The sequence below is a fragment of the Zootoca vivipara genome, chromosome 1 (assembly GCF_963506605.1).
Source record: "Zootoca vivipara chromosome 1, rZooViv1.1, whole genome shotgun sequence".
Lineage (NCBI taxonomy): Eukaryota > Metazoa > Chordata > Lepidosauria > Squamata > Lacertidae > Zootoca > Zootoca vivipara.
In genome coordinates this window covers 75,325,947-75,397,564 of record NC_083276.1, presented here as the reverse complement: position 1 = coordinate 75,397,564, position 71,618 = coordinate 75,325,947, and the positions used below count along the sequence as shown (strand labels likewise).

At 45.6% G+C, this 71,618-nt stretch overlaps 1 protein-coding gene across 1 annotated transcript; it reads right to left on the bottom strand.

Moving 5' to 3' along the window:
• Positions 1 to 15,384: 15,384 nt before the first annotated feature.
• On the bottom strand, positions 15,385 to 59,231 carry MUC6 (mucin 6, oligomeric mucus/gel-forming). Its single transcript, XM_060277569.1, has 35 exons — positions 59,093 to 59,231; positions 55,653 to 55,688; positions 49,615 to 49,665; positions 49,011 to 49,040; positions 48,700 to 48,753; positions 48,047 to 48,287; positions 46,670 to 46,796; positions 45,168 to 45,255; positions 44,363 to 44,472; positions 42,870 to 43,077; positions 42,160 to 42,282; positions 41,354 to 41,474; positions 40,703 to 40,841; positions 40,389 to 40,493; positions 39,911 to 39,983; positions 39,004 to 39,141; positions 38,243 to 38,404; positions 37,340 to 37,434; positions 35,972 to 36,104; positions 34,266 to 34,515; positions 31,550 to 31,602; positions 31,346 to 31,455; positions 30,304 to 30,455; positions 29,181 to 29,322; positions 28,667 to 28,777; positions 27,801 to 27,986; positions 26,249 to 26,488; positions 25,167 to 25,323; positions 24,363 to 24,512; positions 24,020 to 24,085; positions 23,080 to 23,115; positions 21,912 to 21,947; positions 19,890 to 19,922; positions 18,361 to 18,408; positions 15,385 to 15,959 (listed from the first exon to the last, which is right to left on the bottom strand). Exons 1-35 carry the CDS (start codon positions 59,154 to 59,156, stop codon positions 15,385 to 15,387), a joined length of 4,443 nt encoding a protein of 1,480 aa, XP_060133552.1. The 5' UTR covers positions 59,157 to 59,231.
• Between the last annotated feature and the right edge of the window lie 12,387 nt (positions 59,232 to 71,618).

The window sequence follows — 71,618 nt, the reverse complement described above, 5'->3', positions numbered from 1 at the left end:
TGGTTGTCGGGGTTGGTGTGCTAGTCGCAGTGGATTCTGTCGTGGTAGAGGGGGTTGTGGTTAGGATTTTGGGGTGATGCGTAGTGGTGGATGGTGTGGAGGCTGTTGCAGTGGTCTTTGGCGTGTTGGTGGTTGCCGTCTGAGTTGATGCAGTGGTTCTGGATGTGGTGGAGGGAGACGTAGTTGGCGTGGTTTTTGGCGTGCTGCTTGGTGGCCTGGTTGTCGAAGGTGTGGTGACTGCAAAGGAGAAAGAAACCAAGTGAACGGGGGGCGAACACACGTGGGATCGGGAGGAGAGAAGGAGAAAAGAAGAGCTCCTTCGTCACGCTCAACGCCCTTACCTGTAGGCACCGGTGGTGGAACAGAAGTGGTGGATTTCGGTGTTTCTGGAACACAAAAGAGCAAAGTCACATAGGTGGCAGTGGGAGAGGGAAAGGGCGGGCTCCCGTCACGACTGGGAGTTTGGGTTGCCCAGGGCGCCACACGAGAAAATGAAGAACAGGTTCCAGGATGACTGAGCCAGATGAGTCTCCCCTTTGTTGGAGGGCTGGCTCACGTGGGACCTGAAGGTGGGAACCCCCCTGCCCCTTGGATCGCTACGGGAGGAGAGGGCTCCTGAAAGACTTGTAAGCTGCTGCAGAGCGACCAAGGAGACTTACCCGTAGTAACTGGGACGGTGGTGGTGGCAGGAGTTGTGGGGGTCGGAGTGCTGGGCGTTTCTGTGCTGGTAGGGGGAGCAGTCGTGAGAGTTGTGGCAGTGGGTACTGGAGTGCTGGTGGAAGTGGAGGTAACGGTTGTGGGCGAGGTGGTGGTGGTTGTCGTGGACGGCGTCGGAGGAGACGGTGTGGTGGAGGGCACGGATCCTGTTGTGGTTGTCGGGGTTGGTGTGCTAGTCGCGGTGGATTCTGTAGTGGTGGAGGGGGTTGTGGTTAGGATTTTGGGGTGATGCGTAGTGGTGGATGGTGTGGAGGCTGTTGCAGTGGTCTTTGGCGTGTTGGTGGTTGCCGTCTGAGTTGATGCAGTGGTTCTGGATGTGGTGGAGGGAGACGTAGTTGGCGTGGTTTTTGGCGTGCTGCTTGGCGGCCTGGTTGTCGAAGGTGTGGTGACTGCAAAGGAGAAAGAAACCAAGTGAACGGGGGCCGAACACACGTGGGATCGGGAGGAGAGAAGGAGAAAAGAAGAGCTCCTTCGGTACGCTCAACGCCCTTACCTGTAGGCACCGGTGGTGGAACAGAAGTGGTGGATTTCGGTGTTTCTGGAACACAAAAGAGCAAAGTCACATAGGTGGCAGTGGGAGAGGGAAAGGGCGGGCTCCCGTCACGACTGGGAGTTTGGGTTGCCCAGGGCGCCACATGAGAAAATGAAGAACAGGTTCCAGGATGACTGAGCCAGACGAGTCTCCCCTCTGTTGGAGGGCTGGCTCACGTGGGACCTGAAGGTGGGAACCCCCCTGCCCCTTGGATCGCTACGGGAGGAGAGGGCTCCTGAAAGACTTGTAAGCTGCTGCAGAGCGACCAAGGAGACTTACCCGTAGTAACTGGGACGGTGGTGGTGGCAGGAGTTGTGGGGGTCGGAGTGCTGGGCGTTTCTGTGCTGGTAGGGGGAGCAGTCGTGAGAGTTGTGGCAGTGGGTACTGGAGTGCTGGTGGAAGTGGAGGTAACGGTTGTGGGCGAGGTGGTGGTGGTTGTCGTGGACGGCGTCGGAGGAGACGGTGTGGTGGAGGGCACGGGTCCTGTTGTGGTTGTTGGGGTTGGTGTGCTAGTCGCAGTGGATTCTATCGTGGTGGAGGGGGTTGTGGTTAGGATTTTGGGGTGATGCGTAGGGGTGGATGGTGTGGATATTGTGGAGGCTGTTGCAGTGGTCTTTGGAGTGTTGGTGGTTGCCGTCTGAGTTGATGCAGTGGTTCTGGATGTGGTGGAGGGAGACGTAGTTGGCGTGGTTTGTGGCGTGCTGCTTGGCGGCCTGGATGTCGAAGGTGTGGTGACTGCAAAGGAGAAAGAAACCAAGTGAAAGGGGGACAACCACACGTGGAAACGGGAGGAGAGAAGGACAGAAGAAGAGCTCCTTCGGCACGCTCAACGCCCTTACCTGTAGGCACCGGTGGTGGAACAGAAGTGGTGGTTTTGGGTGTTTCTGGAACACAAAAGAGCAAAGTCACATAGGTGGCAGTGGGAGAGGGAAAGGGCGGGCTCCCGTCACGACTGGGAGTTTGGGTTCCCCAGGGCACCACACGAAAAAATGAAGAACAGGTTCCAGGATGACTGAGCCAGACGAGTCTCCCCTCTGTTGGAGGGCTGGCTCACGTGGGACCTGGAGGTGGGAACCCCTCTGCCCCTTGGATTGCTACGGGAGGTGAGGGCTCCTGAAAGACTTGTAAGCTGCTGCAGAGCGACCAAGGAGACTTACCCGTAGTAACTGGGACGGTGGTGGTGGCAGGAGTTGTGGGGGTCGGAGTGCTGGGCGTTTCTGTGCTGGTAGGGGGAGCAGTCGTGAGAGTTGTGGCAGTGGGTACTGGAGTGCTGGTGGAAGTGGAGGTAACGGTTGTGGGCGAGGTGGTGGTGGTTGTCGTGGACGGCGTCGGAGGAGACGGTGTGGTGGAGGGCACGGATCCTGTTGTGGTTGTCGGGGTTGGTGTGCTAGTCGCGGTGGATTCTGTCGTGGTGGAGGGGGTTGTGGTTAGGATTTTGGGGTGATGCGTAGTGGTGGATGGTGTGGAGGCTGTTGCAGTGGTCTTTGGCGTGTTGGTGGTTGCCGTCTGAGTTGATGCAGTGGTTCTGGATGTGGTGGAGGGAGACGTAGTTGGCGTGGTTTTTGGCGTGCTGCTTGGTGGCCTGGTTGTCGAAGGTGTGGTGACTGCAAAGGAGAAAGAAACCAAGTGAACGGGGGGCGAACACACGTGGGATCGGGAGGAGAGAAGGAGAAAAGAAGAGCTCCTTCGTCACGCTCAACGCCCTTACCTGTAGGCACCGGTGGTGGAACAGAAGTGGTGGATTTCGGTGTTTCTGGAACACAAAAGAGCAAAGTCACATAGGTGGCAGTGGGAGAGGGAAAGGGCGGGCTCCCGTCACGACTGGGAGTTTGGGTTGCCCAGGGCGCCACACGAGAAAATGAAGAACAGGTTCCAGGATGACTGAGCCAGATGAGTCTCCCCTCTGTTGGAGGGCTGGCTCACGTGGGACCTGAAGGTGGGAACCCCCCTGCCCCTTGGATCGCTACGGGAGGAGAGGGCTCCTGAAAGACTTGTAAGCTGCTGCAGAGCGACCAAGGAGACTTACCCGTAGTAACTGGGACGGTGGTGGTGGCAGGAGTTGTGGGGGTCGGAGTGCTGGGCGTTTCTGTGCTGGTAGGGGGAGCAGTCGTGAGAGTTGTGGCAGTGGGTACTGGAGTGCTGGTGGAAGTGGAGGTAACGGTTGTGGGCGAGGTGGTGGTGGTTGTCGTGGACGGCGTCGGAGGAGACGGTGTGGTGGAGGGCACGGATCCTGTTGTGGTTGTCGGGGTTGGTGTGCTAGTCGCGGTGGATTCTGTAGTGGTGGAGGGGGTTGTGGTTAGGATTTTGGGGTGATGCGTAGTGGTGGATGGTGTGGAGGCTGTTGCAGTGGTCTTTGGCGTGTTGGTGGTTGCCGTCTGAGTTGATGCAGTGGTTCTGGATGTGGTGGAGGGAGACGTAGTTGGCGTGGTTTTTGGCGTGCTGCTTGGCGGCCTGGTTGTCGAAGGTGTGGTGACTGCAAAGGAGAAAGAAACCAAGTGAACGGGGGGCGAACACACGTGGGATCGGGAGGAGAGAAGGAGAAAAGAAGAGCTCCTTCGGTACGCTCAACGCCCTTACCTGTAGGCACCGGTGGTGGAACAGAAGTGGTGGATTTCGGTGTTTCTGGAACACAAAAGAGCAAAGTCACATAGGTGGCAGTGGGAGAGGGAAAGGGCGGGCTCCCGTCACGACTGGGAGTTTGGGTTGCCCAGGGCGCCACATGAGAAAATGAAGAACAGGTTCCAGGATGACTGAGCCAGACGAGTCTCCCCTCTGTTGGAGGGCTGGCTCACGTGGGACCTGAAGGTGGGAACCCCCCTGCCCCTTGGATCGCTACGGGAGGAGAGGGCTCCTGAAAGACTTGTAAGCTGCTGCAGAGCGACCAAGGAGACTTACCCGTAGTAACTGGGACGGTGGTGGTGGCAGGAGTTGTGGGGGTCGGAGTGCTGGGCGTTTCTGTGCTGGTAGGGGGAGCAGTCGTGAGAGTTGTGGCAGTGGGTACTGGAGTGCTGGTGGAAGTGGAGGTAACGGTTGTGGGCGAGGTGGTGGTGGTTGTCGTGGACGGCGTCGGAGGAGACGGTGTGGTGGAGGGCACGGGTCCTGTTGTGGTTGTTGGGGTTGGTGTGCTAGTCGCAGTGGATTCTATCGTGGTGGAGGGGGTTGTGGTTAGGATTTTGGGGTGATGCGTAGGGGTGGATGGTGTGGATATTGTGGAGGCTGTTGCAGTGGTCTTTGGAGTGTTGGTGGTTGCCGTCTGAGTTGATGCAGTGGTTCTGGATGTGGTGGAGGGAGACGTAGTTGGCGTGGTTTGTGGCGTGCTGCTTGGCGGCCTGGATGTCGAAGGTGTGGTGACTGCAAAGGAGAAAGAAACCAAGTGAAAGGGGGACAACCACACGTGGAAACGGGAGGAGAGAAGGACAGAAGAAGAGCTCCTTCGGCACGCTCAACGCCCTTACCTGTAGGCACCGGTGGTGGAACAGAAGTGGTGGTTTTGGGTGTTTCTGGAACACAAAAGAGCAAAGTCACATAGGTGGCAGTGGGAGAGGGAAAGGGCGGGCTCCCGTCACGACTGGGAGTTTGGGTTCCCCAGGGCAACACAAGAAAAAATGAAGAACAGGTTCCAGGATGACTGAGCCAGACGAGTCTCCCCTCTGTTGGAGGGCTGGCTCACGTGGGACCTGGAGGTGGGAACCCCTCTGCCCCTTGGATTGCTACGGGAGGAGAGGGCTCCTGAAAGACTTGTAAGCTGCTGCAGAGCGACCAAGGAGACTTACCCGTAGTAACTGGGACGGTGGTGGTGGCAGGAGTTGTGGGGGTCGGAGTGCTGGGCGTTTCTGTGCTGGTAGGGGGAGCAGTCGTGAGAGTTGTGGCAGTGGGTACTGGAGTGCTGGTGGAAGTGGAGGTAACGGTTGTGGGCGAGGTGGTGGTGGTTGTCGTGGACGGCGTCGGAGGAGACGGTGTGGTGGAGGGCACGGATCCTGTTGTGGTTGTCGGGGTTGGTGTGCTAGTCGCAGTGGATTCTGTCGTGGTAGAGGGGGTTGTGGTTAGGATTTTGGGGTGATGCGTAGTGGTGGATGGTGTGGAGGCTGTTGCAGTGGTCTTTGGCGTGTTGGTGGTTGCCGTCTGAGTTGATGCAGTGGTTCTGGATGTGGTGGAGGGAGACGTAGTTGGCGTGGTTTTTGGCGTGCTGCTTGGTGGCCTGGTTGTCGAAGGTGTGGTGACTGCAAAGGAGAAAGAAACCAAGTGAACGGGGGGCGAACACACGTGGGATCGGGAGGAGAGAAGGAGAAAAGAAGAGCTCCTTCGTCACGCTCAACGCCCTTACCTGTAGGCACCGGTGGTGGAACAGAAGTGGTGGATTTCGGTGTTTCTGGAACACAAAAGAGCAAAGTCACATAGGTGGCAGTGGGAGAGGGAAAGGGCGGGCTCCCGTCACGACTGGGAGTTTGGGTTGCCCAGGGCGCCACACGAGAAAATGAAGAACAGGTTCCAGGATGACTGAGCCAGATGAGTCTCCCCTCTGTTGGAGGGCTGGCTCACGTGGGACCTGAAGGTGGGAACCCCCCTGCCCCTTGGATCGCTACGGGAGGAGAGGGCTCCTGAAAGACTTGTAAGCTGCTGCAGAGCGACCAAGGAGACTTACCCGTAGTAACTGGGACGGTGGTGGTGGCAGGAGTTGTGGGGGTCGGAGTGCTGGGCGTTTCTGTGCTGGTAGGGGGAGCAGTCGTGAGAGTTGTGGCAGTGGGTACTGGAGTGCTGGTGGAAGTGGAGGTAACGGTTGTGGGCGAGGTGGTGGTGGTTGTCGTGGACGGCGTCGGAGGAGACGGTGTGGTGGAGGGCACGGATCCTGTTGTGGTTGTCGGGGTTGGTGTGCTAGTCGCGGTGGATTCTGTAGTGGTGGAGGGGGTTGTGGTTAGGATTTTGGGGTGATGCGTAGTGGTGGATGGTGTGGAGGCTGTTGCAGTGGTCTTTGGCGTGTTGGTGGTTGCCGTCTGAGTTGATGCAGTGGTTCTGGATGTGGTGGAGGGAGACGTAGTTGGCGTGGTTTTTGGCGTGCTGCTTGGCGGCCTGGTTGTCGAAGGTGTGGTGACTGCAAAGGAGAAAGAAACCAAGTGAACGGGGGGCGAACACACGTGGGATCGGGAGGAGAGAAGGAGAAAAGAAGAGCTCCTTCGGTACGCTCAACGCCCTTACCTGTAGGCACCGGTGGTGGAACAGAAGTGGTGGATTTCGGTGTTTCTGGAACACAAAAGAGCAAAGTCACATAGGTGGCAGTGGGAGAGGGAAAGGGCGGGCTCCCGTCACGACTGGGAGTTTGGGTTGCCCAGGGCGCCACATGAGAAAATGAAGAACAGGTTCCAGGATGACTGAGCCAGACGAGTCTCCCCTCTGTTGGAGGGCTGGCTCACGTGGGACCTGAAGGTGGGAACCCCCCTGCCCCTTGGATCGCTACGGGAGGAGAGGGCTCCTGAAAGACTTGTAAGCTGCTGCAGAGCGACCAAGGAGACTTACCCGTAGTAACTGGGACGGTGGTGGTGGCAGGAGTTGTGGGGGTCGGAGTGCTGGGCGTTTCTGTGCTGGTAGGGGGAGCAGTCGTGAGAGTTGTGGCAGTGGGTACTGGAGTGCTGGTGGAAGTGGAGGTAACGGTTGTGGGCGAGGTGGTGGTGGTTGTCGTGGACGGCGTCGGAGGAGACGGTGTGGTGGAGGGCACGGGTCCTGTTGTGGTTGTTGGGGTTGGTGTGCTAGTCGCAGTGGATTCTATCGTGGTGGAGGGGGTTGTGGTTAGGATTTTGGGGTGATGCGTAGGGGTGGATGGTGTGGATATTGTGGAGGCTGTTGCAGTGGTCTTTGGAGTGTTGGTGGTTGCCGTCTGAGTTGATGCAGTGGTTCTGGATGTGGTGGAGGGAGACGTAGTTGGCGTGGTTTGTGGCGTGCTGCTTGGCGGCCTGGATGTCGAAGGTGTGGTGACTGCAAAGGAGAAAGAAACCAAGTGAAAGGGGGACAACCACACGTGGAAACGGGAGGAGAGAAGGACAGAAGAAGAGCTCCTTCGGCACGCTCAACGCCCTTACCTGTAGGCACCGGTGGTGGAACAGAAGTGGTGGTTTTGGGTGTTTCTGGAACACAAAAGAGCAAAGTCACATAGGTGGCAGTGGGAGAGGGAAAGGGCGGGCTCCCGTCACGACTGGGAGTTTGGGTTCCCCAGGGCACCACACGAAAAAATGAAGAACAGGTTCCAGGATGACTGAGCCAGACGAGTCTCCCCTCTGTTGGAGGGCTGGCTCACGTGGGACCTGGAGGTGGGAACCCCTCTGCCCCTTGGATTGCTACGGGAGGTGAGGGCTCCTGAAAGACTTGTAAGCTGCTGCAGAGCGACCAAGGAGACTTACCCGTAGTAACTGGGACGGTGGTGGTGGCAGGAGTTGTGGGGGTCGGAGTGCTGGGCGTTTCTGTGCTGGTAGGGGGAGCAGTCGTGAGAGTTGTGGCAGTGGGTACTGGAGTGCTGGTGGAAGTGGAGGTAACGGTTGTGGGCGAGGTGGTGGTGGTTGTCGTGGACGGCGTCGGAGGAGACGGTGTGGTGGAGGGCACGGATCCTGTTGTGGTTGTCGGGGTTGGTGTGCTAGTCGCGGTGGATTCTGTCGTGGTGGAGGGGGTTGTGGTTAGGATTTTGGGGTGATGCGTAGGGGTGGATGGTGTGGAGGCTGTTGCAGTGGTCTTTGGCGTGTTGGTGGTTGCCGTCTGAGTTGATGCAGTGGTTCTGGATGTGGTGGAGGGAGACGTAGTTGGCGTGGTTTTTGGCGTGCTGCTTGGTGGCCTGGTTGTCGAAGGTGTGGTGACTGCAAAGGAGAAAGAAACCAAGTGAACGGGGGGCGAACACACGTGGGATCGGGAGGAGAGAAGGAGAAAAGAAGAGCTCCTTCGTCACGCTCAACGCCCTTACCTGTAGGCACCGGTGGTGGAACAGAAGTGGTGGATTTCGGTGTTTCTGGAACACAAAAGAGCAAAGTCACATAGGTGGCAGTGGGAGAGGGAAAGGGCGGGCTCCCGTCACGACTGGGAGTTTGGGTTGCCCAGGGCGCCACACGAGAAAATGAAGAACAGGTTCCAGGATGACTGAGCCAGATGAGTCTCCCCTTTGTTGGAGGGCTGGCTCACGTGGGACCTGAAGGTGGGAACCCCCCTGCCCCTTGGATCGCTACGGGAGGAGAGGGCTCCTGAAAGACTTGTAAGCTGCTGCAGAGCGACCAAGGAGACTTACCCGTAGTAACTGGGACGGTGGTGGTGGCAGGAGTTGTGGGGGTCGGAGTGCTGGGCGTTTCTGTGCTGGTAGGGGGAGCAGTCGTGAGAGTTGTGGCAGTGGGTACTGGAGTGCTGGTGGAAGTGGAGGTAACGGTTGTGGGCGAGGTGGTGGTGGTTGTCGTGGACGGCGTCGGAGGAGACGGTGTGGTGGAGGGCACGGATCCTGTTGTGGTTGTCGGGGTTGGTGTGCTAGTCGCGGTGGATTCTGTAGTGGTGGAGGGGGTTGTGGTTAGGATTTTGGGGTGATGCGTAGTGGTGGATGGTGTGGAGGCTGTTGCAGTGGTCTTTGGCGTGTTGGTGGTTGCCGTCTGAGTTGATGCAGTGGTTCTGGATGTGGTGGAGGGAGACGTAGTTGGCGTGGTTTTTGGCGTGCTGCTTGGTGGCCTGGTTGTCGAAGGTGTGGTGACTGCAAAGGAGAAAGAAACCAAGTGAACGGGGGGCGAACACACGTGGGATCGGGAGGAGAGAAGGAGAAAAGAAGAGCTCCTTCGGTACGCTCAACGCCCTTACCTGTAGGCACCGGTGGTGGAACAGAAGTGGTGGATTTCGGTGTTTCTGGAACACAAAAGAGCAAAGTCACATAGGTGGCAGTGGGAGAGGGAAAGGGCGGGCTCCCGTCACGACTGGGAGTTTGGGTTGCCCAGGGCGCCACATGAGAAAATGAAGAACAGGTTCCAGGATGACTGAGCCAGACGAGTCTCCCCTCTGTTGGAGGGCTGGCTCACGTGGGACCTGAAGGTGGGAACCCCCCTGCCCCTTGGATCGCTACGGGAGGAGAGGGCTCCTGAAAGACTTGTAAGCTGCTGCAGAGCGACCAAGGAGACTTACCCGTAGTAACTGGGACGGTGGTGGTGGCAGGAGTTGTGGGGGTCGGAGTGCTGGGCGTTTCTGTGCTGGTAGGGGGAGCAGTCGTGAGAGTTGTGGCAGTGGGTACTGGAGTGCTGGTGGAAGTGGAGGTAACGGTTGTGGGCGAGGTGGTGGTGGTTGTCGTGGACGGCGTCGGAGGAGACGGTGTGGTGGAGGGCACGGGTCCTGTTGTGGTTGTTGGGGTTGGTGTGCTAGTCGCAGTGGATTCTATCGTGGTGGAGGGGGTTGTGGTTAGGATTTTGGGGTGATGCGTAGGGGTGGATGGTGTGGATATTGTGGAGGCTGTTGCAGTGGTCTTTGGAGTGTTGGTGGTTGCCGTCTGAGTTGATGCAGTGGTTCTGGATGTGGTGGAGGGAGACGTAGTTGGCGTGGTTTGTGGCGTGCTGCTTGGCGGCCTGGATGTCGAAGGTGTGGTGACTGCAAAGGAGAAAGAAACCAAGTGAAAGGGGGACAACCACACGTGGAAACGGGAGGAGAGAAGGACAGAAGAAGAGCTCCTTCGGCACGCTCAACGCCCTTACCTGTAGGCACCGGTGGTGGAACAGAAGTGGTGGTTTTGGGTGTTTCTGGAACACAAAAGAGCAAAGTCACATAGGTGGCAGTGGGAGAGGGAAAGGGCGGGCTCCCGTCACGACTGGGAGTTTGGGTTCCCCAGGGCACCACACGAAAAAATGAAGAACAGGTTCCAGGATGACTGAGCCAGACGAGTCTCCCCTCTGTTGGAGGGCTGGCTCACGTGGGACCTGGAGGTGGGAACCCCTCTGCCCCTTGGATTGCTACGGGAGGTGAGGGCTCCTGAAAGACTTGTAAGCTGCTGCAGAGCGACCAAGGAGACTTACCCGTAGTAACTGGGACGGTGGTGGTGGCAGGAGTTGTGGGGGTCGGAGTGCTGGGCGTTTCTGTGCTGGTAGGGGGAGCAGTCGTGAGAGTTGTGGCAGTGGGTACTGGAGTGCTGGTGGAAGTGGAGGTAACGGTTGTGGGCGAGGTGGTGGTGGTTGTCGTGGACGGCGTCGGAGGAGACGGTGTGGTGGAGGGCACGGATCCTGTTGTGGTTGTCGGGGTTGGTGTGCTAGTCGCGGTGGATTCTGTCGTGGTGGAGGGGGTTGTGGTTAGGATTTTGGGGTGATGCGTAGTGGTGGATGGTGTGGAGGCTGTTGCAGTGGTCTTTGGCGTGTTGGTGGTTGCCGTCTGAGTTGATGCAGTGGTTCTGGATGTGGTGGAGGGAGACGTAGTTGGCGTGGTTTTTGGCGTGCTGCTTGGCGGCCTGGTTGTCGAAGGTGTGGTGACTGCAAAGGAGAAAGAAACCAAGTGAAAGGGGGGCAACCACACGTGGAAACGGGAGGAGAGAAGGAGAAAAGAAGAGCTCCTTCGGTACGCTCAACGCCCTTACCTGTAGGCCCCGGTGGTGGAACAGAAGTGGTGGATTTCGGTGTTTCTGGAACACAAAAGAGCAAAGTCACATAGGTGGCAGTGGGAGAGGGAAAGGGCGGGCTCCCGTCACGACTGGGAGTTTGGGTTGCCCAGGGCGCCACACGAGAAAATGAAGAACAGGTTCCAGGATGACTGAGCCAGATGAGTCTCCCCTCTGTTGGAGGGCTGGCTCACGTGGGACCTGAAGGTGGGAACCCCCCTGCCCCTTGGATCGCTACGGGAGGAGAGGGCTCCTGAAAGACTTGTAAGCTGCTGCAGAGCGACCAAGGAGACTTACCCGTAGTAACTGGGACGGTGGTGGTGGCAGGAGTTGTGGGGGTCGGAGTGCTGGGCGTTTCTGTGCTGGTAGGGGGAGCAGTCGTGAGAGTTGTGGCAGTGGGTACTGGAGTGCTGGTAGAAGTGGAGGTAACGGTTGTGGGCGAGGTGGTGGTGGTTGTCGTGGACGGCGTCGGAGGAGACGGTGTGGTGGAGGGCACGGATCCTGTTGTGGTTGTCGGGGTTGGTGTGCTAGTCGCGGTGGATTCTGTCGTGGTGGAGGGGGTTGTGGTTAGGATTTTGGGGTGATGCGTAGTGGTGGATGGTGTGGAGGCTGTTGCAGTGGTCTTTGGCATGTTGGTGGTTGCCGTCTGAGTTGATGCAGTGGTTCTGGATGTGGTGGAGGGAGACGTAGTTGGCGTGGTTTGTGGCGTGCTGCTTGGCGGCCTGGTTGTCGAAGGTGTGGTGACTGCAAAGGAGAAAGAAACCAAGTGAACGGGGGGCGAACACACGTGGGATCGGGAGGAGAGAAGGAGAAAAGAAGAGCTCCTTCGGTACGCTCAACGCCCTTACCTGTAGGCACCGGTGGTGGAACAGAAGTGGTGGATTTCGGTGTTTCTGGAACACAAAAGAGCAAAGTCACATAGGTGGCAGTGGGAGAGGGAAAGGGCGGGCTCCCGTCACGACTGGGAGTTTGGGTTGCCCAGGGCGCCACATGAGAAAATGAAGAACAGGTTCCAGGATGACTGAGCCAGACGAGTCTCCCCTCTGTTGGAGGGCTGGCTCACGTGGGACCTGAAGGTGGGAACCCCCCCTGCCCCTTGGATCGCTACGGGAGGAGAGGGCTCCTGAAAGACTTGTAAGCTGCTGCAGAGCGACCAAGGAGACTTACCCGTAGTAACTGGGACGGTGGTGGTGGCAGGAGTTGTGGGGGTCGGAGTGCTGGGCGTTTCTGTGCTGGTAGGGGGAGCAGTCGTGAGAGTTGTGGCAGTGGGTACTGGAGTGCTGGTGGAAGTGGAGGTAACGGTTGTGGGCGAGGTGGTGGTGGTTGTCGTGGACGGCGTCGGAGGAGACGGTGTGGTGGAGGGCACGGGTCCTGTTGTGGTTGTTGGGGTTGGTGTGCTAGTCGCAGTGGATTCTATCGTGGTGGAGGGGGTTGTGGTTAGGATTTTGGGGTGATGCGTAGGGGTGGATGGTGTGGATATTGTGGAGGCTGTTGCAGTGGTCTTTGGAGTGTTGGTGGTTGCCGTCTGAGTTGATGCAGTGGTTCTGGATGTGGTGGAGGGAGACGTAGTTGGCGTGGTTTGTGGCGTGCTGCTTGGCGGCCTGGATGTCGAAGGTGTGGTGACTGCAAAGGAGAAAGAAACCAAGTGAAAGGGGGACAACCACACGTGGAAACGGGAGGAGAGAAGGACAGAAGAAGAGCTCCTTCGGCACGCTCAACGCCCTTACCTGTAGGCACCGGTGGTGGAACAGAAGTGGTGGTTTTGGGTGTTTCTGGAACACAAAAGAGCAAAGTCACATAGGTGGCAGTGGGAGAGGGAAAGGGCGGGCTCCCGTCACGACTGGGAGTTTGGGTTCCCCAGGGCACCACACGAAAAAATGAAGAACAGGTTCCAGGATGACTGAGCCAGACGAGTCTCCCCTCTGTTGGAGGGCTGGCTCACGTGGGACCTGGAGGTGGGAACCCCTCTGCCCCTTGGATTGCTACGGGAGGAGAGGGCTCCTGAAAGACTTGTAAGCTGCTGCAGAGCGACCAAGGAGACTTACCCGTAGTAACTGGGACGGTGGTGGTGGCAGGAGTTGTGGGGGTCGGAGTGCTGGGCGTTTCTGTGCTGGTAGGGGGAGCAGTCGTGAGAGTTGTGGCAGTGGGTACTGGAGTGCTGGTGGAAGTGGAGGTAACGGTTGTGGGCGAGGTGGTGGTGGTTGTCGTGGACGGCGTCGGAGTAGACGGTGTGGTGGAGGGCACGGATCCTGTTGTGGTTGTCGGGGTTGGTGTGCTAGTCGCGGTGGATTCTGTCGTGGTGGAGGGGGTTGTGGTTAGGATTTTGGGGTGATGCGTAGTGGTGGATGGTGTGGAGGCTGTTGCAGTGGTCTTTGGCGTGTTGGTGGTTGCCGTCTGAGTTGATGCAGTGGTTCTGGATGTGGTGGAGGGAGACGTAGTTCGCGTGGTTTTTGGCGTGCTGCTTGGCGGCCTGGTTGTCGAAGGTGTGGTGACTGCAAAGGAGAAAGAAACCAAGTGAAAGGGGGGCAACCACACGTGGAAACGGGAGGAGAGAAGGAGAAAAGAAGAGCTCCTTCGGTACGCTCAACGCCCTTACCTGTAGGCACCGGTGGTGGAACAGAAGTGGTGGTTTTTGCTGTTTCTGGAACACAAAAGAGCAAAGTCACATAGGTGGCAGTGGGAGAGGGAAAGGGCGGACTCCCGTCACGACTGGGAGTTAGGCTTGCCCAGGGCGCCACACGAAAAAATGAAGAACAGGTTCCAGGATGACTGAGCCAGACGAGTCTCCCCTCTGTTGGAGGGCTGGCTTACGTGGGACCTGGAAGTGGGAACCGCTCTGCCCCTTGGATCGCTACGGGAGGAGAGGGCTCCTGAAGGACTTGTAAGCTGCTGCAGAGCGACCAAGGAGACTTACCCGTAGTAACTGGGACGGTGGTGGTGGCAGGAGTTGTGGGGGTCGGAGTGCTGGGCGTTTCTGTGCTGGTAGGGGGAGCAGTCGTGAGAGTTGTGGCAGTGGGTACTGGAGTGCTGGTGGAAGTGGAGGTAACGGTTGTGGGCGAGGTGGTGGTGGTTGTCGTGGACGGCGTCGGAGGAGACGGTGTGGTGGAGGGCACGGGTCCTGTTGTGGTTGTTGGGGTTGGTGTGCTAGTCGCAGTGGATTCTGTCGTGGTGGAGGGGGTTGTGGTTAGGATTTTGGGGTGATGCGTAGGGGTGGATGGTGTGGATATTGTGGAGGCTGTTGCAGTGGTCTTTGGAGTGTTGGTGGTTGCCGTCTGAGTTGATGCAGTGGTTCTGGATGTGGTGGAGGGAGACGTAGTTGGCGTGGTTTGTGGCGTGCTGCTTGGCGGCCTGGATGTCGAAGGTGTGGTGACTGCAAAGGAGAAAGAAACCAAGTGAAAGGGGGACAACCACACGTGGAAACGGGAGGAGAGAAGGACCGAAGAAGAGCTCCTTCGGCACGCTCAACGCCCTTACCTGTAGGCACCGGTGGTGGAACAGAAGTGGTGGTTTTGGGTGTTTCTGGAACACAAAAGAGCAAAGTCACATAGGTGGCAGTGGGAGAGGGAAAGGGCGGGCTCCCGTCACGACTGGGAGTTTGGGTTCCCCAGGGCACCACACGAAAAAATGAAGAACAGGTTCCAGGATGACTGAGCCAGACGAGTCTCCCCTCTGTTGGAGGGCTGGCTCACGTGGGACCTGGAGGTGGGAACCCCCCTGCCCCTTGGATCGCTACGGGAGGAGAGGGCTCCTGAAAGACTTGTAAGCTGCTGCAGAGCGACCAAGGAGACTTACCCGTAGTAACTGGGACGGTGGTGGTGGCAGGAGTTGTGGGGGTCGGAGTGCTGGGCGTTTCTGTGCTGGTAGGGGGAGCAGTCGTGAGAGTTGTGGCAGTGGGTACTGGAGTGCTGGTGGAAGTGGAGGTAACGGTTGTGGGCGAGGTGGTGGTGGTTGTCGTGGACGGCGTCGGAGGAGAGGGTGTGGTGGAGGGCACGGGTCCTGTTGTGGTTGTCGGGGTTGGTGTGCTAGTCGCAGTGGATTCTGTCGTGGTGGAAGGGGTTGTGGTTAGGATTTTGGGGTGATGCGTAGGGGTGGATGGTGTGGATATTGTGGAGGCTGTTGCAGTGGTCTTTGGAGTGTTGGTGGTTGCCGTCTGAGTTGATGCAGTGATTCTGGATGTGGTGGAGGGAGACGTAGTTGGCGTGGTTTTTGGCGTGCTGCTTGGCGGCCTGGTTGTCAAAGGTGTGGTGACTGCAAAGGAGCAAGAAACCAAGTGAACGGGGGGCGAACACACGTGGGATCGGGAGGAGAGAAGGAGAGAAGAAGAGCTCCTTCGGCATGCTCAACGCCCTTACCTGTAGGCACCGGTGGTGGAACAGAAGTGGTGATTTTCAGTGTTTCTGGAACACAAAAGAGCAAAGTCACATAGGTGGCGGTGGGAGAGGGAAAGACTCCTGTCACGACTGAGACTCTGGGTTGCCCAGGGCGCCACACGTGAAAATGAAGAACAGGTTCCAGGATGACTGAGCCAGATGAGTCTCCCCTCTGTTGAAGGGCTGGCTTACGTGGGACTTGGAGGTGGGAACCCCCCTGCCCCTTGGATCGCTACGGGAGGAGAGGGCTCCTGAAAGACTTGTAAGCTGCTGCAGAGCGACCAAGGAGACTTACCCGTAGTAACTGGGACGGTGGTGGTGGCAGGAGTTGTGGGGGTCGGAGTGCTGGGTGTTTCTGTGCTGCTATGTGGAGAAGTCGTGAGAGTTGTGGCAGTGTGCTCTGGAGTGCTGGTTTTCCTTATGGGGCTCGGAGTAACCGGTGTTGTTGAAGGTATTGGTTCTGTTGTGGTCGTTGGGGTGTTTTTGCTTGTTACAGTGGATTCAGTAGTCATTGTGGAGATTGTGGTTTCCGGCGTCCTTGTTGTTGCGGTTTGTGTTGATGCTCTAGTTTTGGAAGTTGTTGGTACAGAAGTGCTTGCTGTTGAAATAGTTGTCTGCGGAGTCGTAATCATTGTTATGTGTGTTGTATGTCTTAGCGTCGTTGATTCTGTGGTCTTTGTATTCATGGGCGATATTGACTTTGGTGAAGTTAATGTTGTTTTCCTTGTGCTGCTGGTGCTTGTTGCTTTTGTTGGCGCAGTCTCTGCATGATAAGGGAATCCATTAAATAATGTGGTAACCTGATCAAGCCACATTCATTTACTTAACTTTGTCCACTGTGGGAATCCATCCTATACAGCATTCTAACGTGATATGGGTTAGGTTTCAAAGCATTTTTTCTTAAATCCCATTATAACCTATTTCCTTTGAGGATATGCTCCTGAAAGTGAAAGCACTACAGCTCAGTGATTAGTGGTAAACTTAATTGTTATTTTTTATTTTTGATGTTTCATGTATTCAGTTTTTCTGTATTGTTTCTATTTGATTTGGATTATTCTGTGCTGGCATTCATTATTTCATATTGTTTCAACTGTTTCTTTTTTGCTTTGCCTTGTTGACAGACTTAATGGATAAGTTTTGCTTTATCTGCTTATGTTAATAACAAGAATAATAATTTTATTATTTATACCCCACCCACCTGGCTGGGTTTCCCCAGCTACTTTGGGTGGCTTGCAGCACATAAAAAATGGCAAAACATTAGACATTAAAAATTTCCCGGTACAGGGTTGGCTTTTTTATGTCTTCCAAACATCAGATAGTTGTTTGTTTCCTTGACTTATTTCCTGATGGGAGGGCGTTCCACAGGGCGGGTGCCACTACCGAGAAGGCCCTCTGCCTGGTCCCCTGTAACCTCACAGTGAGGGAACTGCCAGAGGGTCCTCTGAGCTGGACCTCAGTGTCCGGGCTGAACGATTGGGGTGGAGATACTCCTTCAGGTATACTTGGGCAAAGCCGTTTAGGGTTTTAAAGGTCAGCACCAACCTTTTTATTGTGCTCGGAAACGTACTGGGAGTCACTGAAGATCCTTTAGGACCGGTGTTATATGGTCCTGGTGGCCACTCCTAGTCACCAGTCTAGCTGTCACATTTTGGATTAGTTTAGTTTCCGGGTCACCTTCAAAGGTAGCCCCACATAGAGCTCATTGCAGTAATCCAAGTGGGAAATAACCAGAGCATGCACCACTCTGGCGAGACAGTCTGCGGGCAGGTAGAATCTCAGCCTGTCCCAGATTGAGCTGTTGTTGTTTTATGTCGCAGAGAACCAGCACGTTTTAATTAGGGTTATGAGGCTTATATAGTGTTTCTTTGTAAATTTATACACCTTTAAATCAATAAAAAACCTCCATGCAGTTTATATTAAACAATGTAAAATATTGCTTAAAATAATAATAGAATCAAACATTAAAAACAAATGGTCATGGATATTCTCAAAATATAAAATCAGCTGGCTTAAATGAATATATGAAATAAAATTACAAGTTAATTGGGGGGGGGTGTGATAGTCAGCTAAGGTTTACTCAGAGCAGACTTACTGAAATTAATGAGCATGACTACGTTAGGTCCGTAAATTTCATTTTGCCTCCACCTTAGCTGATTTCTTTAGCTGATTACCATCCTGTATGTATTTTCTAGGTCCGTTCTTAACCTGAAACTGTTCTTAACCTGAGACACCACTTTAGCTAATGGGGGCACCTGCTGCCACCGCGCCACCAGAATATGATTTCTGTCCTCATCCTGAAGCAAAGTTCTTAATCCGAGGTACTATTTCTGGGTTAGCGGAGTCTGTAACCTGAAGCGTTTGTAACCCGGGGTACCACTGTACAGCACAATAATATTAGTGGGCAGGGAGTTCCAGAGAATATGTGCTGCCATATTGATTGATCGCAAGCTGATGAATTAAGCAACACTTGTAAAACCACCATTTTGACAGAAAAAAATTGTCAAGTGGGCCATATGGGCTAAGGCAATCCTTTAAGTAAACAAGTCTAGTCCAAAGCTCCTGAGGTTTTTATACACTATTAATAATATCTTGACCTGGTAGCAAATCAACAGCCAGTGCTGATCTTTGTGTAGGAGCAAAATTTGTTCAAAAGGTCTTGCTCCTGACAGCTGTCAAGCTTCAGCATTCAGCACCAGCTGTGCTTTCAGGACCAAGCACAAGGGAAGACCCTAGGGAAATAACCCTGTCTCACATGGATCCGTTCCTGAGATGCTGTGGTCCATCTATCCAGGTTCAGAAAGGGCTGTAGCCATCTGAAACTGATAAAAGGCATTCACAGCCACCTAGGCCACCAGTGACAAAGCTGGATCCAGAGCACCCCAAAAACTGTGTACCTGCTCCTCCAGAGGGAGTACAGCCCCATCCAGGGCAGGCATTTGGACTATTTTTTCAGACATGGGGAACACTCACCTGCAGAGACTCCATCTTGCCAGTTCACCTTTGGGAGCAAATTGTTACTAGCTTAAGTGTGTTAGACAAGGAAACCAATTACAGGTGGTGGGGGAGAGGATAATCCCTCGCTTCCCAGATGTCTTCAAGCAGAGCCTGGATAGCCATCTGTTGGAGGTAATCAGCAAGAAACCAAAACGGATACTAGAACTGACCTGTTGTTGTTTCTTTACCAATCGGTGCTGTAACAGGGTGAGGGTGAGCTACAAAGCAGAAGTGGGAAAACACATTTCAATTAAGGAGTGCAAACAATCCACACAACATTCATATTTTAATGAGATTAAAATACATGATTAATCGAGGTCTCATTGAATAAGCTTATTATTCATGGAGACAGCACTGAAACCATTTCTTTATTGTGTGGTTAATGGAATCTAAATGTGTGAGGTTGGGATTCTGAGTAACGTATTGGGTAACATTTATTATTGATAGCATTCCATGAGGCAGCTTGGCTATTTAATTGTAAAGGTAAAGGTAAAGGGACCCCTGACTATTAGGTCTAGTCGCAGACGACTCTGGGGTTGCGGTGCTCATCTCGCTTTATTGGCCAAGGGAGCTGGCGTACAGCTTCCGAGTCATGTGGCCAGCATGACTAAGCCATTTCTGGCGAACCAAAGCATCACACGGAAATGCCGTTTACCTTCCCGCTGGAGCGGTACCTATTTATCTACTTGCACTTTGACATGCTTTCGAACTGCTAGGTTGGCAGGAGCTGGGACCGAACAACGGGAGCTCACCCCGTCGCGGGGATTCGAACCGCTGACCTTCTGATCATCAAGTCCTAGGCTCTGTGGTTTAACTGACAGCGCCACCCACTTCCCTGGTACAAAACCTCAAAAGTGGTTCATCGGTTTAAATATCATATTGTTTTCCACGACTAATTTCAGAAACCTTTTCAAGAGGAAGGTAATGTCAAAGTATTTTAAGATTTCCCCTTGGCAACTACGTAAAGCCAAACTGATGTGATCCATTTATTTATTTTGATTTAGTGTCACTTTTCTATAAACAGGGTTGTTGAGATGTAACATGACATGTTATGTGAATGGGCCTTGAGCTCATATGCTCCACCCTCCACTTATGCGTTCCTTCCTTCTTCATGGAAAAAACATAGTTTGCAATTCCACTTCAAACCTGAATTATAAAAGAGCTAACAACACAGTCCTGAACATGTCTACCCAGAAGTAAATCCTACTAAATTCAGTGGGAATTGCTCCATGGTAAGGGAGGATAGGACTGTGGCCTCAGTTACCATCTCATGTAAAGGAAATATAGATGGCAAGTGTGATTCTTGTGACTATAATGACTGCTGAAGCTAAATGTAAGATGCTTCTGGCATCTTGGAAACAGTAGCATATGTTGGGGCATACTGAATTATGCACAACTTGTTATGTAAACTCAATTTTTCCATCCAGATTGCAGGATGGATGATAACATACATAGCCATCCAAATTGTGTAGGAATAACAAGGGCTGCATGTGCCAGATGTTCATTCACATCCAAAATATACCCAGCTGTGAAAGCCTCATTCACTTTACAGATCACACACCCCTTGTGGGATCAGCATACCTGTGTTTTATGCTCTTTGTTATCATTGGGCAGTACTGGAAAATGGACATGTTGCTTTCAGTGCACAGAGTGTAACTTATATACCAATAAGTAGCATGTGTTAAACTCTTATATTCACCTGTTTTCGGTGATGCTGTGGTCTGTGTTGGAGCTATGGAAAAGACAAGAAGTGTGAGCAAAATGTGGAATATAAAATCGAGGAGCTTCTGAGTTTTGAGAACCCCAGTATATTTCATACATATAGTCAAGGTTTTTTTTGTTTTGTTTTTAAAAAAAATCAAAATCAAAGAGTTCAATGTTTAGGAAACATCAGAATTCTTCATACACACATGGTACTTAGGGCCATTTATTGTGGCAGCAATGACAACTCCTTTCTCTTGACACCCCAACTTTCAACACTTTAAAACATTGCTTATTGTGCCTGAATCAGAGCTTTTGGATGTCATTTCCCCCAGAGTGTCTCTGAAATAAAACTGGCAGTGTGAAACTAGTGTCACAAGAAACACAAAGAAGCAGGGAATATGGATGTAAGAGGAGGAGGAGAGAAGTGGTCAAACACTGGGTACAATTTTCTTAAAAAGCAAATGGAAGGGTGGAAACACAAACGTGGCCTTGGGATTGCCTAACAAATAATCTGGATGTCTGCAGCCCTGTCTCTCCTCCATGATTACATACTAAATAGGCAACAACATGCAAAATCTCTTTAGTCACAAATTTTCTGCAGTGCGCAGCTTTTGACTTTTTCTTGACACAGTGCACATAACCCTGTGTGTGTTTGGCTCAGTACTCTATATATCTGTGAATTATTTTGCCCATATGAATGTATCCCATTTCTATTCTTTCTTCCAGTTGTTGTGTCTATTGACAACTGAGATCATATACTAGAAGGCCAAGGGCAATTTCATAGCTATTTAAATGGATTGCAGAAACATTAAAAAAATAAACATTACAACTGTCAAAGGCTATAAATTAATTCACTACGAAAGGTACCAGACTGAATCAATACTTCATATGAGAAAATGTAGATGATGTCTGGCTCTTTGGGCTGTGGTCTCTGCAGAGTCTACATAACAAAATTCTTCAGTTCCATACATACAGGTGAAACTCAGAAAATTAGAATATCGTCAAAAAGTGCATTTATTTCAGTAACACAACTTAAAAAGTGAAACCAATATATGAGATAGATGCATGACATGCAAAGCAAGATATGTCAAGCCCTTATTTGTTGTAATTTATTTGTTGTCGTTTGGCGGGTCAATTATAAATGGAATGTAATTAATGAAATGTAATAGCGATGTTTATTTTTGTATTATTGTAACTATTTGTTTTATTACTGTGGAATTTCCAAAAGAAAGCATTTGTAAAAATTAAAATAAAAATTAAAAGTAATAAGTTGCATTACTGAAATAAATGCACTTTTCGGCGATATTCTAATTCTCCGAGTTTCACCTGTATTTGCAAATGACAAATATGATGAGTAAAACACACCTAACAATTTGAGGATCACAATTGTGTGCATATAGTAGATGGGGATAAGCATCCTCGTCCATGTCACAGGATTGATAAGAGCATGCATCTCCATCCACATTGTGAAGTATTAATGAGGACTGCATGTGTGAGATGTTCATCCTCATACACTATGCATTGATCATCTGCTGATTCTAACCTAGTAAAGGGTGGTCCATGTAAATAAACCTGATTTCACCCAAAATGGATTTCATTTGATGGATCAACATATCTCTGTCTTCTGTTCACCATCATAATCCATCACCACTATTGTTACGATGCAATACAGGCAAATTCAGTGGCAGAGCTTCATGCTCCGGCACTGGGTGCAGGGCTGGCGCCCGTTCTGGGGGTGGGGCACGCCTCCCGGAGACCCGTGGCGCACGTTCCGGGGGCGTGATGCGCCTCCCAGAGGGGCGTGGCATGCGTTCCGGGGGCGTGGTGCACATTTTGGGGGCAGGGCGGGCGCCCGAGATGGCGCCCCTTGGAGTTCGCCGCTCGGGGCGGCCCACCCCTACCGCCCCTATCTTCCTACGCCCCTGGGCAAATTTATTATTTCCTACCACTATACAGACTTTACATTAAACACAGTGTCACATATTTTAAAACACACATTTTAACATCTTATACTCACTTGTTGTTGGTGATGGGGTAGTTGGGGAAAGTGAACCTGGTGGAAAGACAATTTTTTATTTTATCTATTTGTTTCCTACAATTTATATATAGTCAACTCAGCTTATGTGGGGGTTACGGTCCTGCAATAGTGTGTAAAAGCCAAAGTCGTGTATAGCAAAAAATAAAATAAAAATCCTCCAAATGCTCTCCCAAGGCCTCTCACACAGTGTCCCATGATCACTTCACCTCCAAATTTGGGTGGGGTGGGGTGGTATTGCCAATGTCCTCCCCTCCAGATGCCTGTGCTGCCCCTTTTTTCAGTGATGCATATTCATGCAACTTAAATTTGTGCAGGTTGCAAGGCAACTGTACTGCTTGATTGTAAGGGGGGGAACTAAGCCGTTGAAAAGAAGAATAAAACCATAGAATTATCAATAAAACCAGTTTTTAAAAGCTAAAACAGTAAGTATAAAACTGTGAGTGTGATGTAACAGTGAGTATAAAATGGAATATGCGATGTTTTATAAAATTAAAGGGGTCAAGTGTTTTAGGAACACCTGTATTTTTCATTTTGATCCTCTATATGCAAATAACCTTATTGGCAGGAGACCATGTGGACACATCAAGTACAGTAAACACTTGTTTCTTGTCGCATGTTGCACGTGTCAGTTACAGTGGTGCAACAAAAAACCCATGTAGGTACAGAGTTGTATATATGTAGTTTTCTCACATGGAAGTTACATCTCTGTAGATTAATCACTGAATGTGAACCAACTCTTAAATTTGTTGGTGGTGTGATGAGAACCTCTGTAGTAGTAGTAGTAAATTATACCAGCTATACTTTTCTATGATGAGGATTTCTTACTCGTCCATATCACAGAACTGAAAAGAGCTTGCAACAGTATGGATGAAGTATTGAAGAAAACTGCATGTGTGAGATGTATATCCATATACGATATGCTCTGATCATCTGCTTAATCCAATCTAATTCATGTAAATAATTCTGATTCCTCCCCCCAGTGGATTTTATTTGATAGATCATCATATCTGTGTCTTCTGTTCATCATCATAATCATCATTATTGCTATGCAATACTGGCAAATGGATCATTTCCCATCCCTATACAAATTGACATTACATTCAGTGTTACATACTTTGAAATATACATTTCAAAATCTTATACTCACTTGTTGTTGGCAATGGAGGAGTTGGGGAAACTGGACCTGGTGAAAAGACAAATGTGAGTTACAGTTGTACAACAGAAAAACCTATATATAAATATAGACTTTTACATATTTAATTTCCTTGGATGGAAGCAACATTTGTGTAGAAAAATTACTGAATGTTAAGTGACTCTAATTTGTTGATGGTGTTGTGATGCTAACCACTGCTATATTATTATTATTATTATTATTATTATTATTATTATTATTATTTCAGCTATATACTTCTTCCATAATGAGGATTTGCTGCAAATAATATATTTTCCCTCCTATTTCAATAGTAAAAGTACAACTTTGCATATGAAGAAGTAATCTAGAATTCCAGGATTTAAGAAATTTGAGATGTTTTAATTTATTGTGGTACAGTCATATCTCGTGTTGCGTTAGCTTCATGTTGCATCTTTTCAGCTTGCGAATGCAGCAAACCCAGAAGTGTATCGCACTCTGTGCTTGCGCTGAAGAGCCGCTCTAGTTGCGGACTTTTTGGGGTGCGAACCACCCCTGAACAGATTGTGCCCGGAACTAGAGGTACCACTGTATAGTGGGTAGAGTGTTCTAATCCTAGCTAATTATGATTTTACTACTTTTTCATCAACCACTGTATACACATCCTTCCTGAATCACCTAAACTTTAGACTCTAGTAGACATAGTACATTTCTTAAAGTTAAGAACAAACAAATCAATAAGTGAAGATAATGCAATGGCAGCTTTAAGAGGTCCTCTGGTTAAATAAGAGTCTTAAATAAGACAGTTAAAAAAGAGTGCAATCCTATGTATATTATCCACATTGGGAAAAAGTCCCAATGAAATCAGTAAACATGCATAGGATTTCACTATAAATAATGCTTGTTAAAATAGGAAATGTTGGAAGCAAGGAATTTGAAAGTGGACTTTTTAACCTACCGCTACAAGGCACACATTTTTTCTGCTTAGGGTCATAGTAGTCATGCTCTGAACAGTTGTAACAGCCTAGGAACAAAGAAGAAATATTGTTCATCATGCACACAGTAAAGGTTTTAGGTAAACACTAGCCTCAGAAAAAGGTTTCAGAAAGAAGAATTCCTGTAATGTATAAGTCAGTCTTAGAGAAACATAAACCCACATTTCCAACCATGAATTCAGGCCTATTATTTCCTACGAATTGTTTTGTAAAAGATTTACAAAAGCATCTTGCCTACTTTCTACTAGTTTCCTACCAATAATATCTAGCACAGTTTCTATTTTTTAAAAAGTAGGGGGAAAATACCTTCAATGTTTATTTCTCTGTAGGTTAGTAGCTGGTATGGACATTTACAGGGGCGATAATGCCAGGTGCAATTCAGTTCATTAACAAAGTTATGATAGGTGCCATCCATGGCATTCTTCTTATGGCTGTTGAAGTAGTCACAGTAGACAGCTAAAGAGATGAGAAAGTGATTGTTATTCAGTCTATCCACTTACATGTGTAGAATCCACCTTATTGTCATGTGCCAATACTGGATTTAAAACTTCGTAGCTCTAGGGATTCTGTCCCAAATCAGATTGTCTATTGATAAATTTCTGCATGTGAAATGCTGCACTGAGAAACTAGCATGATTGAAGGGGTAGGCTTCATATGCTTCATTGTTGCACAGTTGCACACATAATGTGCTAATAATTTCCCTGTGACTGCAGCTGCACCTAGAAAACATTAAAGGCATCTGCACTGTGCAAGAGAGGATTAGCAGAGAGGACAAGCTGCTTGTAGTGGTGGCAGCTGGCCACAATTATTGATCTTCTCATTGAGTCGACTTCAGAGGGGTGATATGCATAGCTGCCAAGTTATCCCTTTTTTAAAGGGATTTTCCCTTATGCTGAATAGGCTTCCTCGCGAGAAAAGGGAAAACTTGGCAGCTATGGTGATACGGTTCGTGAAAACACTGCTCTAAAAATATGCTTCCTGCTCCATAGTTTTAGCAGTCAGCAAACTTAATAGGTATTATCCAGTTCTGAATATTATTAACATATAGAAGTATCAATGCGTTTTAAGAAACCCGGCACACTTTAAAAGAGGCATTGTTAAGAAACTTACGACAGAAGTCTGGGGTTCTCCAGTCAACACAGACGCCAGCTTCTAAGCATGCTTTTGCATACACTGCAACAGCATCACACATGCACTCACAGTCCCCTCCTGTGTCACAGCCACATGAATCCCGGACACAAGCTTCATAATATGGCCTGCGGTATACCTGGGGTAGGGAAAGAACGAAGCCAAACCAGAAAGTTTGTGTTAATTAAAAGTTCATCCTTACATTTTTAGTGGGACCAAACAAGCAATATCCTCTAATCAAACCACACATCCACTTTACAGTATCATCTCCTGTATGAACAGAGAATGATATTTGGCCTAGCAAATTTCCCTTCCATAGGAACCAATGGGAGGAAAATGTAAAACAAACAAAGATGAGAACACTGGCATTCTTGGGGAAAGAACAGTGCCCCCACCCCAGATCCACCGTAGCCAATACAAGACTGAGAGTGCTTGGCTGTGGTGCTTCCTAGGCTACAAATTCTCCTCTCCCACCATAGTTGGTTTGCTCTGCCGGGCAGCAATCCTATGCACGCTTACCAGGGAATAAGGCTCATTGAACTCATCGATGCTTACTTCTATGTGGAGACATGTATAAGGCTGCACTGTTAATTTCGATCACTTCATGAAATCACTGCGGTGATGGATTGAGTGGAGGCATCTCTCTGTAGGTTTCCACTGGCTCAGCCAGCCTTCTGCCACCTGATGTCAATAGAGTGACACTCATGTCACTCCATTGATGGAGACCTCCTTCTTCCTCTGCCTGCATTGGGGTGGGCGGGGGAGGCCCACCAGTAGTATCTCCACTGGCCGAGCCACAATGGGGTGTTCTGAGGGTGGGGCTCATGGTCAGCATTAGGCCTGATCTGTGCACAATTGTTGCGCTGGCAATTCGTCCCAATCTACCTCCCCATCACCACTGTAAAGGCAGGATTTTTTTAAAAAAAGAAGTAGATATGTACATAAGTAAATACATAAATTCAAAATAATAAAAAGGCAGCTGGCATTTGGAAGCATGCATACGAGGAAATGTTAGCACTTGAAGAGGCAATGTTACTATCTTAAAGCATGGGACAAACTTTTACCTTGCTGTGGCAGGAAGCAAATACTTGACTGTTGATAATGGAGCACTTCTTTTCTGCCCATGCTTTGCGATAAGGGTTGTTACTGCATGGATCAGCCACAAAGAACACATCCCCACAAAGGGGATTCTCTTTCCAGGAATTCACAAACTCCAATTCATTGGATGCCACATATTTACTTCGAGTTTCAAAGTCATCCCTTATATTCCCATTATAATTACCACATAAACCACAGAGGTGATCCTAGATTAGAGTAAAATAAAAATAAAAGTTATGGATGTCAGAACAAAACATAAAAGGGAACTTTTAAAATGTAAATGAGCCATGTGAGTAACTTGATATTGAGTGGATGACCAGTGATGGTGGAGCTGAGTGGAGAGAGAGGATCTGTTTAATCCTTTCCTTGACAGTTCTTCTGTTTAAAATTATCGCATACATTGCTTTCCCATGTGGAGGGGGGATATACCTGTATGTATATGAGTTCCCCCACATCTCTTTCTTCCCTTAGAAAAGCAGCTGGAGTATGATTTTGAGCAGAGAAACATCTGAAAAAGAAATAGTCCCATCTCCAGTTTCCTGCTCAATCTGACGTGACCCGCAGTCACTTTGCCTTGTAAAAAAACATATGAAAAGTGGAACTGCAAAGAGTGTCTGTTTTATCACTTCTCTGTGGAGACTAGCCTGTGATAAGTCTTCCTCAGAAATTTCTGCTCACAACAAATTTTGGCACTGCAACTTCCCATTCAGCTTTATTTGCCTTTCCCAAGAAAGGCAAAGAAACAATGGATTAGGAATTGGCTTCATACTGCATGCCCAGTCATGTGGAGTGTGCTGCCCAGTGTTGGGGGCAACCATGCTAAATAAGACACAGGACATTGGCATTAGGATGAAATAGGCCACACTTTTACTTATTACAGATGTAAGCAGGTTTTGGTGAAGGCACTGAGTATGTATGCAAGATCAACCATCCCACCAACTAGTTGATAATGAAGTGGGTAGACCCTGAAAAGAAGGTTGCCCCCCGACATGCATTAGAGTGTGATGCTCCCTCCAGGGCTGCCCCTGTGTGGGCTCCCGGGCAGCAAAACCCCTTTAGCAGGGTACCCAAATACTAAAGAGCCAAACTCAATGACTTATCTGCCCAAGTTGTTTCATTTGCTATGAGACAGGTGAAAAACCAGCAGACAGACCAATTAGCCAGCAGGGAAAAATTCCTCCCTGGCCCTGAATAGGGTTACCAAGCATTCCATAGCAAGCTGCTCACACAATCCAACCCACTCACCTTTGGGCAGAACCATCATGTAATAGGGTGGGAAATCCAGTAGGGAAAAGGCAGAGCTGGTTTGGGCCAGGTCACTGCCTCCACCTGACTTACTAGCCTTGACATGATTGACTCACATCATGGGCCTCTTTCACATCATGCAACGGTAGAAGTTCTAACGTCCCCTTCTGGCTGCCAAGGATGAACAAGTCCCCTAGCTCCCCACTGTCTGCACTGCAGTTGTGCCGGTCAGCAAAGGGCCACCCCTGAAGTTCCATGGTAAGAGGTTATTACCTTTGCCCCTCTGAATATCTTGATGAAAATGTTCATGTGCCTGTTCCAGATAAGGGACATGTCATATTTGCCAGGGATTGCAATCGCAATAATCAAGTGGAGGGCATTCTCTTCTATAAAGAACTCTGTCATAGGATTCCAGCCAGAGACAATGTATGTTCTGTCTGCCAAAGTGATTGTCATATTCTGCAAGGAAAATAACATGTGACTAGAAAAGCTACCTAACAGAATTTATTTAGAAAAATTATAAACCTCTTCCCCCAAAAGATACGCTAAGCAGTGCACAAGTACAAGCAGTGTACAAGGCGAATGGCCGTATCTGCCTTTGAGGAATTTACCCACAATTCTCTATTAATATTCTTCAATCTTACACATAGGGAATGAGTTTAAAACTAGAATGATTCTGTTATAAGACAGTTCTCTCTGGGGCTTTGCAATCCATAGTTTAATACACATAGGATAAAATCCCACCTATAGTGAAGTATCCAGTTAGTGTCTCCATAACTTTTAGGTGTACACAGGGCTGGCCCAATATATTTTGCCATCTGAAACAAAGGACAAAATGTATCCCTTCCCTCCCAGGTAGCTGCATTGGCAGTTGAATTTTACTTTAATTCTGGAGATGGAACATGGTTCTAAACTGCACCCCAAAGCAACCAGAATCTGCTGCCTTAGGTGGCTGCCACACTCTGCCTAATGATAGAGTTGGCCCGGCCCTGCTTCTTAAGAATGGAAAATTTGAATCTCAGGTCCAACAGCTGGGATGACAAGAGTGATCGATCATTTTCCTTGGAGGGTGTTCGGAAATTATTTCCAGTGTGGTGCAGATGAGTAAATATCACATAACAACAACATTTCATCCTTACCCCAAGGTGGATCTTGATTGCTCTGGAACATGTGATCCCGGTATTTCCACAGACAACATTTTCAGTTACTATTTTGAAATTATGGGGAGCGCCACCCATGCCACAACCATCCTAGGTAGAGAAGTACAGTCAGATAACCATTAGATAAGCAAAATGTATGTGAGGATTTAAAGTGCAGAGCATGGGCAGGATTGTTGGATAACTCAGAATCAAAAACCCTTGCTCATCTACTGCAAACTACCCAGAGATCTACCAGTAGATTCTGATCTACTTTTTGCAGAGAAGATCTGGTTGCACTTCAAATCCTGAAGCTGAATTTAGGGAACAAAGGCCATATGAGTTCACCCACTCCCTATTTTTAAGATTATAGTTGTAAAATATTTGAGACCAATTTTGTTCCACCTTAAGACACTCTTTGTATTGCAAGCCTTGATTTGAAGGGTCACATTGATTCAAATATGCCCATACTGATCATTGGCATCATGGCATGTAAGTCCAGTCAAAGTGATATTACCATAGCTAGTATGTATTCACAGTTGCCATCAAACACAAAGCGCTGTCCATCAAATGTGGTGATATGGCCTTCCCCATAGAGACTGCATGTTGAAGAGCACCTGGAATTTTGGATGCATTTCCATTTTCCTCTTGTGCAGGTGCTGATGAGGAACAAGAAACTTGTCATAAAGTCTCCAAATGCAAATAAAGGTAGCACAATATTGAGTAAGCAAAGTTCTGGTCTCCCACACTTCTGGAAACACCATTGTAATAACCCTTAAGGAGCCACCAAATTGTGGAGGCTGGAATTCAAACCAGCACCAAGCCTGGAGTGACGTCTCCCTGCCTCCTGGAATGGCATAAAGGTAGTTGTGAAATTCCTGCTTTTTTCTTCTTCTATTTACGCCTATTATCTCATACAAAAAAACCCCAGTTATACACTGTTTTCACTGGTTACAGGTAGGTAGCTGTGTTGGTCTGACGCAGTCAAAACAAAATAAAAAAATCCTTCCAGTAGCACCTTAGAGACCAACTAAGTTTGTCATAGGTATGAGCTTTCTGTGTTAGTTTTGTTACACTATGAGTGTTTCAATACATGGCTTTAATTTCATAGTCAGCAAAGAATGAGAGCATTTGGCAAATTAAGTGCTTCACAAAGTGAAGCTGAGGCTCCAATACTTTGGCCACCTCATGAGAAGAGAAGACTCCCTGGAAAAGACCCTGATGTTGGGAAAGATTGAGAGCACTAGGAGAAGGGGACGACAGAGGACGAGATGGTTGGACAGTGTTCTCGAAGCTACGAACATGAGTTTGACCAAACTGCGGGAGGCAGTGGAAGACAGGAGTGCCTGGCATGCTATGGTCCATGGGGTCACGAAGAGTCGGACACGACTAAACGACTAAACAACAACGATAATCACAATTCCTTGATGCCGTCATGTGATGTTACCTTAAATCTCCCAAAGTCCCATACTGTATTCAGTTTAGCTATGTTTCAGGGCAGCTGGCACAAGCAATAAATGTAATAGAATTGTGTGGATGCTCAGATGCGATGTTTTCTAAGCTCGTTAACTATCATTTGAATAGCATTCTTGCACGGTATAGCCAAGGAGACAAAGGGATGAAAGCAAAAAATATATTACCAGGACTTGCATTCAGTGTGAATCTCCTCTCCTTTTGCATATGAGATGCCACCATATTCACAGGGACACTCATCAGGTGGCACACATGTACCATCTAGCTTTTCATATAGTCCAGCAGCACAAACACAGCCTGATTCACACTTGCTGGGGACCTGGAAAAGATCAGACAATCTCAAACTCAGACTTTGAGATGTGCAAAGTCCAGCCCAACACCAGCCAACTATAAGGTTGCTCTTAGCCTGTGACCCTTCAGATGTTGCTGGACACCCATCTCCCAACAGCACCGGCAAGCATAGCCATGAGTCAAATATGATGGGATCTGTAGTCCAGCAAACTCTGGAGGGCACCAGGTTCTGCTGCTCAATGCTGTTATGTGGCAACCATAAATAAGTATGTGAGTGATGGGGTGAGAATAGAAAGGTGAGAACAAAATTGTGGGCATGCTCAGATCGGTGTTTTCTAAGTTATTGCCATATTGCTGGGAGAACATTAAAAAAAACCCTGCATGTATATAAAGTATTTAGGATAAAGTTGTGATTTGTATTATACAGATATTGTGAAGGATAACAGTTAAGTCTAAAAGCGAGGTACATATTGGGAGCTGGCATAATGAGGTCAACAGTTCAATCATATGTATGCCTACTCAGGTGTATGTCTGATTGAATTTAATGGCACTTACTCAGTAAGTAGGTATGGGGTTACATTCTAAGAGCCTGAGCCAGAATTTTCCTGTCCATGTTTGAGCTCTACAGGCAGACTATGGTGGCCCTCATGTTCCAGGTCTGCCTTTTACTCACTGAGCTTTTACCACAGTGTGTGGCCAAAAGGAGGTGGGAAAAGTGTTTCCCATCTTCCTTGCTTATGGTGAGAAGCTTGCAGTCCCCACCACCAATTCAAGTTATCAACTGGGGAAAATATAATCACAATGATATATATATAATTTTGATTTTATTCTGTGAACCGCCCTGAGACCTCTTGGTATAGGACAGTATATAAATTCAATAAATAATAATGATGATCATAGCGAAAGTATTGAACTTACACATGCAATTCCAGTAGCCAGCATTTGGCAGGTTGGTGCACAGGCAGCTCCATATTTGCTTTCTGAAGGTGCTGAGCATGAAATATATTTTTTGGGAGGCTTGCAGTTTTCTAGGAAAAAGGAAATAAGATGCTTGTGAAATGATGTTTCTGCAACATTTGGAAAGCATGTGCTTTTCAAAAGAAAGGGTAAAGAGATCCATACCTGCAGGGTCAACAGGTTTGCCAGTACAACTCAGATTCCCATTAATGCAATAGCTAGAATAGAAAATGAACATTAGAATACACTAAGGGAATGTACGAGATCAAGTACATCTGAGCTGGAATACATTGACGGGTCGATGACCCGCCACCCGCCTGGAGTAAATAAGACACAAGGACACAAGATTTTAGGTTAATGGGTAAAATAAGGCCACACAACTTTATTGGCTATAGCATGTGAGTGGTATTGGCTTAGGCATTGAATGGGAATGCAACATGTGACTCCACCCGACCGGTGTGGAGACACTTAAAGTTTAACGAACAGTGTGAGGAACTTGTTGATGCAAATACAACTGGAAGCTTCCCCTGACATCACCGGGGGTCATGCCAGGGCCCTAACCCCATCAGGGCATCGGACAAGATCCACGACCACCAGATCCCCTTAACGCGATACCCCTAGGAGGTAAGTGATGGCCTCAACCTGACCTCCGGCACACAACACAGATACATCACATATTGAATAATCCAATGCCTAACCGCCAATACCAAAAGTTGTGACGAATTGCTATGAGGTAGGTGAAAAAACCAAGAGGCCAGTGCCAATTTGCCACATGGATAAAAAACTCCTACCAGGCCCCTTGGGTAACCAAGGCGACAAACCGAAGTCCATAGCAAGGTCAAAGCAAAGCCTAAAGGGAGGGAGGGAGGGAGATCCAATGCAAGCAGGAAGCGGAGGTAAAAAATTCCCACCGCTATGGCCGCTTAAATGCAGCCAGACTCCGCCCCCCAGTAAGCCCTATTGGCCGGCTGAGGGGTTTAATGCAGCAGTGGGACGGGGCTGATGCAGGGGGCTGATCACGCCCCCCCTGCAAGCATGGGAAAACAACTCCCACCCGCAACCCCTCCCCTCAAGAATGGAGGAGAGGTCTTCCAAAAGAGTTTATCAGGTTTTATCTTTGGGCTGGCATTCAGCAATTAGGAGTTCAACAGATGTGAAATAAAACAGATTTAATACTGGCTATTTTTGATTTATTATTAACAGTTGTTACCTTATCTGGCCCAAATCCTTGAGAAGGAGCAGGATAAAACTTAAGTAAGCAAGCAAGCAAGCAAGTAAATAAAACAACAATTATATGCTAAATGCTATATAGAATGTAGAAGGGACATGACAATGACAGATGGAAATAACAATGATGGCAATGGAGTGGATGGGGATCAGTAAAGGGTTAATAAAAGGTAAGAGGTAAGATATTTCAGTCTACCTCCTTAATTGGTTCCACAAGTGTGCTCCAAATACCTCCCATGCTAATAGCACTAATATTTTATTTGTTACATTTATAACCCACCATGATGGAACTTGAGGATGGAGTCTCCCATATAGACACTGAAGAGACCTAGCCCGACTTAGATTCAGCAAGGCCATTCCGCCATGCACCTTTAGACCAGAGATCAAAGACTATACCCTTGGACTTCGTTGTGCCATTCATACTTCAGATATGTGGGCCTATGCCTACAACATACCTCTTCAAAATGGGACAAGAATGGGACATAATTAAGTGGGTTTTAATTATTTTACATTTCCTCTTTCTCTTAAAGCTCAGAAATATCTTTGATTAAATTTGTTTTTTTCCTTCAACAGGATATTGAGTGTCCCTTTTGTAGCAGTGGCCCCCCTGATTCTGAGAAACCCCATATTGTGAGAAATGGTTTTTTCACGTGCACAGTTGCATGGGCAGTTGCTAGAAGACTATTCTCTTTGTACCAACCAGTGACGGCAAAGCTCCCTTTATCTTATCTGTGTAATGTTGCTTAGAAGAACCAAGAGAGTCTGTTCAGAGTCTTGTGAAGGCCATGAAAGAATGATTGAGCTTATGTGAGAAAGGAGGAAGTTAACCTTAAAAGGAGTGAGGAAGGATGTGGTTTAACAATTAGCTAATGAATATGTAATGCTTCATGTATGTCAGCCAGAAAAAAAGTATATGAGCCTCTGGGCAACCATGGCGAGGCACTCAGCTTTTGGAAGTATCCTCTGAGCCACTGCTTGCTGTCAGCAAACAATAAAATTACTTCCCTTTTCTCTATTGCTGCATTTTGAAGTTTTCATTCAGTCTGCAGAGTCTTGCAACACTTTCTCAACTCCATAAACATTAGGTGTCTGTTTAATTTATGTCACTTCACTCCCTTATAATTCCCTTATAAAGAGATTTTGGCTCCCCCTCCCACTCTCCATACTTTTATAATGCCCCTTAATACTTATAATCCCTTTCAGGGTGTTTGACATACATATACAACAGGCACGTCCAACAGGTAGACCGTGATCTACTGGTAGATCACTGGACGTCTGTGGTAGATCACTGGTAGATCACTGGCTCCCCCAAAGAAGCTCAACAACTTTGGCTCCCCTAAAAGAAGCTCAACATTTTCACCCTGCACCCCCCAAAAATGTGGCTTTTCTCCCTAAAAAACTCAGCAACCTTGACCTGAACCCATCAAAAGGGGGTAGATCACTGCCAATTTTTAACTCTGTGAGTAGATCGCAGTCTCTGGGGAGTTGGCCACCCCTGATATACAACATTGCAACCATAACATTTCTGAAATACCGCCCCACCACCACCACCATTGCCAGTGTTTACTTTTCCTACAAGACCATGCATTTGAGGAAATTCTAATGTGCTAACAAAGCCAATGCAAAATCCTCATTTGCTGTAGCCCGTGCTTACCAGGTAATTCCACCAATTATGGTTGATTGATCAGCATGAATGAACTTCCTGTCATTCAAGTAGCAAGGGCACTGGGATTTACGGACGCACTCATTTTTGTGATTGAGATAGGTGCCTTTTGGACAATTGCAGCCGTCAATAGGGATGTCAGTGGGGTGGCACTCTAGGCCTCGATGGGAGAGGGACAGGCATGTCCGGTCACAGGCTTGAGTGTTGTAGCTGAATGTCTGATTTCCAGTACAAGAAATGGCTGTCAGTAGAAAAAAGTATAATACAATTAGGTTTTTGCTTTCAGCTGGTGAGATATTCTTCGTCCTTCATACTTCTGTCTCATGTGGGGAACCAATGATTGGCAGTTCAGTGAAGCAAGCTACTGGAAGAGACAAAATCTTATTCCTCTTTTATTGGTTAGACTACTGATGGTGCAGTAGCTAGAAGGTCTGCAGAAAGTTCTCAGAGGACAACAAAACATGCTTAACCCTGCATTGGTTCCAACGATCAGCCAGGCACTCTCCTCATTAAATAGTGCTTATGTGAGCAGGGTTTTGAGCGGAAATTGCACAGTTCTCTAGAGTAGACCACTTGTGTGCTTGGCTTTAAGCACATGGAATTGAATGTCCCTGTTTCTTGTTTTATTAGGGGGACTATATCTACTATACGGGTTAGGTCAGACACAAAGCTCCTAAGTGAATATTCTTTGGCCCATATGACCCCCCTCCTTCTGTCTGGGCCTGTCTGTTGCTACGGGGCTGTGGGACTTCACTATTTGACCCCCCCCTCGGGATTTTTTAAGTAGTTCTCTGCGTCCCAGGGCGCATCATCACCCCTGATCCTTAATCTAAATATATAGAAATGTTCACGATGCGTGCGCAGTATGGAGATACAGGGGGAAGGGGACAACAGAGGGCTCAGAAAAAAGTAAATACTGGGAAATGGAACTCAGAAACTGACATTTCCTTCTCCAAGGGTGGGGGCCAATGTAGGAAGATACCGGGGGTAGGGGCCAACACTCCCCAGGGACAACAGAGGGCTCAGACAAAAGTGCATGCTGGGAAATAGAACCCAGAACCTAACAGTTCATTTTCAAACGGTGGGGGCCAAGGTATGGAGATACACTCCTCAGGGACAACAGAGGGAAGGGTATCCTACCGAAACACAGGGATGAGCCGGGGTGGAGGGAGGAGGGGCAGGATACGTCATGGATCGGGACAGGGTGGTGGTGGGGGATCACAGGAAAGAACCACAGCAACGCGTGGCCGAGTCAGCTAGAATTCTTATATTTACAGTATATACAGGATCATTTGTATGCATGGGTTCCCAGTTATCTAAATGTAATCCTTTAAAAAATAGTCCTACCATTTATCATGGAGCAGTGCTTAAGGCAGGGCTGCAGCCAGCTTTAGTTTTGCCCTTGTGCTGGGGCTAGATCTCAAAACCCCCAAGAAATCACAATAAAATAGTTCCTTAATGGAAATATCAGCACCGGCATATGTCTGGACTCTGAAGCAATAGTAATAATACAGGAAGGGTATCCCTATAAGCAAGCATCTCCAAACTGCGGCCCTCCAGATGTTTTGGCCTACAACTCCCATGATCCCTAGCTAACAGGACCTGTGGTCAGGGATGATGGGAATTGTAGTCCAAAACATCTGGAGGGCAGAAGTTTGGGGATGCCTGGCTATAAGTATCAGTTGAAGACTACTTACTGCAGTTGTCTACTTTACTCCGCCAGTTCCCAAGAAACAGTCCCATTGAAGCACACACACGGGCGTATGATCCCAGAGCAGAACAAATATAGGGAAAGGTTTCCTCATAGTTGCAGGCTTGGTATATACATCTCTGAAAACAAAGAGTCAGGATATGTTTTGTTAATAAGCAATCAGAACTGCCGACTGTAGATCATGAAATGGTTTGTCACTTGATTGCATTTGAAAAGTTTTGCAACTGAGATGATATAAAAGTGCTATCTTTGGTGATCTGGGTCGGCTCTTTCACACAGCCCTATTCTGAGGGGGCAGATAAAGTCCCTCCAGACTGGTGTTCCATTGTGCATGTGTTCTGCAACATTTGTGGTGGATTTATTCTGTTTTAGTTTACATATTTACGTTTTTTATTTTGGTCCAAAGACCCACAAAAGCATTTTCAAAAGCAAAATAAAACAGAAATGCAGGGAACGGATTCCAAGGTAGTCACTATGTTTTATGCAGAGCATGTAGGTTTCTATTTCTTATTAAAAGCCTCCTCGATTGGTTTTTCACCATCCTTTTGGGCTATGATATTGCCTTTAAATCCGTGAGGCAGAGGTTATGGGATATTTCATACAGCGATCTTCGCTCTTGATCTTATGTAATCTGTGGACCGTTTGCATTTGGAATCCACTATGGCCATGATTTTCAGTTACCATCATATTTCATGAATCTGTCTGTACCTACCAAACTAAATGTATTTCCATCAAAAGTACTAAATGGCAGACTGTCTGACATACCCTATCAGAACAGGCTTTGCAAATGCTCTCAGGGTGTGGACTTTATGAAGCATAACCTACTACACTGTGAGCAGTTCAAACAAGCCAGGGATCAGTTAATTAAATCTGAAACCTTCTAAATTAAGTGCTTCATTGGAGATATGTCAAATGATACTACCCTGGCCGTGGCTAAGTTCTTCTCGGAAGTAATTAGTTTGTTCTGCAATGCTTCCCCAGTACTACCATTTTATTTATGTCCAGAAGGGCTATTGCGCAACTAAAGTGGGACAAATAAAAACCAGAATATTTGTGATATAAAAAGTTACAGGAATTCAGCAGGAAGTTGGATGTCATTTGGGCAGGTGGGGGGGGGAATACAACTTTTTCTGATGTTTACAAACTTTGTAATGACCCTGGGATTCAGCTAAACAGTTGCAAATAATTTTTTTAATGTGTTGTAAAGTGCAATATACAAATGTGCAACTAGATGGCAACAGTGAGCTATGCCAATTTCAATGTATTTTTCAAAACGTTTTTTTTAAAAAAGCATTTTTACAGAGCAACTGAACATCTAGTTGCTTTGTTCTGAACATTTTACAGAAACCCCTACCTTATAAAATGGAACAGGATTCACCACAGAATGACATTTCTCAAATATTGTATCTTTCTTGATAAGAACAGAGCAGTGGGTTTCGGCACACATTTCTAGACAAAAAGATACAACCAAAGGTATTAGGCAAGTTCATTTATTCCAAAGCTACTATTAAAATATGTGTACAAATAAGGGTGGAGATAAAACAAGTCCTGTGGTGCAGTGGGTCAGTGTGCCTGGGTAGGTTGGTGGCTTGAGCTCATTCAGAAACAGCTGTAGGAAGGATTCCAGCATTGTAGGGCATTGGGCTACTAGATGACCCTTGACATTCCTTTCAACTCTACAATTCTACAATGCTATGGATAATAGCCAGTGGATATGCCAATAGCCAATTTTATGGCCGACCTGGCCTATTTTCTGAATACTTGTGACAAATGCTGTTATTTTGTTATACTTTTCATGGACATTCAAGAAGTGAGTATCATTTGTCATCTTCCTTTGACAATGATTATAGAATGTGTACATTTTAAAACTAACACAAATGGCTCTTGGCCGCCTCTTTCACGCACATCAAATCTGAGAGGCACCCTCAAGGATACAGCCCACAGTGACTTTGTAAATGATGCAGCATTAATGATCCCCTTTCGCATTTCGCATTTGTTGATAATGCCTCCTTTCCAGGGCACCACTTCTCTGATCTCCAAAGCAGCTCAGGGAGATGTGAATAGGTAAAACAAAAAGCTGCAGGGGTTCCTGTTCGTAATTATTCTTTCTGTCCCTCATATACTGAAAGCAAAACAAAAATTCTACAGCTCATTTTCAAAATCCTACCATGGCCTTGAATGTATTTAATATTTAAAATGCTCAGATAAATAGAATAAAAGGGAGCACAGACAGACAGAAGCAGACCATGTCGCTTACTGTTTAATTGACTCATAGAACAAGGATCTGTATCTCTTTCTATGGCAGGGGGGCAATTTCCTGATCTCCAAGAATCCACAAAGAGAGGTGCTGTTCCTTCAATAATATCCATGCTAGTCATGAAGTCGTCTGTAGTTTCTCCATTGTAGTTACCACATAACCCTGGTGACATGGAAAGAGATGTGCAGAATGAAAAGCTAGGAGCATTTTTCTACAGTAACAGTGAAAAAAGTCTCTTGTTAATTCCATGGTAGGCCTGTGAATTATACCTGTACTGTATATGCCTACTATAGGTAGCAATGTGAAAGCTACAGGGTTCCTCTCCATAAAGTATCTGTGGGCCCTGGAGCAAAGAAGTTCAGGTTTGCCCAAAATACTGCATTGAATTGTAGAAGCTAAAACATTTTTAACAGTCAACTTGAATCTCTGAACTAGCTTCCACCCAAGTGCAGAGGCGTTATTATAATTATGGTTATAATTATGATTTATTACCCTTTGTTCACCATGAGATCCCAGGGTGAGTTACAATTTAAAATACAGTATCAAAAACAATTAAAAATAATATAGTGGTTCTCTACCCCTTACTAGTGTGGTAGACAGGTGAATGACATATTTGACCTTTGCTGTCCCCCAGAGGTCAAGTATAATCTAATCTGGAGTGGTCACAATTTGAAGGTGTCCCCAGGCTATGCTTAGATCTCATCTCACAAACAATTTCCACACCAGATCTGGAACAGTTCAACAAAAACCAGGTACTTTACCTCGGGTATTGCCTTTGAACTGAAGTCCAACTTTAATATAAACTTGAAACACTGGACTAACTTGAATTACCAGCTCCAGCCCAAAGGTTGTATACATTTGAATGTGAGTAGATGACTGTCTGAAGATGATGATGTCTCCTAAAGAAATGAGGTAATTGAAAAATGTTGGCTCTGTTTAATCCATTTAAATTATTAAATATATTACATATATTGATACGTTTACTTCTTTGTTCCTACTATTCAATTTGAATAGTCTGCATTATATAAATATGACATTTTTTGTTATTTTGATAGGAGGGATGGTTGCTTATTTATTTATATTTACAGTTCACTTATCCCAAATATAGAGTGGGTAACAACATATTTAAACAGAAATAATATAAAATACAGAACATATTTTTGGCAGGATTGTCTTTACCTGGATCTTCACTGGCTCCCAGTACGTTTCCGAGCACAATTCAAAGTGTTGGTGCTGACCTTTAAAGCCCTAAATGGCCTCAGCCCAGTATAGCTGAAGGAGCTTCTCCATCCCCATCGTTCAGCCCGGACACTAAGATCCTCCTCTGAGGGCCTTCTGCTGGTTCCCTCACTGCAAGAAGTGAGGTTGAAGGGAACCAGGCAGAGGGCCTTCTCAGTAGTGGCACCTGCCCTGTGAAATGCCCTCACATCAGATGTCAAGGAAATAAGCAACTATCTGACTTTTAGAAGACATCTGAAGGCAACCCTATTTAGGGAAGTTTTTAATGTCTGATGTTTTATGTTTTTAGATATGCTGTAAGCTGCCCAGAGTAGCTGGGGCAACCCAGTCAGGTGGGTGGGATAGAAATAATAATCATCTCATCTCATCTCATCTTATCATCATCTTATTTATTGGGTACATTTTCTATTTTCTTCTTTCTTATCTTACCTGATTTATAAGGTAGCCTCTTATGTTCATCCTCATCCATTAAAATTTCATTTTTAGAAATCACAATTTTGTCCTATGTGGAAAAGATAACACAGAATCCTAAACACAGAGCTGGGTGAAAGGTTAAATGCCATTCTGGGTCAATCTTTCTATGAATCAAGATGGATATAGAATGTGTGTAACCACATGAAATAAAGTAATTTTTCGAGGAATCACTAAAATTAACTGCTACCATAAGTTTTGCAACTGAGAACAATGATTGTGACTATTGCATCTAGGTACGTATCTCACCTTTTCACTCTGTTCCATATTCAAATGCTCATATCTGCACATCTGGACTACAATTTAAGCACATCCTTTAAATCCAGCTGAGATCAATAGGGTTTAGGCATATCTTAATCTGTGCTGGACTGTATCTGCTCTGATTTTTTTCATAGTATGTGCTCAGCAGGAATGTTTCTATGAGACGCACACTTACTTTTCCTGAGACATAAATGATGGCTGTCAGTGATGTCTCTGAACTGGAATAACCGGAGTTTTCATACACAGCCATCAGGGTTCCATTGTGTGGTAACATGGGACTCTAGAAGGAGAGGAAAAGCAAAATAATGCAAAGTTTGCAGAAGGGAGAAAAACTCAGTATGTTCACATCCACCGTTTAATATTATTGTAGAATGTTTCCATACTGTACCAATATTTAACTCCCCGAAGTGAAAATTCAAGGATTATTATTACAGTATTATTATTATTATTTACAAATCGGATAATGCTGGTCTTTATTAGGTAGAATACCTTCATAAGAATGTAGGTGCAAACTCCATGGAAACGGTATGGCCTAGAGTCAAATGTGGTAACAAATGACCCTCCCTCCAAGGAACATCTGCCTGGACATGGCAGTTCTGTGCAGCTCCACTGACCCATCATACACTTACTAGTAAAAAGAAAAGCACATGTCAGCTGTTAACTGGGAAAGCAGATCTAAGCACATCCTCACTTTCTGGGTTATTTGTTTTAGGTCAGGATAGCTGTGCAAGTGCAATACATGGAAAAGCACATTCCCCCACCTCCTAAGGGTCGTCAGAACTGTAGTTTGTTAAGGGTGCTGGAAACAGCAGCTCTCTGAGGAATAAACCACAGTTCCCAGGATTATTGGGGGGGGGGTTTGCTTTCAATGCAAAGTGTGCACACAACCTATTATATCTCTCTTCATCTGTGCAATAGTATTTGGAACCAATAAACTTTAAAAATGAAAATCCAAATTGGACTTCTAAAGACAGTAAAAAATGCACGTCATATCCTGATCTATGTGCAAAAATCTCTATCTTTTTATGAATTTCTATCTCTGTCTTTTTTATGCATGTTTCAGCACATCAGTGCCAGGTATTCTATCCAGCTTCATGACCACAACCCATCCTTCTTTAATTAGAATACCACCGTACTCACCAGGTTCTGCATGTTGCTTTCATAACATCACCAGGAGCATACATCTCCCCATTCAGTGTGCACGGACACTGTTCTACCGGAACACATGTTCGGTTTTTTGAAATGTCATCCAAAACAGTCCCTGTCAAAGGTGAAAGCAAATGAATGGCAAGCATTTTAATTCCTTCTGAATGTATATAGGATAAAGCTTGGGAACTTTTGCAAGGTGTTTTTCCCCACTCTGGAGGAAATTCAGGGGCAGGTCTATTCACTTAGGTGCCCTTTGTATCATGGACAAATTGTGTTCCAATTTCATAGCAATAAATCTGAATAGAGACTGAAAACCATAGGTAATTAACTAAATATAAAGTGCATAGCATACACAGTCATTTGGCCATTCGGCATAGTTGAATTTAAGTTACATATTCCTAAACATACTTTATAAAGAACCTGGTTTATCTTCAGAATCACAGATAAACCTATTCACAGAATCACTTTAAACCTATTCCTAAATAAGATGATTCCTCCTAGAATGGCTATTTTTTTCTAGTAAGCCAGGAAAACACTCCCAGCTCCAACGAGCATCTTTACCTTCTCCTTAGGGAAATAATCAGGGTTGTCATGCCTACCCAATCCATAAACAAGTCATTTTTGAGCCCCATCTAACAGTGAAGCCTTAACTCAGCCCTACCTGAAAGTTAAACTGTTAGGTTCTAACTTTTAACCTTCTATTCTCTTCTGATTGGATGACACTTCACCCAGCCCTGATTATCTTCTGGGTCTCCAGGAGGCTGACCCAAGGTCTATTCATCACAATCTCCTTTTACCTTCTGGGCAGAAGCAGCCATATGTACAGTAGCTGGAACAGCTGTAATCTGGGTTGGAACATGTTTTGAGACAGGCAGAACCACACTCTTTGTAGATTTGGTTAGCTGGACATCTTCCCAAAGCTGCAAAACACAATGGTTCAGAGAGTGAAGTCAGGACAGACGGGAAGGAAAGAAGTACAGCAAATTGTCAAGAAGCAGAAAAAAAGCAATGGAGAATAGCTACAGGAGGAAGAAGGAGCAGCAACAACAAAAAGGAGCAGGCGAAACACTGATGGGGAGCATACTTTCTTCCTGTCCTCATTGGTAGCCCTGTCTTAATTCAGTGGTACCTCGGTTTGCGACCGCAATCCGTTCCGCGGAGCCGGTCGCTCCCCGAATCGGTCACTCCCTGATGGATGCTTCTGCGCGTGTGCGAAGCACCGATAGAGCGCTTCTGCACATGCGCGTGCTGCGCAGATTGCTTCTGTGCATCCGAGCGCCTTGAAATCCGGATGTAAACACTTCCGGGTCCGTGGTGGTTGGAAACCGAAGCGGTCGCAAACGGAGGCAGTCGCAAACCGAGATTTGACTGTACATGTAAATAATGAGGCATTTACTAGTTGTGCACCTTTCACTTCAGAATACTGAAGCTGATGTTTATGGTAGTTTGGCCAAAGTGTTGTTAATATCTGACATGTATAATCATGATCCGGAACCTCATAACTCACAGCAGAGGTCAGTGCTCCTCCAATCAGACACTTCCTGATGGGACATGGCACACTCCCTGGAGTACTCCGAAAGAGTAGCACAAGTACAGTTCCTCTGCCCTGGATCAGGGCAGTATTGCATGTCAAGTTGGCAGCGGATAACAAACCCTTTCCTTGAGATGTTGCAAGACTGAGACACGAGGCCTAGAAGTTGGCTGCAGATCCTAGCCTATTGGGAAAAGAAAGAAAGGCAGTTTCAATGAATGCAATGCATTTTGAGACAGGGCGTGATTGTACCACAGACTGAACTGCTTTGACAACTTGTTGTTACCAAAGGCACCCCTTGGACACTTCCATTCTGTAATAACAGCTAATAATATCACACAGGTTACAAGCATTGAGTAGGAATGTGTGCCTATAGTTAATGTAGCCTCCCCCTTATCACCATATAAGTTATGGACTAGCAACCGAAAGGCCACAGGCGGCAGTCCCTGGATCCAGTGCATTGTGCCACCACCACCCATGCCACTTTCAACGGTGGCAAAACTTCCCACCTTGCTTCCTGTTGTCTGAGGGCTGAATAACATTTAATCTTGAATGGGATAGTAGATAGGCAGAATTATGTGTGATATCTGTTGCTGTGTGGGGATTAAAAGGAGGGAGTAAAGCATGCAAAGCTATGTTTTTACTCTCCCTTGTCTATCTAACATTAACCCTTCAGGCTGCTGCCCTGACTGTGACTCTCCAGGGTTCCAGATCTTCTCTAGCCCTATCTGCATTTGACCTTGGATCTTTTGCATGTTCTGGTCTTTTATTGCATTTTGAAAAGTCTTAATAAAATCTTTTTTAAAAAAAGAAAAAGAAATGAATGGATCCCTTTTTTATTTGCAATGTGCAGGGGCCACAGCAGGGGTCAAATGGTTGAAGCCCCTGCATCATCCTCCCATCAGAGTGCCAATCCAAATCAGGCCCCAGCGTACTTGACATTTGAATTGCCAAAAAATAATATATTAAAACAAATGATTCCTTTTCTAGCAATGCACATTGTCCACAAGAGAGAGAGAGAGAGAGAGAGAGAGAGAGAGAGAGAGAGAGAGAGAGAGAGAGAGAGAGAGAGAGTATGCATGGATGGAGTGATATGTTTTTGAGAATGTGGATAGCGATGACCACTTTGGGCTCTGGTCACACTCATTTGGGGCTCCTGCCCTGCTACCAAGAGAATACAGTCTCCATCCTGTTGTGCTGAAGCTAGAATGTGAGAGAAGCAGGGAACTAACTGGGGAGAATGCCACTCCCTCACAGCTGGAAAGCCTAAATTCTCCACTTTTGAAAATCCCTTTTATTTAAAAAAAACCTCCAAAAAGATAGGAAGAGGTTGCTTTCCTCCCAGCTCTTTCAGACCGACTTAGCCATCCGCTACTGTATCTTCAATCATGGCTGTGTTTTATCAATTACTGCCTCTGTCTAAAAATATTGAAAGGTAGGCAGATCCAGAAAAATGATATGGTACATACATATTTCTTGCGAGGAATGTTAGAAGCTGCCATTTCCTCAATTGGGCAGATCTCTGCAGGATCATCAATTTTCTGCAGGGCAGCATATTTTTGAGGGTCCAGAAGTTTGCCTGTTGATCAAAGTATAAATTCAGTTGAGTTTGTTAGTAAAGAGTCCATCTTAGGCAACCTATGCACTACATAAATGGGGGTCCATTTATACACTTGACTCATTTTACATTAAAAAACAACTGTGCATGTATGAAGATAGGCAAGTGGTTTGTTGTTGTCATCAATCTCTGGAAAAATAAAACACAAGAAGTAGAGATTTTAAGGGCAGTAAAATGATGGCTTCTTGACTTTAATCATGCTCTTTCCTTCATGGAAGGGCTATTGACCCAGTGAACATCTTTGCAGAAGACAATGTTAGCCAATTTCCCCATTCCACTACAGCCCCTATACTCTATAGAAGTTTGGGGGACCCTCCAAACAGCACAGAGGATGGCATAGGGGGAAGGGCTTGGCAAAACATTGCCTCCTCACCTCTCCTGTTAATAGAAACTTCCACTAGATTCAAAACCTCAATTGGATACAAACAATGCTTTTACCTTTTCTTATTATAACACCACAGAAAAGTGATGGGAAATAAAAAACATGGGACCTTACTGCCATGTGTGAGCAAGTAGTCCTCATATTATTTCAGGGTTTTCTTTATTTTATCAACTATACTAGAAGTTTAGGCAATTAGATGACAATGTTTGGCTTAATAAGTTGTCACTGAAACCCAAACCTTTCTGTCATTTATTTCTGCACTTGAAAAACTCACCTTCACTCACAAACTCATTTAATTCTATCCCATCAAAGTTCCCACACAGTCCACATGTTCTTGTCATGTATTTTTCCTCAATCAAAACCTAAAAGAGAAAACTGAATTAGTTAGAAAAATAGTTATGCATTATATCTTGGTAAAATACAAAGCCCTGAGTAAATCAAGTCTTAAGTACTTAGAGGAGAGCTGCTCTCTGCCAGCCCATACATGAAGATCTGCTGAGAAGGCCCTCCTTGTGACCCTGCTACCCAATGTAGCACATGTTGCTGTGATGTGGGGAAAAGTCTTGTTGCTAAGGCTCCCTGTCTGTGAAAGTCCCTTCCTGTAAAATAGAGGAGACTAAGCAATTATGGCCTTAAGGCCACATTCATTCATGTCCAGCACTCAGAGCAGGGGAAATCATACCACTACTTAGCGTGCCTACTTGAGACTTCTGCACGTGCACAGAGGACACACATAGGTAGGCATACATAGACAAACATCACCCCCTCCTAAGTTGATATGTGCAGATCAGAAGAGGAAGAATGATGACAGGGGTGAGGGTGCCCATCCTGTCACTGAGACTACTTATTTCTCATGTCTTTCTGAGCACAGGTTGATAAAATGCAGCGTTGTGGCATTTTTGCCAGGAGAATGCACACCTGAGTCAACACCAACCACAATTAGCACAGCAGCAAGTTCAACGAAATGTCTGAGAACCGCTTCGTGGGCTCCTGTCCAGGTCAGTTTGACCCCATTGCATTATTAATCGTGCAACTACCCGCTATTAGATGAGGGGTGCTTTGTTTGTTTTTTGCTTTGCTTTTTTTTTTAAAAAAAAAGGAGTCTTGTTGTGACACCTTGAAGGCCAACAGATTTATGCCAACAATTAATCTGCTAGTTTTTAAGGTGCCACAGCAAGACTCCCTTTTGTTCTTGCTGTAACAGGTTAACAGGCCTCCCTCGCTGGAATTTGTCATCCTGAAGAATGTAAGTGTTCTCTCCCAATCATATTTTCTATGGGTGAAAACAGATGGTCACTTAACCATGTGGCTACTGCTTCAGCGTGTTCTACCTGTCAGCCCTAATCAGGTACGGAGTTTGTCATTCATAGGCTGTAGCCACCCAGGCAGCCTAATGTAATGCAATGCCTGCTTATATCCTTTACTTCTCTTTACTTGCAGGGAGGATGGGAAGAGCCAGCTCATGGCACGCCAAAAACCCAATGGAGCCACAGATGCCCTTTGTGACGGCTAGGGCAGGAGCCAGGGAGCAGAAAGAGTAGGTAGCCAATGCCAGGCACAGCCAGCTAATTCTAGTTTTGCCCCCGCCCCCCTGCTGAGATCCCCAAGGGCAACACTTAGACTAAGGAGGATGCAACTGATAGCCAGGGACACTCTCTGGATTGGTTGTAAGAAGGCTGGCTTCTTCATTACAACCACGCAGCAATAATGTAAAACCTGCGTGATTTTTATCATTCCAAAAATAGGCTCAGTTGATGAAAACAAGGCTTTACCCACCATGAGGTAATCATCATTATTCCAGAAAACGGCAAGCTCAATCTCCATCAGCTTGGCCACTAGGCGGATGGTGCGTCCAAAAGGTGTAATCTGAATTCCATTTCTCGTGTATGGCATCCTGATAATACTATTGGAGTACAGTAGCATGAGGAAGAGGAAAGAAGAAACACATAGACTTAGGAACTTAGTAATTCCAAGGAATTTCTAGGCTTCGTGTTCTAAGTCAAAAGCTGTCTTTTTCATCCAAACTTTTTTTTTATCATCCATAAATTAGAGATGCTTGGCAATGTCTATTTCTCACCATAAAAAGGTAAAGGGACCCCTGACCATTAGGGGTTGCGTGACCGACTCTGGGGTTGCACGCTCATCTCGCATTATTGGCCGAGGGAGCCGGTGTATAGCTTCCAGGTCATGTGGCCAGCATGACAAAGCCGCTTCTGGCGAACCAGAGCAGCACACGGAAAAGCTGTTTACCTTCCCGCTGTAGCGGTTCCTATTTATCTACTTGCACTTCGTGCTTTCAAACTGCTAGGTTGGCAGGAGCTGGGACCAAGCAACGGGAGCTCACCCCGTCGCAGGGATTCGAACCGCCGACCTTCCGATCGGCAAGCCCTAGGCTCAGTGGTTTAACCACAGCGCCACCTGGGTCCCCTCACCATACATTTCCATTAAAATTAATAATTTAAAGTTTCCTAGTCACTTTTAACATTAAATTTAAAACTATATTTGTTAAAGATCAGACTGAGTCTGGAAAAGACCACAATTCCCAATTAAGAATGCAAGGCAGGTGCCATAGCACCAGCAAAATTAAGCATTTAATTCATTCATGCCTAATGGGATGCCTTTTATTATTAATATTCATTGGACTGTTTGGGAATTTGAAAAAATGGAGGCAAAAGAACTCTAAAATCTACTAGAAACCAATTTCAGTTAGGAGAGGCCTCAGCCTTGTATCACACAATCTGATGAAACTTCTGAGCATGTGTAAAATGCTATTCCTACTGTGAAAGAATCTTGGGAGTTTGGCAAAGTCCAGCTTTCACTTTTGACAAGCTGAAGAACTGGATAGAAATGCTTCATTTCTGCCATCATTTTTTTCATAAAGTGCAAAATATGTTGCTGTTGTTTGGTTAAACCCTAGGTTTCGGGGCAAACTCCTTTTGCATGGCAAGTTTTATGTTTGTCTCCAAACAATTTCCATTAACTATAAAAATGAAAACCATGCCAATCACAAAGAATAATATGTCAAAAACTGTATTAACAACACCTACAGAGAGGAAAAGAAAAAGGCCAGCTTGAAACCTGAACCTATAGTTGTTGATTAAAAAAAGAGAGCAAAGCTTTGACCCCTTGAGCATTTTCCTATCACATGCTTACCCAACATCCTTGACTGATATGACGCCATTTTCAATTATGATAACATTGGGTCCCAACTCGATAATGATTCTGGTAATTTTTTGGTTTGGCCCACGGCGGAACTGGATGTTGAAATCCGGGTTGACGTCATTGCATACGGTGGCAAAGATGTAATTGCAAGTCCCAGAAAAATCATACAAGTACTTGTCAAAAGTTGAGAAATGCCCAGTTCCCCAGGTGGAGCATGAGCCCTTGTCCACAGCTTAAAGAAAGGAAGCAAAACTATAGTGAGGTTCTGTTGGGCTTTGATTATTCTGTTGGCCATTCTGAATGGCATTGTGCATATACTTTAGTAGTATTTTAATCAGTGAATGGATTCTTCTTTTAAATCTGTCCTCCTGGCTCATGATACATAAGCATGGGCATGTACTGTGTTGTCTGCCAACAATTATTTTTTCTAAGAGTTTCCATTCATAGCAGATGCTCCTATGAAGTCCCCATCTCACATGCTTTTAAAGACTCCAGTTTTCCTTGATGCAGAATTTGGACTGCCTGAGTGAAGAACTGTAATAGTTTTTAAAAGTATAAAATTCATGCCATGTTGCATATATCTGCCTTTTGAAGTACTGTGAACCTTTTATCACGATTTCCCACTAAAACAGGGGGAGTAATACCTGTATGATGAAGACGGGCATTATCTAGACTTCTCAACTCTTCAGAATAGGTTTCTAGAAAACAGGAAAAGGTGCATATGTCAAGTCTACATAAGTTAGCATTTCTAATTATCCTCCAATCAAATGCATTTTCATGATGAAAATATGACCCCATACTATCCTGTAGCTCATTTTAGTTTCTAGAATGTCCGGAGTATCTCATTATTAAGAAAGTAAAGAAAAGGGAATAAAAAAATGATCAATATTTTTCTCTCTCTACTACAGGGAAGCCTGACTCTGTAGGTTCTACTTCTAGGAAAAGAAATACTTACCAAGGTCAAGCCATTCAGCACTCCTTTGGCCTAAAGTGAAACAAAGGTATATTTGTTGTAGCAATATTACTGATTGTATTAAAATAACTTACCATTTATTGCTGAACCCTGTAACAGAATTTCAAGCCATTCTTTTTCCAAGCATTACTTGACCTCTGACCATTCAGCACTGATATTCTTCTCTTGAGAGAGACCTTTTGAGAAACCTACTATCACAGTGACATGTCCTGATGCCCTCCAGATATTGTTGGACTACAAGTTCCATCATCTCTGACCACTGGCCTTAGATGGGAGCTGTAGTCCAACAACATCTAAAGGGCACTTGGCTGGGGAAGGCAGGCCTTGAACCTCATTATAGGAGGAATCTCATTACAGTGACTGCTCTCCTGCGGTTCCATCCCATTTTGCTGCAGTGATGTTACAATGAAAGAAGTAGACCAGAAAGTGCTGACAACATGTTTTCTTTCCCCACCGGTGTTGCAAACTACTCCTGCATCTTTTCTCCCATTCCAGTATCACCAGGAACACATGGAATGGGGCTCGGCCAGAATAGTAGCCCCACCACTCCTGTTGCATAATGGATGTTAAATGTGCAAATTATTACCTCCTAGTCCCACTTCTAGTGCCACTCCTAGTGCCATAGGTCCTGAGGCACCTATGAAATAAAAAAGTAAATTGAATAGAGAATAAATATACAATTAATTGAAACGAACAACTTTTCACAAGTATTCTTGGGATTATGTATCTTGGTTTTAGACTCATGAATGAAATAATTATGTAGGTTAAAAACAACAAGTTGACCAAGTGGGTATTGTCTGCATTAAAGCTATTTGAGTTTAGGTTCAGTTATACTGTGCTAATCTTTTGCAAGCACATTTACTCCATCAATGGCCCACTGGACAACCCATCATTCGGAGAACCCTTACTCTGCCAATACAATGAATACAAAGGATAAGCAGTAGTGGCTTTTTACTTTTTAAGTAGTACCATAGTAACAGGGCTATTATTTTATAGAAAAAATAAGATAGTAGTAGCAATTTTATCAGGAGAGAGAAAATGATCACCAGTGTCTTGTGAGTGCAATGGTAGGGTTTCCATATTTGTTGTGGTGTCTCACTTTAATGGTCACATTAAATGGACAGACGGTTTCCCCCTCATAATATTGCAGTGGCAAAAGAAGCTGCATGCATCTGGCAAAGTTTTCCATTTTATGCCACAGGTGTCTTTCATTGAATGTTTAGCCAGGAGAAGAGGCAATTAAGAGGTGATATGATAGCCATTGTCAAATATCTGAAGAGCCATCAAAGATATGAAGGAGCAAATTTGTTTTCTGTTGCTCCAGGGGACCAGAGGGCAAGACCTGAACCAACATGTTCCAATTGCAGCAAAAGGGATTTTGACTAAATTTCAGTAAGAACTTTCTGACAATATGAGCTGTTCAATAGTGCAGCTGATTGTTTAGGAAGATAACAACAACAACAACAACAACAACAACAACAACAACAACAATTTATTTATACCCCACCCATCTGGCTGGGTTTCCTCAGCCACTCTGGGTGGCTTCCAACAGAAAAATACAATATAATAATCTATTAAACATTAAAAGCCTCCCTAAACAGGGCTGCCTTCAGATGTCTTCTAAAAATCTGGTAGTTGTTTTTCTCTTTGACATCTGATGGGAGGGCATTCCACAGGGCGGGCGCCACTACCAAGAAGGCCCTCTGCCTGGTTCCCTGTAACTTGGCTTCTCACAATGAGGGAACCGCCAGAAGGCCCTCTGCGCTGGACCTCAGTGTCCGGGCAGAACGATGGGGGTGGGGACACTCCTTCAGGTATACTGGACCAAGGCCATTTAGGACTTTAAAGGTCAGCACCAACACTTTGAATTGTGCTCAGAAACGTACTGGGAGCAAATGTAGGTCTTTCAAGACCGGTGTTATGTGGTCTCGGCGGCCGCTCCCAGTCACCAGTCTTGCTGCCGCATTCTGGATTAGTTGTAGTTTCGGATCACCTTCAAAGGTAGCCCCACGCAGAACGCATTGCAGTAGTTCAAGCGAGAGATAACTAGAGCATGCAACACTCTGGCATGGTCAGTTCTCCTTTATCAGAGGTATTGAAGCAGAAGCTGGATAGCCTTCTATTAATTATGTTGTAACGGTGGGTTTTCTGCATTGGAAGGGGTTGATTTAGATGACCTTTGAAGTACCTTCCAACCGAGAACTTGGCTCTGTATTAGACCTGACAATCCTGATATTTAGGAAGGGCTGGTCTCAGAACTGAATCCGCTCATTTCCTTCTACATTTGCCCACAATTAGTGGTTTTGTCAATGATATATGAGTTAGCCAAGTGTGGAATGATATATTTTGGTATTTGCTACATAAAAGTACTGGAAGGGGTGGGGGAAAGAAAGTATCAAAAACTTCCTGATGGCTAAACGGGAAGGAAAATAATATCTACTTTGCATTTTATTCCAGGAACAGTTACCAATGGAAGATGCCTGACAACAGATGGAATTGTGCCAAAGATAGTTTCTGACATTACTATGCTCTTCCCATTATGACGCGAGTCGACACCATTGTGGAAAAGGATTGTTTCAAGATGCTACTGTAACTTCAGAAACAAAATCTTTACAGCTCTGGCCCAGCATCAGAGGCCAGCATGATCAGGCGCATGCTGGCACCCCTGGGGCACAGAGGGACCCATCATCAATCCTTCTCACACCACCATTGAGGGCTCCATCCAGCACTGCCATCAGGGTTCCTACCATTGGCTTCTCCTGCTCTGCTGCTGCTTTTTGCTGCTGCTGCCAGTCACTGACCCCCTGGACATATTTACTTGGCTTGACTCCCACCCATCTACTGCTGCCACCGGGAAATCTAAAGAAGTCCAGGGGCAGCACATGAATAACAAGCAGCAGCAGCAGCAGCAAGCAACATGGCATGGTCCCAGATGACATAATCACTGTTGCTCTCCCTCTGGACATGTTTACTTGGCAGGCAGTGACATATTTTTTTTGCAGAGGAAGTGAGCCAAACGCTTATCCACTATGCATGGGCACCAGAGCGCCCCCAATGCAAAGCCCAGTATTGACACTGTACATTGCATTTTAGGCAATCAAAAATTATAGCTGTCCACAACATGCCTGAATACAGTATTGGCTTATTTCCCATTCAAAAACTTTGGGTTGTATTCAGCTAAATTATCGCAATGTATGTCCAAGTATGTGTTGGATATTGCAGAGCATACGCAGACTGTCCAAGCTGGCAGGATGAAGCAGGAACACAACGCTGCTCACTAGTAACTTGGTTACTACAGAGATTTATTATTTACAGCAGACTCACAAGTTACTATATGCAAGAAGATACAGACACGGATCTTAATGCTCCCTCTGAACAAAACTCCAACTACAGTCAATCAACCACAGGAAAGGTCATCATGAGTCATTATGCCTATATGGGTGACCTCGTCCAATAGCAGATCTTTTTTGAGGGCTCCCATATCTCCAGGCAGAATAACGCCCTCTGCTCAGTTTTTCTGGCCTTCAGCCAACTCCTTAATTGCTTCTGTGGGAAGCTGCATCAAAGTATAGTAGACCAAAGTCCCAACAGTATGGACCAAAGTCAGTCCTGTGAGAACAGTAGATCAATGAAGCCCTCTTTCTTGTTAGCATCCTTTCTTGTATACAGTGGTACCTCGGTTTATGAACACAATTGGTTCCGGAAGTCTGTTCATAAACTGAAGCGTTCATAAACTGAAGCGAACTTTCCCATTGAAAGTAATGGAAAGTGGATTAATCCGTTCCAGACGGTCCACGGAGTAACCGTTCATAAACTGAAGCGAACTTTTCCATTGAAAGTAATGGAAAGTGGATTAATCCGTTCCAGACGGGTCCGTGAAGTACTTAAACTGAAGCGTTCATAAACTGAAACATGGGTGTAATTGGTTCCGGAAGTCTGTTCATAAACTGAAGCGTTCATAAACTGAAGCGAACTTTCCCATTAAAAGTAATGGAAAGTGAATTAATCCGTTCCAGATGGGTCCGCGGCGTTCATAAACCGAAAATTCATAAACCGAGGTGTTCATAAACCGAGGTTCCACTGTAATTTAAGTTGCATCTTGATTTCATAGACAGGCTGAATGCAAGGGCTGTTTTTCATATATGCTTATGTGTTCACTCCTGCTAGAATCATAGAACCTTAGAGTTGGAGGAGACCATGGTTTAGTCCAATACCATGACACTATGGCTTGTATCCATTGTAGTGCTATCCTATCAGCACAAAGATTTACACTTGCATTCCAGGACTCGACACTGCTGTTTTTCTAGAAAAAGAGGTGCTGGAACTCACCATGAATGCCTACCATGTTATCTTGTAATGGCAATGGCACCCATCTGAGAGGTGCTGGAAATGAATTCCAGCAAGTTCCGGCTGAAAAAAGCCCTGCCTCTGGAGCAGATTTGGGATGAGTGCATGGCATGAGGAGAGGCAGGAAAGTCCCATTGTGCAAGCATAAGTCCTTGCACTGACAGAATGCTTACTTGCACTGACAGAATGCATTGGATACAAGGCAATGTAAACCTTCAGCTCCAAATCACAGGACCAGACCACGGCCGCAGTTCCACATAGAACAGTATTCACTATTGCCCATGCAATCCAAATAGCAAAAAAAAAAGAACAACGCTTAATGCTAGGTACAATATTTGTTCCTCTCAGAATTTTTCATATGTAATTATTTGCAGATGTATAACTTTCTGTGTGTCCTGTGTAGAAACTGAACCAATTTACAAGAAAGGAGATTCAGACTAAACATTAGGAAGGCCTTCCTAATGGTAAGAGCTGTCCAATAGTGGAATGGACTGCCTTGGAAGGTGGCGGACACTCCTTCATTGGAGGTTTTAAAACAGGTTGGAAAGACATCTTTGGGCCACAATACACATGATGCTAAACATATTGTTTGAAGACCCTTATATTAGATGTGCAGATACAGCCCCTACCGTGCCTTAAGCAGCAATCCTATGCACACTTTCCTGGCAGTTAGTCACACTGAACTCAATGGGACTGACTTCTGAGTAGACTTTTAGAGGTCTGCAAACATGCGCTGGATTATGGAGAAAGCTAGAGAGTTCCAGAAAAACGTCTACTTCTGCTTCATTGACTATGCAAAAGCCTTTGACTGTGTCGACCACAGCAAACTATGGCAAGTTCTTAAAGAAATGGGAGTGCCTGATCACCTCATCTGTCTCCTGAGAAATCTCTATGTGGGACAAGAAGCTACAGTTAGAACTGGATATGGAACAACTGATTGGTTCAAAATTGGGAAAGGAGTACGACAAGGTTGTATATTGTCTCCCTGCTTATTTAACTTATATGCAGAATTCATCATGCGAAAGGCTGGACTAGATGAATCCCAAGCCGGAATTAAGATTGCCGGAAGAAATATCAACAACCTCAGATATGCAGATGACACAACCTTGATGGCAGAAAGTGAGGAGGAATTAAAGAACCTTTTAATGAGGGTGAAAGAGGAGAGCGCAAAATATGGTCTGAAGCTCAACATCAAAAAAACCAAGATCATGGTCACTGGTCCCATCACCTCCTGGCAAATAGAAGGGGAAGAAATGGAGGCAGTGAGAGATTTTACTTTCTTGGGCTCCTTGATCACTGCAGATGGTGACAGCAGTCACGAAATTAAAAGACGCCTGCTTCTTGGGAGAAAAGCAATGACAAACCTAGACAGCATCTTAAAAAGCAGAGACATCACCTTGCCGACAAAGGTCCGTATAGTTAAAGCTATGGTTTTCCCAGTAGTGATGTATGGAAGTGAGAGCTGGACCATAAAGAAGGCTGATCGCCGAAGAATTGATGCTTTTGAATTGTGGTGCTGGAGGAGACTCTTGAGAGTCCCATGGACTGCAAGAAGATCAAACCTATCCATTCTTAAGGAAATCAGCCCTGAGTGCTCCCTGGAAGGACAGATCGTGAAGCTGAGGCTCCAATACTTTGGCCACCTCATGAGAAGAGAAGAATCCTTGGAAAAGACCTTGATGCTGGGAAAGATGGAGGGCACAAGGAGAAGGGGACGACAGAGGACAAGATGGTTGGACAGTGTTCTCGAAGCTACGAACATGAGTTTGAGCAAACTGCGGGAGGCAGTGGAAGACAGGAGTGCCTGGTGTGCTATGGTCCATGGGGTCACGAAGAGTCGGACACGACTAAACGACTAAACAACAACAACAACTGCTAAGGAGGTTTATAAATTGATCTGTGAAGTTTAAGTGAACTTTTTAATTGTTCTTTCTGGGGTTGTTCTACAAATCCATCTTTCAGGAATATGTTCTCCTATGTGGTTAGTGTCAAATGGCTCATTAGGTGCAGTAGAAAATATAAAACAAATAAATTTAGAACTATTCAGAACACGTCTGTATTGTTTTTAGAAAGAAAGACTTAAAACTATGTGCTTGGAATGTTTTTGGCAGTCCTGAGACCAGTTGTAACAGCAAATAATTACAGGTAAAAAAGAAAAAAGAGCAAATAACAAGAAACCACAATCCAGAAGAGAACCAAAATGAGTTACAACAGTTTTAGATAAGAACTATATACTTTTAGTAAGTAGGAAGAACAGTACATCTTTCACAGACTTACCTGATAACCTGTCTGAATGATCCATATGATTCTGATCTGAGTAATAAAGAAAAATAAATTTTATGAAACAAAAACAATGAAAGTAGAATATAAAACAGATATTTTGAAACCACAATTGATAGCAAAGTTTTTATAGCTATCTTCATGGAGTGTAACTGTACTAGCTATTAACCTGTGATAGGTAAATAGAACCTTATTCAGAGGCAAAATACCTATCATTACCAAATTCTGAGGGCAAATGGGGTCAACTTCATGCTCTGTTTGTGAGCTTCTATGGGAATCTAGCTTGGAATGATGAACTACATGGATCTTTGGACAGATGCAGCACGACAAATCTTACATCCCTAGAAGGATTCACAGAACAAATTTATTTTTCGAATCAAAAAGCGCTGAAGTCTATATCTTCTTGCATAGAAGCATCTTTCAAGTGAAATATACAAAAGAATGTATTGTTGTTGGGTATAATAGTTGGGCTCCATCCTATAAGAGTTTCATGTACAAATATGCAAGATTGCTGAAAGAATATGTAAGATCTCTTGCTTCTGGGACCACTGGAGGTTGGTATTTATTGCAGTTTCCAGATCTGAAAGTGTATTCCATTGAAGGTTCTATATGTCAAATAAAGAGGATGAATGCTCAACCGTGGCATGAAAAGCAGGGAATGTTCCACAAGTACCCAAGAGAAATGTCAAAGTGCAAAAGTCAAGAAGAGAACGATCAAATCATTCAGTTTTGCCTAAATATATTGTGTTTCAAACCAGTCATTTCCACTTCTTAACCACACTGGGATCCTTCCTTCCTTCCTTCCTTCCTTCCTTCCTTCCTTCCTTCCTTCCTTCCTTCCTTCCTTCCTTCCTTCCTTCCTTCCTTTTGGTTAATTATATATGATGGGCATTCCAGACAAGCAATGTCAAAGAAAAGAAGTGAGGTTAACTTATCTATAGCATCTTCTACCACTTTATTTCATCCTATCCCTATATATTTTATGTCCTCTAATGCTTTGGCATCCTTTCTCCCCAAAATGACAAGATTGAAAGAAGTCCCATGTTATCTATGTATTCTAGATGTGGTTTTAGACTTACCTGAACTATGCAGGAGGCTGCAGAGGAGAACCAGTAGTGCCCAAAGCATGATGTTGAGTGGAGAGTCCTTTCCCCGGCCTTGGACTCTCCTCCTCCCCTATCTACTCACAATGGGCAGTGCTGCTGCTGCCACTCTAGCCTCACCTTGTCAAGCTTGGATGCTTTATATATAGCATTACAAGGCCCTCCCTTATTCCCATGCACATTCTGAGATGGCCACAGCTGGGTAAAGTGGAGTAACCGCCAAACAGGATCTTCACTTTATCAGGCGTAATGCACGCAAATGCTATCTGGAAAAATAAAAGAAAAATACACCTCCTCTACTTGAGTATCATTTTTCCATAGCTAGTTCAACGAACTTGGCTTGCAACAGTTTACACAAACACTTTTAACAGTATTTGCAGTAGAAGTGTGGTGTGGAGTCCAAAAGAAATGCAGATCTGTAGTGCAGAAAATCTGATAACCCCGATAAAGGTGGAATGTAGCACATAGAAGATGGAGCAAGCTTGTTTTCTGCTGCTCCAGAGGGTAGGACCCAAACTAATGGATTTAAATGACAAGAAAGGAGATTCTGACTAAACATTAAGAACAGCTAAGTTGTTAAACAGAGGTTTGATGGCCATCTGTCAGGGATTCTTTAGCGGTGATTCCTGCATTTCTGGGGGTTGGACTTGGTGACCCTTTGAGTTCCTTCCAACTCTACAGTTCTATGATACAAAGACTATTGGCCAAAGAGAGGAGAGAACTGAAGTTGGGCAGTCTTGCTGTGCTAATATTATGGACAGGCAACGAGAGGAGATTCTCTCTCTCTCTTTGTATGTGTATGTTTAAAATAGAAGGCAAGGCTGATGATTTGAGATCCTACTGATACAGGTTCCTCATCTTCCTTAAAAGTCTTTCTTTCCTCCAGGGTTTATCCCTTTCACACATAGTGGGAATGAACTTTTTCAGCCCTAAGAAATGATTTTTGTTCCATGGAGGACGTCTAGACAAGCATAATTATGAAGAACAAGCTTCAGAATGTTGTGTCATAAAATGCCATTTGAATGCAGTTCCACTGTACTGTGTTGTTTAGTCGTTTAGTCGTGTCCGACTCTTCGTGACCCCATGGAGCAGAGCACGCCAGGCACTCCTGTCTTCCACTGCCTCCCGCAGTTTGGTCAAACTCATGTTCGTAGCTTCGATAACACTGTCCAACCATCTCATCCTCTGTCGTCCCCTTCTCCTAGTGCCCTCAATCTTTCCCAACATCAGGGTCTTTTCCAGGGAGTCTTCTCTTCTCATGAGGTGGTCAAAGTATTGGACACTCAGCTTCAGGATCTGTCCTTCCAGTGAGCACTCAGGGCTGATTTCCTTCAGAATGGATAGGTTTGATATTTTTGCAGTCCATGGGACTCTCAAGAGTCTCCTCCAGCACCATAATTCAAAAGCATCAATTCTTCGACGATCAGCCTTCTTTATGGTCCAGCTCTCACTTCCATACATCACCACTGGGAAAACCATAGCTTTAACCATACGGACCTTTGTCGGCAAGGCGATGTCTCTGCTTTTTAAGTTGCTGTCTAGGTTTGTCATTGCTTTTCTTCCAAGAAGCAGGCGTCTTTTAATTTCGTGACTGCTGTCACCATCTGCAGTGATCCACTGTACTAGGACACCACAAAGTTCTTCTGTCCAGATCCAATGGAAATGAATGGAAGGAGTGTTCTTGTATGACTTCTGTCCAGTTTCAGTGTGGGCTTTTGCCAGATAACTTTGTAGTAATTGTGCTCTCCAGAGGAAGAGGGAAAGAGCTGTAGCTCAGTGGTAGAAAATCTGTGTTGCTTGCAGAAGGTCCCAAGTTCAACCCGTGGCATCTCCAGGAAGGGCTGCGAGAGAACCCTGCCGGAAACTCTCGAGAACCGTTGAGTGTAGATACCGTAATACTGAGTTAATGGCCTGAGTTGGTAGGAGGCAGCTTCCTATGCTCCTATAAGCTTCTCAAATTCCCCAGCCATCTCTTCAGATTAATAGGTAAAATATGGCCTGGTCTACCCATGCATTAAAATGCAGGGAAAAGTCATGAGAAAAAGTATTGAGTTAGTAGAATGTACTGTAGACTGCAAGTGAAGGAATACATTTTTAATGCTCTGCTTTGGCAAAACAACAACAATACAAAACAAACATACAAAAATGCACTCTCCCTACTTCTACCATTAGGCGGAAGGAGGCAATCACCTCAGGTGGCAGAGCCTTAGAGGAAACATCCCTGAATATTTTGACTGAGCCCTCCAGCCATTCCCCTTAATTGTCACATGCCCGTCCCAGGCTCCCTGATCTGTCCTACTGCCTCAGTTGTTGTGAAAGCTGCCATCTACTTACCAGGTTTGAAGCAAGGTTTAACTGCTGGCCCAGTTAGCTTCTCTTTGTGGGATGGGAATGCCATCTTGTCCTTTGACTCAGGCAGCAAAATACCTTGCACCTGCCCCAGATTCCTAGCACAGCAGAGAGGGGGCTTGGCCAGAACCTGTTTCGCTCCTGAGTTACTATTTTTTACTAACAGAGAGGGAATGTTTTTTTTTAATTTTGTTCTCTGAAAATAGGGTGTGTTTTAGTGATATATGGGAGGTCACAGAAGAACACAGAACTCTCAAGTGTCAGTTCAGGGTTTCCGTAGCTCAAACCACATAGAGTCAAAATGCCTTCTTTTCCAAGCCAATATAAGGTGGTTACTGGCTCTGCAAACATACCCTGTCCTCAGTTGCCAGCCTCCCCAGTTAACACACAAAAGGAAGACTGAGAGTTGTCATCAATATAGCACTAAGTCTCTTGTTTCAGCAGCACAAGTGTTTCTCCTTGGGCAATGGTACATTCTCCTCCTCTCCTCTCACCTGCACATTCCCTAAATCTGTTTTGGGGTTTCCCCTAACCCTCCACAGCAGAATTGGGTATGGTGTGGGGTACATGAAGGGAGGAGAGGGAGAGAAGCCCATTGAGCTACCAGTAATGATTGCATGTGTGCAACTAGTGTAGGGACAACATGGAAGGGAAAGGTACTATTTGGCAACACCTTTTTCCAGAGTCCCTGGTTTGACTCTTCCAACACCTTAAAAGGTGCTGTAAAGCAAAACATCTTAGATACACAGGATAGGACTGGACCAATCTTGCTTAAGCTCAAGTTCTCTGGCTGATTTGAGGTTAATAAGATGCCTGAATGTACGGCAACTGCATGTAACAATTTACACCAAGAGCTTAACAGATTTCTTTCTCCTTTGGCTGTCTTAAGAACTCTGCACTGCATGGGAAACATTATTTTGAAATTAATTCCTAGGGACAATGGTTTCATGCCTCACTGTGTTGGCTCAATGCCTGCAATATCTCAGATTCCCTAGGTATGCCTGCAATATCTCACGACCTCTGAGGCTGGAACCACATGTGTCAGCCACTCCTTGTGTTCCCCCATAGCCTAGGTGAAGAGATATTTGTAAACACTGCAATCAACAGAGCAAAAGAACAAGTTGACAGGGACAGAGAGCAGCAGGTATATATATATATATATATATATATATATATATATATATATATATATAGGGGGGAGTTTCAGGAACATTTTCGTAAGCGCTAGAAAGCACCCTCATGATCAGTTCCTGCATTTTATTCATTTCCCCAAAGATTATCTACCAACAAAGGCCAGGTTTTATGTTTCTTATTTTAGATTGTGAACCCTCGGGTCAGCAAATTATCTATTTTATGCTTCTAAAGCAATAAAGCAACAGGATTTCTTCAAATTCCTAACAGCTGAAATAGAAAAGTCTTGCTTTAAAGAGAGACCCGCACATTACAATGAACAAGGCAATTACAGAAAATGGAAAATAATGTTTTGGGTACCTCTTCTCCATCCTGTATCCTCTAAGACTTTGTCAAGACTAGACTGTGTGAAGACATCAGGGTGTTGGGCACTTCCCTGCTCCCATCTCATGCCATTGGCTTTTGCTGTCACAGAGATGGGTGCATGGATTACTAAGGATTACTATGTCATTAGGTTACAGTAGTCACAGCAGGGCACAGACACAGTATGGAACCTGGGAGACCACTCAGCCATGAAGGTCACTGGGCCAGGCACTGTCTCTCAACCTAACCTACCTCACAGGGTTGCTGTGAAGAAAAACAAGAAGGCAGAGAATTATGTACACCACCTTGAGCCCCTTGGGGGAAAGGTGGGTTATATGTGTAATAATCAATAGGACACAGATAAGTTGTTTGATGTATTGCAGAGGGGTAGGAGGGAGTAATTTTTTATTTTTGTGTTTTCCCCTTTCTTTTCATGTTATTACATGCATACTCATGTATATAAACATTTTTTTTTTTTTTGCAGGGGAAAGAAGTGTAACCTTACACAGAAGTATATGTGTATACATGAAATAGTTGCGTACCCAGACGCAGCCCCCCTCCCCTAGGAGCCAGGCCACACAGTGAAAGGAGAAGACATGACAACATATATTTGGGGTTAAAATGGTCACAACTTTATTGAATTCAGATGTACCGGTAGGTAAACTTTGGCATAGGCACTGGGCATGTATCCCTCTTAGCCCCCTGCTGGGGGTCTGAGGCATGGCAGGGTCAGTAAGGGGAAGATGGGACCAACACAAAATGCGTGTTTACACAGCTGGTCCCTCCCCAAATTGCTGAGGATAGCACTATGGCCCATCTGCCATGCCGCAGGAAGCATGTGAGTCACCACTTCATCCCTCCTTCAGGTATTTGACTAAAGGATTCCGCTGAAGGCCTCAGCCACCAAAGTTGTGACAATTGCTATGGGGAAGGCAAAACCTGCAAAGCAGGGACAATTCCTTCCTGGCTCTGAAGAAAAAACCACCATACGACCACAGCAAAGCCTGCGTGCCTGGAAAGAAAAGGTTTTTGTTGTTGTTGTTTAGTCGTTTTAGTCTGCGAGAAAACAAGATTAGAGGTAGGCTGGCTGGGTGATGCTCTGGGGCCGACTGCACTTTTTGTTCTCTTGGAGCGGAGTGGAGCAAAGCCTTCTCCAGTGCAGTCCACTCTGATTGCTCCACCCCCCAAGGCCCCCACGGATTGACCAGGATTTTCAAAACGCGGCCAACGGTTGGGGCAAATATAGTGTGGCTTTAGAAGGAGGGGGAAACGCCGTGCTGGGTTGCAACCGCCACCCCCCTCTGTACCAGGTAAGCGGCTATTATCAATAATTATGACTGCAGTCATATAGTGACTTACCTAGTAGTAGGCACCATCAAAAAATAATGGAACTCACTTTTAAGCAGGCAGGCATTGGACTGCATTCTAGGTACTGATATATTTAACAGCTACAATACTATATATTAGAAGTAAGTCCCACTGTTTTTAATGGAGTGGGAGTCCCAGATAAGTTGGTGTAGAATTGAAGCCTAAGAGTGCTTGATTCGCTTTATAAAAGTTGTAAGTGTGGCAGGAAGGAATGAACCATTTTATATTTAAATTTATTTATTTTAAGCTCTTCTAAACTGACTTTGCAAAAAATAAAAAAGGTAAAGGTAAAGGACTCCTGACAGTTAAGTCCAGTTGCAGACGACTCTGGGGTTGCAGAGCTCATCTCGCTTTACAGGCTGAGGGAGCCAGCGTTTGTCCACAGACAGTTTTTCCGGGTCATGTGGCCAGCATGACTAAGCCACTTCTGAGGCAATGGAACACGAAACCAGAGCAGCGCACGGAAATGCCGTTTACCTTCCCGCTGTAGCGGTATCTATTTATCTACTTGCACTGGAATGCTTTCGAACTGCTAGTTGGGCAGGAGCTGGGACCGAACAACAGGAGCTCATCCCGTTGCGGGGATTCAAACCGCTGACCTTCTGATTGGCAAGCCCAAGAGGCTTGGTGGTTGAGACCACAGCGGCACCCACGCCCCATAGTTGCAAAAAATACTGAAATTTAAATAAAAATAAAAATACAAGTATAAAATAATCCAGATTGTGTTACAATAGAACAATAATTCAAAGCTACATATAACCTGCTCTGTCACAGCCTCTGAGAGAATTGAGCTATGGCGCCTACTATTCAGCTGGTAGCTGCCATATTTAAAATATTGATATACACCGCCTGTTATAAAACCAAATGTGTGGCAAATGACTAGCCTCAGTAACTAGCAAAGGCCTCAGTAAACAGATGAATTTTCAGCATGTGGTGAAATGGTATCCAGGTGATGGGCATAGCTGTCAAGTTTTCCCTTTTCTCACGAGGAAGCCTAATCAGCATAAGGGAATTTCCCTTTAAAAAAGGGAGAACTTGACAGCTATGGTGATGGGGCAGGAATGATTTCTGAGGGAAGGCTGGACACCACAACAGAATAGGCCCTTTTTCCTGTTTATGAGCGTCCACAGGCTGCAACACAACCATGAGGTACGCTCCCCCTCCCAGTGCCCCAAGGCCACACCCACCATAGCTGCCAAGTTTTCCCTTTTCTTGCGAGGAAGCCTATTCAGCATAAGGGAAAATCCCTTTAAAAAAGGGATAACTTGGCAGCTATGGCACCCACACCAGCCATTTAAAGCACTATCTTGCCACCCAGAGTAGTAATGGCTTCCCCTGAAGAATCCTGTGAGCTGTAGTTTGTTCAGGGTGCTGTGAGTTGGTAGGAGATCCCTATTCCCCCTTCCCAGAGTTACCTGGGAAGAGGGATTGACTGGTACACCACTCTAAGAATTGCATATCTGTGAGGGGCAGGTCTTTCCCTGTTCTAGAACTCTCTGGAACTTTCTGGTGGGTGCCATTGCCATTATAAGAGAACAAGGGAGATGTTCATGATGAGTTCCAGCACCTCTTTTTCTAGAAAAATAGCACTGGTGAGCGGAATAAGGCTCTGCTAATAACTCTTACCACCCTTAACAAGCAAGACTTCCCAGGATTCTTTAGGGGAAAGTCTTGACTATTAAAGTTGTATAAGTGTGTTAAATGGCTTTGGGTGGGAGTGGCCCAAATGTGTCTGTCCAGTGCACTATGGGAGAAAATAAAATGGTGGCTACTGGCTACCAGGAGGCCGCCTTGCAGTAAATTTGACACTCCTTACAGTTAAATTGTAAAGCAAAACAAAAAGTCTGTTCTGCCATGCTATATGGTAAGGACCTACCTACTCATACAGCAGAAAGTCCAGCAGTTTGCCAAAGCTACCTCATACCTCCAGTTGGCCTTACTCAGAGGCTCCCATCCTCTCTGTGTTTCTGCATGGAGCTAAGTCCTGAGGACAGAAAAGACAGCAAACAGGGGCTGAACTGAGACTTCATCTAAGATTTTGCACTTCTGAGGCAGGAAATGACAAGGATGTTTGCAGAACGCTAAGAGCTGGTAACAAGAAGCAAGTGATTAAATATCAACACAATGCTTTTACTCAGTTTTTTGTTTGTTTTTAAAGCTACAGATAGCATTTCTTCTACCAACGTGAAAACAATATCTGGTTATATAACTTCCAAAGAGAGTTGGCTCAGAGGTTTTGGGAGGGTCTGGGTTGGAGGCCAGTAGTTATAGCTAGGTCCCCTTTCAGATCACAACATAAAAGCTGTCTATTCACTTAAGCATTATAGCTTTTATGTGGGGGATGTTCCCTTTCTTCTCTGGCAATTAATACAAAAACAAAATAAAAATAACTGGCTGGTCCATTCTGCTCCCCTGCCCCCCACTGGTTGCCAATCCAGCCAAGAGATTCAAATGCCTTTTAGGGACTCCTGGTTTTGAACGGGTAATCTTTGGGTCTGAGGCTGGGACATACCCAATAAGCTATCCTAAGCCATGTAGACTATAGACTCAGAGCTTTCTTTAGACATACAAAGGAAGTGGCATATGCAACATCCCCCTCTGCAATTGGCAGGCAGTATGAAGCTTCTGGATCAGCAGGCCTGACACAAATCCTACAAACTTGGCCTTTTCCTTTTGCCTCGTCAACAGAGTAGTGTTGCTGTTAGGTCAAGTTCCACTTCCTTATCTCATGTCATGAGCTGACGAGAAGAGGACATATTTTAGTGGATTTCCCGGTTTATATGTTGTTGGTCCCCCAGTATTTTATTCATACTTTTTTTAAAAATTATATTTCTGTGTATATTGTAAACCACCCTGAAAGAGTTTATACTCAAAGGCAGCATATACAAATTTAAAATAACAGGAAGAGTTCTGCTGCATCAGACCGAAGGCCCACAGCGGTCAGCCAGATGCTCCTGGGAAGCTGACAAACCGGACATGAGGGCAATGGCCCCAACTCCTGTTGATGTTTCCCTGGCACTGATATTCAGAGGCAGATTATCTGTGATCCTGGAGACAGCATATAGCCGTCATAACTAGCCATAGGTAGCCTAACTCTCCATGAATGGGTCTAATCCTCCTTGAAAAGTCATTTAAGTTGTTAGTTGTTAAACAATACTGACCTAGACTGAACAGGAGTTGGACTTGACATAAAGTAGTTTCATAAGTTCAACAAAGATACATGATTCCTTACAGAAGACCATAGAGGGTTCCGCTGTTTTACATGACAATCTCAAGAAGTAAGCAGTGGTGGGGGCGGAGAGCAGGCAGGGGTGGGGCTGGCGTGCATCCTGGGGGTGGGGCACGCCACCTGCAGGGGTGTGGCGCCCAGCGCAGGCAGGGGGGCAGCTGCGATGGCACCCTACCGGGATCGCGCTGCCCGGGGCGGTGCGCTCTCCCCCACTCCTTTTCCTCTGCCAGTGAAGACAAGAGCATGTATCCTACCTTTATAGTCCACTGGAATGTTTTTTTTTTAAATAACCCAAAACATTTATACCCTGCTCTTCAGAAGAAACGCCCCCCCGCCCCCATAAATAAAAAATTGAAAATAAAAATTACAGTACAGTAAATACAAAAACCATTGCATACTAACACCAGCAGCAAATAAAGATGGAGCAGGCAATTCAAATATGATAAAACTCCATTATCTAAAAGGCCTAGGCAAGTAAAACGAATCTTCACCTGGCACCAAAATAGCATACATTTAATAGCTTCACGTCATGAATTTTTATATAGTCTAGAAAATGTTAAATCCAGCATTAATTTATAAAGCCTCTGATTCCCAGAAATGTCAGTGTTAAGATTTTACAGTCAATATTATTTTGACTGTAGTGTACCTGAGACTGTTTACTGTTAACTGAGTTTCCAGGACCTGCATTTGTTTGTCCATAGATAAGGGAGGGAAAGATTATATACACCTGGCAAAAAAGTTCCCATAGTGAAAATATTTTAAGTCATTTTGACTTAAACATCAAAATTTGAGGTCAGAACCTGTGCAAAGTCCAGATGCTGATAATATCAATGGATGTTATGCAATATGCCATAGCTTTTCTGAATAAACATATTGAAAAAAAATGTTTGGAATTGTGGATTTGGCTGTGATCCCATTAGTGAAATACATATACAGTGGTACCTCGGTTTATGAACACAATTGGTTCTGGAAGTCTGTTCATAAACTGAAGCGTTCATAAACTGAAGCGAACTTTCCCATTGAAAGTAATGGAAAGTGGATTAATCTGTTCCAGACAGTCCGCGGAGTACTTAAACTGAAGCGTTCATAAACTGAAGCGAACTTTCCCATTGAAAGTAATGGAAAGTGGATTAAACCGTTCCAGACAGGTCCGCGGAGTACTCAACCTGAAGTGTACTTAACCCGAAGCATGGGTGTAATTGGTTCTGGAAGTCTGTTCATAAACTGAAGTGTTCATAAACTGAAGCGAACTTTCCCATTGAAAGTAATGGAAAGTGAATTAATCCATTCCAGATGGGTCCGTGGCGTTCGTAAACCGAAAATTCATAAACCGAGGTTCCACTGTACAGGGCTCAACTAAATGGTGTAACATTGTGAAACCTGTAACCAACATGGACTTTGAAGCTTTGTCTAGTCCATCTGTTGTGAATGTTGTTTTCATTGCTTAATACCTGTTTATCAGCCTTTGGATCTAAGGGAGAAAAAAGTGGGTTGGAGTGGGCAAATTTTATTGGTCCCTCCCATGCTCTTTGTGTCCCTCCCATAATGTTACTTTGCTATTTGCAAGAAATGTGCTTCCCAGATGCACCAAAGTAAACTTTATTCAATTTCTGGCCTGATTTATAGCAACTGAGATTGTAAAGCAATTGTGTTGACACTTCATTTACTTAAAAGATTTATCCCCTGACTTATTTAAATATCCAAGGTGGTTTACGAGTCGGAAGGATTGGAGAAAGCAAAGCAACTGCACTCCATGAGACTTCAGTTCCTCAGTGTGTAGGTACCGTATGTCTATTAATTGCACATACGGGGAAAGCATGGATGTGCATAAGACCTCAGTGACATATTGAACATGCTCTAGAACAACGACATGACAAGTCCTTGGTCTGCTGGGAAGATTCTGTGTTAATTGCTGGATATAAAATGTAGAGACAGCACACTTTATAGGTGTAGTATGAAGAGTTGGACACGACTAAACGACTAAACAACAACAACAACAGACTAGTACAGGCTTTTGTGGTTATGCACTTGCAAATGTCAGTGTTTCCCCTTTTCTTTCCTCTTAAAAAATAAATATAAATGAATCAATAATAAAACAAAACAAAACAAAGTCACCAACTATGACTCCTCAAATACAAATATGCAAATCAAAAAATGTTAAAAACCACACAGAGATACATAGCCCCCTGCTAATAAAAGTTCAGATTGAATGGGTTGTAGCCAACTAGGTTTTACTCGGAGTAGACCCTTTGAAATTAATGAACCCATGTACATTCGTCATGTCCATTAATTTTAATGTGTCTACTCCAAGAATGTAAAATGTTGATACAGCTCAGTGTCTTCTTCTGCAAACTCCACAGGTTTTTTTTTAGTGTTTTTTTAGAGTAATACTGTACTAGTATCATTTGTGGAAATCCAAGCAACAGTTGACTTTGTACTGTGTTCTCATGCCTTGCCATGGGCCAGAGTTTCTCACTTAGCTCCTCCTCAGTGTGGGACCGGAAATCCGCTTCATCCCATGGAGAATCCGTGTGCCTTGGCAGGGCTTCTCTTTAACCTTGATTGCCCACCTAGAACTCTCCATTGTAATCCCTGAGGAAACCTGCCTGCTTCTGTTTCAACATGGCTATCCTTTAATTGATTAATGTAGCTTAATTTATTAAGCTCTGTTGACATGAGTAACTTTTCTTTCATTTTATTTGAACTAGGTTTGACCTATGGTTGAACAGTTAATGGCTGCTGGATTTGATGGCCATATCGCTGCAGTGCGTGTGTAGCAACACCGTGCGCAGTGTAGCATTTACTTTGGCACCAAGTTATCCTTTTATGTAATTACAAATCAATTATGTAGCAAAATAATGTTACACATCTTCTAACAGTCCAAATGATTAAAAATACGCTGGTGTAAATCAAGTACAAATCTGGGTGAAATGCTTTTCTAGAATATTGACCCAAGAGAATATTAACACCATAGGTGAAAACAAGATTCATGAACACTATGCATGGCCAGTGTCCAGGGATGATGAAAGTTGTAACCCAGAAATGGGGAACCTCAGGTAAAATATGGCCCTCTGAACTCTCCCCAGGCCACACCACTAAGCGACCCTGCTTCATATCCTGATTTTGTGTGGATGGAATGTATCTTTGAACTCTGAAAATGCCTCTTTGCTTGTCTGAATGGAGGACACACAAACCCATGCCAGAAACTCAAACCCAGTTGGTTATCTGCTTCCGTATGTAAGTACTTGCTCAGAGTAAGTCTTTCCAGGATATAATATTCCATTCTATAGGATGACCTATATAGCTCTTTGCTTAAATTTGTTTTTGCTTTTGACTAAATTGAAATGCTTGGCTGATCAGTTGGGTAGTCAGGAGGGATAATACGTAGCGCTGATTTCCCCTTGTCCTCTCCAGGTGATCAGCAGAGCTGACAATGGTGACCATCTCTTTGCTAGAGCAGGAGCCCCATGTGCATGACTCCGGAAGCTGAATAAAGTTCTACCCAGGAGCTTTTTATGTGCCCTGTTCAGGATATTGGCAACTTGCCACAAGTTACCCATCCTTTGTGTATAGATCGCCATCACTGGGTCATGGTAAGTGTAGCACTTTCAGCAAGACTTCTGATGTGTACAGTACTTCATTTGATCAATGTTTAATGACCCTCTGGCTGTGTTCCAAATATAATGCACAGGTTATAAAATTCCTTGTCTCTTATCAGTTTGCAGTTCTTGGGAAGCTGGCCCTTTCATTAAGAAAACTGTTAACTGCATTGAGTGTCAACAACTGCACAACCCAGATTTTACATTAACTATTTCCTTAATGCTTCGAGTGTGCCATTTTTTTTTGTCATTTCAGGATATTCTTAAGAACAGCAATGTTTAAAAACTGATTATTTAACAGTGGCTTGACCTTTCTGCCTCCGCTCTTTGTAACAATGCATTGCTAATTTCCATTTGGTCTGATTTGCAATCGGGACCTGGCTTGATAGGATCGTTGCTTTTTTCCAGACTTGAGCCAAAAAGCAGGGAGGGAGGCAGCAGCAGGTGACAGATTTGTGTGGCTTAGGATGTTGTGGCTCACGGTCTCAGTGTATGGAAGCAGCTACCTGGTTTGAGTGGTAAAGGTAAAGGGACCCCTGACCATTAGGTCAGTCGTGACCGACTCTGGGGTTGCGGCACTCATCTCGCGTTATTGGCCGAGGGAGCCAGCATACAGCTTCCAGGTCATCTGGCCAGCATGACAAAGCCGCTTCTGGCGAACCAGAGCAGCACACAGAAATGCCGTTTACCTTCCCGCCAGAGTGGTACCTATTTATCTACTTGCACTTTGACGTGATTTCAAACTGCTAGGTTGGCAGGAGCTGGGACCTAGCAACGGGAGCTCACCCCGTCACGGGGATTCGAACCGCCGAACTTCTGATTGGCAAGCCCTAGGCTCTGTGGTTTAACCCACAGCACCACCAATTAAAAATAATAATAACTCAAAATCAGACACAAAGAAGATGATCACAGTCCCATCATCAGTCACTTGACAGAATTGTTGATAGTTAGCTCTCTGCAATTAGTGGCTATGGCTCACAAAAGGGGCAGAGTTGGTGCTCCTGTTGCAATAAGTGAAGTCTCATGTATTAAAATCTGATTTTGTCTAGAGGCCATTTCATGCTAGTAAAAAAATAAGCTTGACTAGTAAAAATCATTTTGGGGTTCCAGGCAAGCATAATTTAGACCTCCCACTCACACATGGGCACTCACACATCAGCAACTGGCTTCCTTGGGCAACTGGCAGGGCCCACTGCTGATGCCTGTCCTGGGCCCTTGTCTCCCTCTCCCCAACTTCTCTTTGAACTGAATCAAATTTCTGCCCCATCTCCAGGGCTTTTTTCAGCCAGAACTCACCAGAACTCAGTTCTAGCACCTCTCAGGTGGGTGCCATTGCCATTACAGTCATACCTTGGGTTAAGTACGCTTCAGGTTGAGTACTTTCAATTTAAGTACTCAGCGAACCCGTCTGGAATGGATCAATCCACTTTCCATTACTTTCAATGGGAAATAAAAAAATTCCTTCAGTAGCACCTTAAAGACCAACTAAGTTTTTATTTTGGTATGAGCTTTCGTGTGCATGCACACTTCTTCAGATACCAATGGGAAAGTTCGCCTCACGTTAAGTACGCTTCAGGTTAAGTACGGACTTCCGGAACCAATTAAGTACTTAACCTGAGGTACCACTGTATACGAAAACAAGGGTGAGTTCATGGTGAGTTCTTTTTCCAGAAAAATTGCACTGCCCATCTCTGTGATGAATGAGTGAAAGATGTGTGCAATAGTTGAATTATTTGACTGTTAAAGTCAAGGTTTCCTAGCAAAGCCACTTGGGGCTTCTAGGGAAATTACTGAAACAAGATTCTCCGCCTACCCCTTTTAACATTTCTTAGTGTTATTACCTTTCAGTTAGCACGGTGATTATGAAGCTGCCTTATTTTTTGCTAAGTGGATATGAAGTTGAACATTTCTGTAAGAACTTGTGATACCCCCTCTTACTTTCCACAATAGTGTGTGTTGTGCTCACTGCCACACAGGGCAGTCTCAAGCAGGTCGGCCGCCCTGGCGCTGAGGGGCGGAGATCGCTCCGGCGCCCCCGCCCTCGCAGGGTGCAGCATGGTTTCCGCGCAGCACCCTGCCTACCGGCCCGGCGCCCTGGCACACTGCGCCACCGGGGGTCTACCTAGAGCCGGCCCTGCTGCCACACTTGGATCAGTGCAACATAGGACCCCAGAGGCATTCTGGAGTAATGAAGGTGGTGGATGCTGCTGCAGCCACTTCATCTGAAGCTTATCTAAACAGTATTGGGCTGAGCAGTGCCACTGTCATTTTTCTAGGCAGGCACCAAGGTGGTGCAGACCCTTGGAGGGCACATTATCCAGGGCCCATTCAAGTCTGGTATTGGCCTTGCTGTCATGCCCTGATTAACTGCTCTCTCAGTGGTCACACATCCCCGCAGAATACTGTCACTGCTGTACCAACTAGACAAATTGAAAACATAGAAATGTACTATTGCAAAAGGATCTGAAATATTTCGGGGTCACAATCTATTTGCATAGCTGTTTATCTGCTATGTATCCTCTGGAGGATTTTTTAAAAATCACTTGAATGTAATCTCTGAGCAAATTACTTTCTGTACCCTATATTTGTTTCAACAAATGAGCTATAGCGTACTGCCATACAGTGGAACCTCGGTTTATGAACACCTCGGTTTACGAATGCCGTGGACCTATCTGGAACGGATTAATTCACTTTCCATTACTTTCAATGGGAAAGTTCGCTTCACTTTATGAACGCTTCAGTTTATGAACAGACTTCTGGAACCAAATACGCCCATGCTTCGGGTTAAGTACGCTTCAGGTTGAGTACTCCGCGGATCCGT

Excerpts from the sequence above, each read along its gene's own strand:
- MUC6 (XM_060277569.1), bottom strand. The coding sequence starts at position 59,156 with ATGGCATTCCCATCCCACAAAGAGAAGCTAACTGGGCCAGCAGTTAAA. Across the intron at positions 49,666-55,652 it reads TCATTCAGACAGGTTATCAG|GTGCCTCAGGACCTATGGCA; the intron begins GTAAGTCTGTGA and ends TTTATTTCATAG. Across the intron at positions 36,105-37,339 it reads ATCCTGTTCCATTTTATAAG|AGATGTATATACCAAGCCTG; the intron begins GTAGGGGTTTCT and ends CTTTGTTTTCAG.